The 72,089-nt window shown below is 39.4% G+C and overlaps 2 protein-coding genes, 1 non-coding gene and 1 pseudogene across 3 annotated transcripts in view; 2 read left to right on the top strand and 2 right to left on the bottom strand.

Moving 5' to 3' along the window:
* Positions 1 to 4,945: 4,945 nt before the first annotated feature.
* On the bottom strand, positions 4,946 to 5,088 carry LOC125344429. The gene has a single exon (XR_007209543.1). It is a non-coding gene; the product is annotated as a small nucleolar RNA SNORA12 (small nucleolar RNA).
* Positions 5,089 to 9,095: 4,007 nt separating this feature from the next.
* Positions 9,096 to 44,781, bottom strand: Ccnb3 (cyclin B3). The gene is made up of 11 exons (XM_048336774.1): positions 44,627 to 44,781; positions 42,366 to 42,449; positions 40,811 to 40,929; positions 29,616 to 32,187; positions 27,929 to 28,024; positions 24,389 to 24,481; positions 17,787 to 17,924; positions 16,116 to 16,271; positions 15,050 to 15,199; positions 9,600 to 9,730; positions 9,096 to 9,386 (listed from the first exon to the last, which is right to left on the bottom strand). The coding sequence occupies exons 1-11, from the start codon at positions 44,720 to 44,722 to the stop codon at positions 9,314 to 9,316; spliced, it is 3,708 nt and encodes a 1,235-aa protein (XP_048192731.1). The 5' UTR covers positions 44,723 to 44,781; the 3' UTR covers positions 9,096 to 9,313.
* Positions 37,889 to 38,000, top strand: LOC125344421 (annotated as a pseudogene).
* A 24,484-nt stretch (positions 44,782 to 69,265) lies between the features above and the next one.
* Akap4 (A-kinase anchoring protein 4) overlaps positions 69,266 to 72,089 on the top strand; it is a 12,206-nt gene continuing 9,382 nt past the window's right edge. The window contains exons 1-2 of the mRNA XM_048336536.1: positions 69,266 to 69,374; positions 71,867 to 71,962. Of these exons, the coding sequence (XP_048192493.1) occupies positions 69,348 to 69,374; positions 71,867 to 71,962 (123 nt within the window). The 5' untranslated portion in view covers positions 69,266 to 69,347. The remainder of the gene's footprint in view (positions 69,375 to 71,866; positions 71,963 to 72,089) is intronic.

Raw genomic sequence — 72,089 nt, forward strand, 5'->3', positions numbered from 1 at the left:
TGGATTTTCAACTAAATATTTTGCCGCTATGCTGCAGTATAGATTATATAGAGAGACATAAAATGTATATATATATATATATATAAATATATATTTTTAAGAACTGAAAATACAACTCAACCTCTAAGTGACCCTCTAATTTATTGTGCTAATCCAGGAATCCCTCCCTACCCCCATTATTCTACACATACATACCTCTACCAACTGCCCTAGTTCTTGGTGGAGCTTCTAATTTTTGGTGCATTTTTAGTGTCTTAGAAGTAGCTGGGATCTATCTATAGCCCAGTTGAGTCTGACACCCACTCAAAATTCTGAACTAGGCCATGGAAAGGAAACACAAATACTAATGTCCTACAGAAGGGGCTAGGAGGGCATGATGCCTTTTTACTCTATTTGTCCTGGACCCAACATCAGCAATTGCCCAAATGTAGTGCCCTCTACATGAAGCAACCAGATCTTGAGCTCCGCACCTTAGATGCCCAAGCTAGGGACTGTCTTACAATCAAGTCACAGCCTATAACCTCCCTCAAATTGAGTCAGTCTCCAAATTATCTTCAAATCGCACATCTTGTCCCTTTCCCTTGAGTACCAGAGGGCCATTCAGAATGACTAAAGAACATGGACCTGGGGAAATAAAAACTTAAAAGCCTCTGCTCTCTCGTGCTTCTAAATTATTCATGAAAACAGACTAAGCCTAAATTGTACCAAATCCTAAATAGATTTTTTAAATATATGGTCATAGTTAGGCAAATCTAATCAAAACCCACCATCAGAGAAGTTTTCTCTAGTTGTCTTATTCCCACCTCATTCTCAATTCATATCTTTTGAGAAGTTGTCCCTTTCCACTTACAAAAGGAAATTCAGAAAACTGGCCTCTCCTTACTTCTCAAACTTAGTGTCTCAGTCCCCTGACTCAGTCTAATGGCTGGTTCATTGAGGTGCACAATCCTGACTCCAAGCACTGGTTCTTAACTCTAGAAACACCAGCCTAACCCACTTAAACCAGCCACCTGTGTTCCACCTCTGCAGGGGTAAGGAGAAAAATACTAACAAAGGGATAGTCCCCAAATGTCTGATGGCTGTGCAAAACCAAAAAACAAAGTCCTAGCTCCACAACTAAAGAAGAAAGTCAGTGTGAAAATATGACAGAAAACATTTAAAACTCATTTAAGCATCAAGATGTGTTAACTTACTCTGAGTGGGGAGTGTGCTGTTGCTGTGACTTTGGCTTCTCTGCCTCATTTGTTCTTCCCAGGAGGAGGAATTAGATCTAATGAGCAAGATCTCCATTGTAGTTGACTTGGCTCCTCCTTGGCTGCACAAATTAACATCTGCACACACACTCACAGAGTTAGAAACCATGTTGCAGTCTTCTCAGAGGAAGCTTTTCCAAAAGGGAAAATTTCCAGACAAACTTAAGGAAATAGAAGGAAGTCTTATCTTGGCAGTGAATAGGCAGGGCTATGCCTTGTAATTATTTTGATCACTGATGATAGTGAATTGTCATAGCAATACATCTCTTGTGCTTACTTTGCTGAAGTATTTACTATAGATCAATGTACATTGTAATGCTGATATTGCTCTACCATACCATCTGGATTCCCTTTCATCCTCTCTGTCCTTCCACCTGAGTCAGAATGATATTGAATCAAACCACCTGGATTTGGGACTAGAGCCAAATATGGAGCAGAACTGAGATAACAATGCCCAGGAGCAGATATGGCTTGCTAAATCACTCAGTTACCTTCTTGTTGAACATCTGCTGGTGTATGTATAAATTGCACATAAAACAAGAAGTGATGCTTCTCTTAAGAGAGTCGCCTTGGCCATTGAGAACACAAGCTCCTTTCAGGAATTCATTGTTAACTATCATTGCAATACTATGATTGTTCAGGTGGAGGCACCAGTCACCAAACATCCATCTCATGCTCAGAAATCATTAGGAGCCAAAGCTCTGAGGTTTGGTTGCATCTTTGATACTACTTGCAAAAGAATTGACTAAATTCCTGGTTGGAAGAAAAGTACAGAAGGCAAAAGTTAATAGATTTGAGTTACCACCAATGACTACTGGTTATCAGTACTATAGGAGATAAGCAGTTATCCATTATAGGCCCTGTACTGGATTTCACAGGTCAAGGGATAAGTAAGGAAAAGATTCTGATTAATAACAATTGATTAGAAGAGCTGAGAATATGGCCTAGTGGCAAGAGTGCTTGCCTCGTATACATGAAGCCCTGGGTTCGATTCCTCAGCACCACATATATAGAAAAGTCCAGAAGTGGCGCTGTGGCTCAAGTGGCAGAGTGCTACCCTTGAGCAAAAAGAAGCCAAGGACAGTGCTCAGGCCCTGAGTTCAAGCTCCAGGACTGGCAAAAAAAGTCAACAATTGATAAGAAGAATCAGTTCAGGTCACGAGTAGAATTTGTTTCATAACAGACAGAAACTAATAAGGCAACCAAACCATTCACACCATTTCATCTTATAAGGGACTTTGATTGACTATATGGTTTGTGGAATTATATTTATTAGTCTGCTAACCTGTAATTCATTATTTTCTGTTCTGTGGTTTTGCTTTTGTTGTTGTTTCCTCAGAGCCCTCTGCAAATAAGCAGTAGGGACAGGGACTGGCTGGGGGAGGAAAGAGGAAATAGTCATGGAATAACTGGAACAAAACAGAAAGATCCACAAAGTGTGCCTATTCCTCTCCCCACCCCACCCCCAAATGGAACACCAGTCCTCAAAATTAATGATGTATTGCTTCTTAAAATATTTTAATAAATGAATAAATATAACCAATGCCAGTGCCTCATTATTTACTTCAACGTGGGCAGAGGGCTATTGAAGGTGCAGTAGAAATAAGGGATTGTACTTGAGTTAACTTCCAAACTCTAAACAAGCCACATGTAAGTATGACAAGTGAGGAAGGACAAAAGCAAGACTGAACATCAGAATTAATCATAATACTAAAAGAGCTTCCACAAAGAATCCTAAAACATATCTAAAACCCATAACAATAGTGTAGGTAAATATCTGCTACTGTAATTGTCCTAGGAGCCAATTCTCTGCAGATCTTAATAAACGAATTAATTATTAAAGACATGAAGTGAGCTAGAGGAATATAGGCCAGGCTGCCAGACTCCAAAGCACCTTGAAAAAATTCTCTGTACCTCCATCACACAGTTTCACTATGTAGCCTAACCTAGCTTTGAATTCATGATCATCCTGTCTCAACCTCCCAAGTGCTGAGATTACAGACATGTGCCACTTCATTCAGCATCTAATTTCAGAACGTTCTACAGACCAATAGTAGTACAATTTTATGTCAGTTTAAAAATAGCCAGGCACCTGGGGCTCATGCCTGTAATCCTAACAACTCAGGAGACTGAGATTTGGGGATTGCAGTCAGCTGGGGCAGGAAAGTCCATGAGACACGTATCTCCAATTAATCACTGAAAGGCCAGAAGTAGGACTGTGGCTCAAGTGGTAGAATGCTAGTCTTGAACAAAAGAACTCAGGGACCCTGACTTCAAAACACTGTGGGTGCTAGAGACGTAGCCCGGTAGTAGAGTGCTTCCCTAGCATATACAAAGCTCTGGGTTCAATTGGTAGCACCACAAAAGAAAGAAAAACAACACTGTAGTACTGGCATAGTAGTACTGGCATAGTGACTGTCACTATGAAAAAAATGGAATAGAATTGAGAATCTGAAAATGAGCTTTTGTATTTATAGTTAATCTCCAAAAAATGATACTGAAAAAAAAAGTGGAAAAACCTTTTTTTCAAGAAAAAGGCTAGGAAAAAAACGATATCCACATGTAAAAGAATGAAGTTAGTGCTACCTCAGATATATTAAAGTTACCTAAAAAGTGATTTGAGGGGCTGGGGATATAGCCTAGTGGCAAGAGTGCCTGCCTCGGATACACGAGGCCCTAGGTTCGATTCCCCAGCACCACATATACAGAAAACGGCCAGAAGCGGCGCTGTGGCTCAAGTGGCAGAGTGCTAGCCTTGAGCGGGAAGAAGCCAGGGACAGTGCTCAGGCCCTGAGTCCAAGGCCCAGGACTGGCCAAAAAAAAAAAAAAAAAGTGATTTGAAGTGAAATGTAACAGCTAAAACTATTTTTTAAAATCTTATAGAAAACATGGATTAAAAAAATTGGGAGATGGACCTGTGGCTCAAAGTGGTACAATAATAGCCTTGAATGAAAAAGCTCAGGGACAGCACCCAGGCCCTGAGTTCAAGCCCCAGAATCAACAAAAAACAATTTAAAGGGCTGGGAATATGGCCTAGTGGCAAGAGTGCTTGCCTGCTACACATGAAGCTCTCGGTTCAATTCCCCAGCACCACATATATGGAAAACGGCCAGAAGGGACGCTGTGACTCAGGTGGCAGAGTGCTAGCCTTAAGCGGGAAGAAGCCAGGGATGGTGCTCAGGCCCTGAGTCCAAGGCCCAGGACTGGCCAAAAAAAAAAAAAATTAAAAATTTGAAGACGGGGTCTCAACAATGCTGCCCATGGTGGTCTCAAACTTATGGGCTTAAATGATCCTCCTGCCTCAGCCTCCCAGGTAGCTAGGACTACAGGCATGCGCTACCATGCCCAGCTTCTATATATTTTTATTATCTTGGATTACATGATAATGTCATCAAAATTTTAAATATGAAAAAGTAGATTTTTACTTTATAGTAGCTATAAATAAACCTTACTGTTTAAATAACACTGGGAAGGATATGAAAAGATAATCCATTTAATCAGAGAAAAAAGTTAAACCATACATATGAGTTACATAAGAATTCCTACAATTCAATATTAAAAGAGATAAAGGCCCATTTTTTTAAACAAATCCATCACAAAGATAAAGAAACAGTCCTCAGCACAGACGCTCTCAAGCCAGACAGCTTCTGTCAGTCTGCCTGTAGGACTTAAACATATGAAACATTCCTTCCACATGTGGGAGCCAATCTCTGATGTAGGAAAATGCTCGAGAGAATTCTGTCTTCGAGCCTTGGTTAGTTCCTATGTAGTGTATGTGGCAGAGTCAGGCCCACTTGAAACTTAACAAATGTGCCAGAAAGAAACTACCACAACAAGGCCCACTTTTTTAAAGATCAAAAAGAGCCAGGTGCTCATGTCTCATGCCTATAATCTAACTACTCAAGAGACTGAGATCTGAGGATCTAGGTTCCAAGCTAATATAGGCAGAGAAGTCCATGATTCTTATCTTGAATTAATCAGCAAAAAGCTGGAAATAGAGCTGTGGCTCAAGAGGCAGTACACCAGTCTTGAGCAAAAAAAGAGCTACGAGACTTTGTCCAGGCCCTGAGTTCAAGCCTCAGTACCAGCACCACAAAAAATTAAAAATAAAAATACCAAATGTTTGAAAGATATTTCTCCAAAGAGGATACAGGAAAGGGCAATAAACACATCAAGTCATGGGAATAACGAATTACATGGTTTACAGTGACTGTTTTCCCAAGCAATGGTTAAGTATTCAAGAACCTTCTAGACTGTTTTCCAAAGTGTCTGAAACCATTTAACATCCCACCAACAGCATATGAAGGTCTGAATTCCTCCACATTCTCTCCAACACTGGTAGTTTTTTAATTATATGCAGCTTAGTGGGCATGAAGTTTGGTTTTTATTTGCATTTACCTGATAGCTAACAATGTTGAGCATGTTTTCATGTGTGGCACCATGCCCAGTTTCAGATGTACTTCAGCAATAAAGGCACAATATAGTAAGATACAAGCAATATTCAGATTCATAGCAATACCTATCAAAGTCTCATAGCAATACCTATCAAAGTCTCAATGTCATTCTTCACATAAATGGAAGAATCGATCCACACTTTCCTATTCAAGCATAAACAACCCTAAGTAGCAAATACAATCCTGTGTGAAGGAGAAGGAAAAAAGATTGAGGAGAAATTGTTTCTATTTGCATTGCAACTATGAATAAATAAGCTGTAAAACACTCAGTGAAGCTTGGTGCTGGTTGCAGCAAGGATTACATGCCTGTAATCCTAGTTACATAGGTGGCTAAGATCTGAGGGTTGCAGTTCAAACCCAGCCCAGGCAGGAAAGTCCGTGTGACTCTTACCTCCAATTAACCACCAGAAAACTTGAAGTGGAGCTGTGGCTCAAAGTGGTAGAATGCTAGCCTTGAGCAAAAAAGCTCAGGGAGAGCGTCTACACCCTGAGTTCAAGCCCCACAACTGAAAAAAAAAAATCTCAATGAAGCCGAGTATGACTCATGCCTGTAATCCTAGCTATTCTGCAGGCTGAGATCTGCAGATTGCATTTCAAAGCCAGCCTGGGAAAAGAAAGTCCATGAGACTCTTATCTCCAAATAACCCTCCCCCGCAAAAAAAAAAAAAAAAAAAAACAGAAGTAGAGCTGTGGCTCAACTGGTAGAGCACCAGCCTTAATTTCAAACCTTAGTACTGACAAGGGCACAAATAAACAATCTCAATGAAAGTTGCTGCTCAATAAGGGGTAGGGAAAAACCAAACTACAGAGAGGGTTATTCTGAACAAAAATACCACGATACATACTAAAAAAATTACAGGAAAGAAAAACAGCCTTTACTGGGGGGAAGACTGGATTACGGAGAAGAGATGGCCAATAAACAGGGACAATGATGACTAAAGTCTAAGTAGTTCATTTATATGTATAAATAAAAGAACACTGAAATGTGGAATTTTTTACAGAAGTACAAAGGAGGATGAGGGAAAGTGATAGAAAGGATGAGTTTGAACAGGATGCATTGTATACTCTGTATGTAGGGAATGTCACTATAAAACCTTCTTTGCACAACTAATGTATGCTAACAAAAATCATTAAATAGCCAAAGCAATGAGATTTAGTTCTCTAGTCCTCTTAATTCTGAAGTAGTGATTAGTATAAAATAAATTTTAAGGCATGTGTAAACAACAAAAATGACTAAAGGTTTCATTAGCACTTATAACAGTTGGGAAGAGGGATAACTCAATTAGTTGATTTTTCTATAATATGAACCTCCAAAATTTAAAAAGCAGGAGAAAGATACTTATTTTTAGTGAGGCTGTAGATTTACAAATCAGCATTCAGTTCTGTGCTTTTAGGACAGTTCTTCAAAGTTAGGTATGGCAGCAGAATCACTGTCAAATAGGCCAGATCTCTCTGGCTCTACCCTTTAATTATACTTCAATAGGGTGGCAGGGGGCAGGAGGGAGCCTAACAGCACATGGTCTCCAAAGCAAAGTAAGTTTGAAAGGGTAACAGGAAATTCAAGTAGACAGAAAGCAGAGATATCCAAAGACTCGTGTGTTTGTGTGAGCGTGTGTGCGCACGCGCATGTTGCACTGACACTGGCACTTAAATTCAAGGCCTGGGAACTGTCCCTCAAGTCTAGCACTGTACTACTTAAGCCACACCTTCACTTCAAGCTTTTTGGTTAACTGGAAATAGCCTCACAGACTTTCCTGTATGGGCTGGCTTCAAAGCTCGACCCCTAGAACTCAGCCTCCTGGGTAGCTAGGATAATGAGCATGAACCACCAGCACCTAGCTCCCCAACAACTTTTCATCCTTATATTCCTACTCCCTATTCCATCAGAAAAAGTGGTGTGACTAGGATCATATGGAGAGTCTCAAGCCAGAATTGGAGAGGTGTTCCTCCATAGTATCTTTATTGATGTCCATCCCAGGAATAATAGTCAAAATATTTCGGGATGGGAATATGGCCTAGTGGCAAGAGTGCTTGCCTCCTACACATGAAGCTCTCGGTTCGATTCCCCAGCACCACATATATGGAAAATGGCCAGAAGGGGCGCTGTGACTCAGGTGGCAGAGTGCTAGCCTTGAGCAAAAAGAAGCCAGGGATGGTGCTCAGGCCCTGAGTCCAAGGCCCAGGACTGGCCAAAAAAAAAAAAACACAGTTGACAATCACAATACTAGAGTCTTTACAGTGGAATGCAGTGGTATATACCTATAACCCCAGCTATTCAAGAGGCTGAGACAAGAGAATCAAAAGTGCAGTGCCAGCCTGGGGAACTTACTGTGATCTTATTTCAATATAAAAATATAATCCTAGTTACTCAGGAGGCTGACATTTAAGGATCACAGTTCAAAGCCAGCCCTGGTAGGAAAGAAAGCCTATGTAATTCTTATCTCCAAGTAACTACCAAAAACTCAAAAGTGGAAGTTTGGCTTAAGTGGTAGAGCACCAGCCTTGAGCACAAAACCCTAGGGAATAATACCTATGCCCTAAGATCAAGTCCCAATACCTTCTCAAAAAATAAAATAAAATATAAAAGGCTAGTAGGACTCAGTGATAAAGAACTAGTATGTGCAAGGCCTTGGGCTCAATCCCCAGCACCACACATACAAAAAAAAGAATAGAGTCCTAAAGGTCTACTGCTGTGTCAAATATTACTTGCTGTCTATAGGAAGTTCTAGAAGAATAAAAGTGTGGGCTCCTTGTATAGGGGTGTTTTAACTTCTCTCCTAGCAAATGAATGTAACTATCCCAGTACACATCACTGAAGACTGGATTGAGAAAGACAAGAGATTCCTTAGGTTTTATGAATGAAAGAATGGACAAGTGGTTGATACTTGCATTTGTGGGACATCTTGCTCATTTCTCAGCTAGATATTCCTTCTCTTAGCAGTAGATAAGGGCCAAAAATATTTCTAGACTCTAGATTTTTAGACTCTAAAAACCTGCCTAACTATAAAACTGGGGCTACACTTGGATTCAAATCCTTATCCCTATTTTTCATTATCAAAGCATCAAAGAGAGTAAGCAACTAGAGATTAGGACCAACTAATATTTGCCCTATAACATTATCAGCTACTCCAGCTCTCAACACTGAGGCCTACTTTGTGCATGGGAGGGGGGTGGAAGGGAAGTGAAGGTGCTTTCTTTTCAAACTAGGCACAGACCCATCTATCAATTTGCACTTAGTGTGATTTCTCTTCCCATGGCAGGAAAACATTCAAAGAATTGAGAAAATTAGATAAGCTAGTCCTTGAAACATAGCCTTTACTGGGCAGGAAAATTAATTTCTTGAGTTATATATGTTATTACTGAGCAATAAGAGCGGAAGTGAGACACCTTAATAAACACAATTTTTATTGAATTTCTAGACAAATATAATAACATCTTCTTTTTAGAAACATTTAGATACAACACTAGAAATTTGAGAAAATATCAAGAAAACTAGGAAAATGAGGAAAGATGAACAAACAACAAATTCAAGCACAGAATAAATCCAGTATATTTGCTTTTTTTCTGGTAACAGCCTGCTGCCAGAGTGCCAGGGCCTCATTCTTATCAGTCAGTGTGTAAAATTTCCTCCAGGTCCGACAATTTCAAGGGACCTATTTTAGCAACTTCATAATATACCCTGCAAAAAAGGGGGTTTAGTTCAGTGTACAATAAGCCAAACAGATTTCACTGACAAACAAGACATAGGGCACTTGGTTTCCTATCTGTTTTAGCTCTAGAGTAGAAAGGAAGGTGAAAAATGGATCCTCAAGTGAGATACCTCTGATGCTAATGTTTTAAAGCTTTCCCATAAATGAGCACAAACACAATGTGGATAGAGCTTGATACTTACTGGCTACAGTACTTGTTATACACAGTCTTGAAATTGTTGCATGGCTGTCGAGCTACCAGTACATTCAGTTTCTTGACCAGACAACGAAGGTCAGAGACCTTGTAGCCACTGTGACGTTCCAGGGAACTAATCTGGAAGAAGCATGAACAGTCACTTCTACTATACTAAGCATACCTTGCCTCCATCTATACTATTTCAAATTCAAACTCCTCACCTATGGTTAGACAGTGATGATATTCAAAACATTGCAAAGATTCATACAGAATAGACATGAGCAAATAATTAGGGTGAGGGAATAGGAAGCCTTTTTTCTGACAAGGGTCGTTTGGATATTTATAACAATATTTTCAGACCATACCAAAGTTATCAATACAGGCTACAGGCAGACAAGCCATAAAAACACACATGTCTGTCCCATAATTGTACCCAATAATTCCCCAAGATGTACATAGTGGCAGGATAGACATTCTCCACCCTTCAATTCTAGGAGAATTTCAACCACAAGCTTCTGGGATGACTATATGTACATGTACCATTTATATGTTAGTCCTGGTTGCAGATGTACATAGTGATCTAAACTCCACTGAAGTCATAAGGAACTGAAGTAATCTTATTTTATTTTATTTCACTTCATTTTTGCTGGTCCTGGGGCTTAAACACAGGGCCTTGGTGTAGTCCCTGAGCATTTTTGCTCAAGGCTAGCACTCTGTCATTTGAACCACAGCTCCACTTCTGGATTTCTGGTAGTTACTTGGAGGTAAGAATCTCCCAGACTTTCCTGCCCAGGCTGGCTTCAAAGCATGATACTCAGATCTCAGCCTCCCTTAATAGCTAGGATTACAGACATGAGCTACTAGCTTCTGGCTCTGATATTATGTAGTCACTCTTAGACCTAAAGCGAATGGCCAAGCAAACCACAGAACAAATTCTGAGTCCCAACTTAACATCTAACAAGAATTATAGGCTATTACTCATCTCTAATTCTGACATCCATCATTTCATGCATTAATCAACCATAAGAATGACTTATATGAAATTGACAATTTAATTAAATATTCCTAAATAGGGTCATTAAAGAGCCTGGTACTGTTCCAAGCATTGTATGTTTTCAAGTTAATGCAATTGCCATAACAACTCTAGAGATAGATACCATTTATACTTCCTATTTTACAGATAATGGAACTAGAACAGGATAGTTTAAGAACCTTAAAAATAAAATAATAAAACAGATAAAAATAAAAAAGAATCTATCAGAAAGAAAGAATAACAATGCCCCATTCATAAGGAAATGAAAGGTCCTAGAAAAAAAATCATACTAAATGAAGTGAGTCAGACCCAAAGAAACATAGACTCTATGGTTTACCTTACTGGGAATAATTAGTACACGTCTAGGATAATCCTAGCAGAAGATCACAATAGCTCAATAGCTATGTACATATGAACACACAAGATGATGCTAAGCAAAATGAACTCCAAGTTATGGAAACAAGTGGTTTATCATTGTTGTTATTTCCAACATACCATGTGAAATTGTGCCTTTTTCTTTTTTCTTTCTTCCCCATGGTTTTACCTCTGATATCACTGTAAGTGATTTTGGTGCCCTGGTTATTGTACATATGTGTATTGGAACTAGGGAAGGGGGAATATCAAAATCGAGAGACAAAGGATAAAAAAACAAACCAATGCAACAGCAATGCTTATAAAGCTATATGATGTAAACTAACTGTACAACTCATGGGGTAGAGAGAAATGTGAGGAGGGGGGAATGCAGGGGAAAAATGAGGGAGGAAGTAACAAGTTGGATAAGAAATGTATGCACTGCCTTACATATGAAACTGTAACTCCTCTGTACATCACTTTGACAATAAAGAAATAAATAAATTTTAAAACGTAAAAAAGAATGTCATACAGTCTAGGTAGCATAGCAATGTTTTAAGAGCAAAAGTTCTAGAGGCAGACAGCTTCAATTTAAATTCAAACTAACAGCATAAACTGGAGTCAGTTATTTAACCTCATAGTGCTTCAGATTGTAAATCTGCCAAATGAGGATCATTATAATAATTATATCATGATTAAATAAATATGTATTAAATTTATTTAATCCTATGATATAATATGCTTGTTGGATAGAGAAAGAAAAAGGCTTTATCTATAAGGCAGTGTCTTTTTTTCTAAACTGTCTTATTTTTCCTTAACTCCTTTTTCTCTAAGTATCTTATCTGGAAGTAGTGATGAGGTTTAAGAAGCCCATCAACTTGGAACGCTTTACCTTTTTTCATTTGCCAGTCTTAGGACTTGAACTCAGGGCCTGAGCACTCTCCCTGGCTTCTTTGTGCCCAAGGCTAGCACTCTGCTTCTTGAGCCACAGCACCACTTCTGGCCTTTTCTCTATATGTGGTGCTGAGGAATAAAACCTAGGGCTTCATGTTTGCGAGGCAAGCACTTTACTACTAGGCCATATTCCCAGCCTCACTTTACCTTTTATCTGAGACACTGCTATAAAAAACAAAAACAGAAACAAACAAAAAAAAAAACCAAGGCTCCCCTAAATACAGTTTAAAAAATACTATCAACAACAAATGGCAGTCACTGACATGCTGATCAGGCACAGTATGTTGGCCATGTTAATTAGATTACAGCTCCATTGCCACTGTCAGTTTAGGCCCTCAATGCTTCATCTTGCCTGTAACAGCCTAGTCCCTGGTGTTTCTACTTTTAGTCTCCCTCATCCCTTCTATTCTGCCATAGCAGTACTGTTTCCAAGTCACACAAAAAACATGAGCATGTCACTTCCTTTCCTAAAATAATGCCTTAGTATAGAGGGGGGTATCTTGATGTTGGGATATATATACTTCAATGATAAAAATACCTGCTTGGTATGCATGAGGCTCAGGGCTTGATCCCCAGCACCATTTTTTTAAGTTAAAGTGAGTGCTCCTAGAATGGCATACAAGATCCCTCAAAATTTCATAGCCTCACATTCCGGTATCATCATTCATCCTTATTAATTTGTTCTAATAATAGGAAGTGTATTATTCTGCCCCAAACATTACAGTCCTTCTTTAGTGCCTTCTGTCTTTTCAGTTATTGTTCCCTCCACCTCAAATGTCTCTTCTCATAAGTTCCTACTCATCTTTCAAGATTCTGCTCATAGTCACCTGTTAAGTCTTTCTTATCTGCAAAAGAGGCAGTGTAGGGGCTGGGGATATGGCCTAGTGGCAAGAGAGCTTGCCTCATATACATGAGGCCCTGGGTTCGATTCCCCAGCACCACATATACAGAAAACGGCCAGAAGTGGCGCTGTGGCTCAAGTGGCAGAGTGCTACCCTTGAGCAAAAAGAAGCCACGGACAGTGCTCAGGCCCTGAGTCCAAGGCCCAGGACTGGCCAAAAAAAAAAAAAAGAGGCAGTGTAGTAACACATAGGAGTGTGTAAGAACTATCTGAGTTCAAATTAGGACTGACATTTAGCTGATACTCTCAGGTTTATCCAGCAGTTATAAGAACATTGAATTAGGGTACAGGAAAAATCATAGAAGACAGGAGTCTGATCAAGATGCATTGTATACATAAATGGATATATTAAACTGAAATGGCCTTGTAACAACTATTTGAAGTTACTAAAAATTGTTTTTAGAAAATGGAGATATTTCTATCCTAGTTGGCAGTTTGTTGCCCTGAACTACACATACATCCTCTTTAGGACCCACTAAACTTCAAGAGTCTGAGGGTCAAACATGGCTCAACATGGAGCCTCCAAAACCAGAACTTCAGAGCTATGGACACACAGCTTTCAGTATACAGATTTGTAAGTTCCAAATCTAGTTCCATCTCTCATTAGTTGTATAGATATAGAAGTTATTTCTTATCTGTGAATTAACTAAAATAGTACTAATCTTGTGGGGTTGCTACAAAGATGAAATGAGTTTAATATACAACGTGCTTAGATCACTGCTTAAACACTCCATAAATGCTAATAAGCCATTATGACTTTTTATTTTTCAACAAAATGATTGCCATTTATTAAACATTCCCTCTGTCCTCAAAAATTTCAATATGGGGGCTGGGAATATGGCCTAATGGAAAGAGTGCTTGCCTCATATACATGAAGCCCTGGGTTCGATTCCCCACACCACATATATAAAAAATGGCCAGAAGTAGCGCTGTGGCTCAAGTGGCAGAGTGCTAGCCTTGAGCAAAAAGAAGCCAGGGACAGTGCTCAGGCCCTGAGTCCAAGGCCCAGGACTGGCAATAAAATAAAATAAAATAAAGTAAAAAAATTTCAATATGACTTATTCAGGTTCATACAACTTTTTTCATGGCTCTTTTACAGCATGCAGAGGTTTCTCCCATCATCAATGGCTCAGGGTGTCTAGACAGGATAGACTTAGCAATGGTTGGACAAGAGTTGCTACATTTGTGAGCATAATCTTTCTACTCAAACTGTGTATTATGTAGCCATAAAAATTCAAGGTTCTTTAAATTTTCTTTAACTCACATTTTTTATAAAATTGCAAAATCATTAAATATGAGTTTTACTTGTAGGTGGCTAAAGGGTGTTCAAGCACTTCCTCTTCAGAGAACACCATTAATAGGCATGTCTCTAAACACATTGCTATATACATGGACAGCTACTTTCTCTATTTTATATTCTCTGCATCAATGCTTTCCAAATCTGGATCCCCCAAGTTCCTTAAGAGGTCTACTTTCCAGTGGGATATGATAAATTATACAGAACTCTAGGCCTTCATACATAATGAGACCAAAGGAGGATATTAAGGGAGGAATACAAAGGCACAATGGCTGCATACTTCTGATCATATAAAATATTTATCGAAATGAACTCCAGCAAATGGAAATAAGAGTTTTTTCTTCTTTTTGTCTTGTTTGTTCACTTCTCTGTCTTTGGGAGAGGAATAGAGGGTACAGAAGTGGAGGGACAAAGGCTGTACAAATGCAACAGTAGTACTCATCAGACACCGTCTGGAAATGAACTATACAAATTATAGGTAGAGACAGGAGGGAAACATTAGGATAGATCAAGGGAAGGGGTGACATTGTTCAAAAGAAATGTATTCATTACCTGACCAATGCAATTGCAAATAAAAATAAAAGAGGCCTACTTTTTTCAGAGACCTGCAAGGGACAGAGGTAAAGGGGCTCTCTCCAGCCTCGTGAGAAACAGATTAACTTCACATTTGTCTGTTTTACAATCTTAGGCTTTCAGAGAGAGATAGTTTTCAGAGAGGGATATTTCTTCTGAAATGAAGAATACTGTGACTTAGAAAAATATAATAAAATATGTCAACACCACTGCTCCAGAAACTGTTGTCCATAAGTTGTCCAGGTGTTAAAGAATTCCTAATTGAAAATACATGGCAGTTTTGTCACCATAAACTTCCCCATAGCCTTAATTTACACCCTTCCCCTTCCTCCTACCAAAACTATTTACCAAGTGTCCAAGATTCTTCATGCAGAGGGCCAGGAGGAAAGAGCCAGCAGCTAGTTTGGAAGCCCTCTCAGGGATATAGTAGCTTTCTTGCAGTGTTATCTCACAGATATAGCGAGACAGTGTCAGTGTTGTCATGCTGGACTGGAGACACTAAAGACAGAAATAAGACTGGTTCAACAATCAATTTTGACAAACAGCACCAGGAAAAAGACCTCTTCTCCAGTCATCCTACTTCAGGCTCTCTGCTCAAGCAGCATACCTCTCCCGCCACAGCAAAAGCACAGATTCTGAAATTGGCATTGGGATTTGCCAACTTTCAGGGGATTTTGTTTTGGGAGGAAGGTTCTTTCTGGGTTTTTAACTCAGGACCTCCCACTTCCCTAGCTTACTGGGTTACCTGGTGCTTCACCACTTGATACACTCTTTCAGCCTTGTCTTTTGCTTGTTATTTTGGAATTGCAATCTCATGGACTTTTCTGCCTATGCAGGCTTCAAACCACAATCCTGTAGATTAGCCTCCTAAGAAGCTGGGATTATAGGAGTGAGACACCAGCATCTGGCCAGTTTTAGGGTTTTTAACTGAATTTTCACATGTATACCCTCTCAGCTCCCTCTTCTGTAGGAGTTATCTACTAAATAATTAAAGTCTCCCAACTCTGACTTTGCCACTGATTCCATCATAGGTGTTACATGCTCCAGAACAGCTCTTTCTCCTTTTCTTATTTGAAAAAAATCTAATATACAGCATACAGAGATAAAAGTGTAGGATACAATGAGTAATTATGAAGTGATAGTACTTGTAACCAATAGCCAAGTTAGGAAAGAGAATATTTCCCATATTCCCCTAAAACTTTTCACACATCCTTTCTTGATCAAATAATGTTTTCTTCCTTACATACTCCACCTTCCTCTTAAAAATTCACATACACACCATACCACTGCTGCAGAAGCTATAATCCCCCTCTATTTCATTAAGACTGCTAACTTTTAACCAAAAAGGTTGGTAGCTACTCTGGATATAAAGAAAACTTAGAAGTAGAATAACAATGTGCTTTCATCCTCTTACCGTAGCGTATCTTCGCAGAAAATTATAGGCAATGGGAATATTTATGTCATAGTCAAGGTTTGTTAGGATGCTGGCTTCCAGAGTAAGCATATCGTTTCGTTGATAAAGATCTTCACAGATGTACAAGAATTCCTTCAAAGAAGGTGGGTAGGGTTCCTGTAAATGGAGAGGAAAGGCAGTTACAACCTGCTTTAGGTGAAAGGCCAAGGAGAACAAAGGTAAAGTATCTGAGATGGCCATTATTTTGGATCTTTCCAACAGCTCTGAGAACTAACTTCTGGTTTCTCCGAGTTTCCTTACTGAAATACAAAGCCAGAGAAATGAGAGGAGAGGCCTGTCCAAAGAATGCACCACAACCAGAGGAATCACAAGGCCTACTGGGGTGGTCTCTTACAGTGAGAGAGTAATATAACAGGTAATATAACAGGCCTTGGAGTAGCAATCTGCCATACTGGTGAGAACAAGGAATGGAATAACTAAGGACTGCTGGAGGGGAAAAAAGGAATAAAGATACAGAAAACTGAGCTAGAGATGGAGAGACTGCATGGGGTAGAGCAAGAAGAGGCTTAGGATTGAAAGAACCACTGTTCTGGGAGTCCTGTCTTATGCTTTGATCTCTGGAATTTAATCTTGGTTTGGGGGAGATCATTTTTCATCTCCACACCTCCACTTATGAAAGTCTTTCAGTACTTCTCAGATCTATGAGAAGAAGTCATCCTTTTGCCATTGAACTTAGTAGGTGCCCTCTGTCATGTCTACCAGAGGAATGATGCTCCTGGTTCCAAGATTTGCCTAAAAAGTGTCCCTTCTTTCTCTTCCTCCTACTCCCCTTTTCTTCTGTTGAACAGAGCTCAACTCAGAGGCTGACATGTAGGGTATATCTTCATGTGAAAATAGGATAGGGGCATGAAGAGGGAGAGGGGTAAAGAGGGGAGAGAGGGAAGGAGCAGGTAGAGCAGGAGTCAGCAAAGGACAGAGTAAAGGTACCAGAATAAAAACAAAGAAATCTGGATTAAAGTTCTTCAAATTTAACCAAAGTTGCTACCTTCCTGCTCCCAAACCATCAAGTTTCATACAACTAGCCTAAGTGAAGGAAAATGAGTGTTAAACAAGATTACCAGCACCTAGGGAAGGGGAAGAATCAGACAGACTAGGTGGATAGATTATGGTCATGAATAATAGGCCAGCTACCCACTTTTATACTATTACTTCAAAAATAATTACTTCAAATGATTCATTTAGACTTACTACCATCCACACCAAACCATTTACTCTTAAATATCTTCTGCATTCTGATTTGGAAATTTTTTGTTATATGTGCAGATGAAGATTCTACTAGTTAAGTGAGAAATGGAGTTGGTGAAGCAGAGAATCACAGACCCAAAGAAAAATTCTAAAATACTCATTTAATTAGGCACATGTCCAAGTAAAGCATCTTTAAAACGGAAATAAAAGAACTTTACTGATGCCAGGAAACAAATAAACTACTGTAACAGCCAACATCAACTTTTCTGATTTGAGAATATAGAAAAAAAATACAGAACAAAATATTTGTATATAATTGAATACACAAGTAGATACAAGTGTATAAAAACACATACATATGTGTTCATATGTATTCATTCCCTGTTTTAGACATGTGATCAGTTCTCTCTAGGACCTTAGGCTTACCTCAAATTTTGCTGCAATAAAAAAGGCAGTGGAACCAAGAAGTTGTAGATTCTCTTTCTTTAACAATGATGTTGTTAAGTAGTGATCTACCAGCTTTACTGCCAAATACAAGGTCTCGTGACTCATCTCAAAGTTTATCTGGAGGAATATACAAACAGGACACAAATCTGTACATTGTCTAGCTCCTTGACTGTGGAATCAAGGACAGTCTTAAGCAGCTGGGATTCTGCTAAGCATGTAAACGCTTCTCCAAGTAAAATTACCTGCATGTATCCCCAATACTTTTGTTTGTTTGTTTGTACCAGTGCTGGGGCTTGAACTCAGGGCCTGGGCACTGTCCCTGAGCCTCATTTGCTCAAGACTAGGGCTCTATCACTTGAGCCACAGCGCCACTTCCTCCCCAATACTTTTGAGGATCATAGCATTATCTGTCTTTACATATTTGGGTAAGTGAGCAAGCACTCTTACAAATCAGAGAGATTCTCTACCTTCTCTGTGAGTGACCTGGGTGAATACACCCTCTCTTCTTCATCTCTTATACTCAGATTTCTGCTTTCTCCATTTGATAGTAATTTACATAGTAAATTCTCCCTTAAGAAATGTATTTCCTTAGATCTTTATTTATTTATTATTTATTTATTTATTTTATTTATTTTTTATATATTTTTTTGCCAGACCTGGGCCTTGAACTCAGGGCCTGAGCACTGTCCCTGGCTTCCTTTTGCTCAAAGCTAGCACTCTGCCACTTGAGCCACAGTGCCACTTCTGGCTGTTTTCTACATATGTTGTGCTGGAGAATCAAACCCAGGGCTTCATATATACGAGGCAAGCACTCTTGTCACTAGGCCATATTCCCAGCTCTAGATATAATATGACAACAGCTCAATTGGGTACAAGTACTGATAGCAAGGTTGGAAGGTAAGTATAGGGTAGAAGAAGTCAGAGTGGAGTTAGAGCATTAATAGTATAATTCTCTTCTTTCCTTTTCTTATTGTCTTGTCTCCCTTGTCTTGCCTCTACCAACTATAAGAGACCTTTTCCTGTAACCACAGTTACAGATATTATGCTGTTTCAAACACCTTAGTTTAAATCAGAAAAATGAAAGTGTCTACTTTGGGTGAATGAAGCTTTTCAAACACATATCTAATCAAATAGATAATATCTTTGTAGGAATCAGGCAAAGGCATCTTAGGGTACACAGCCACTACAAAGGGAATATATAGCTGGGAGAAAACAAAACCACTGAGTTTGTTTCCACTCAATCCCACTGGCTATTTTTGTCTTGTGCAGACACAGTTTGCCTATCAATGCCCAGAAGGTACATCTGTCCTCAGTGATACTTCTCACTTATAACCCATCAGGTTCTTAGGCTTCAAGAACTTATAAAAGCCATCTGCATTTAACTTCTCAACTGATACATTAATGCTCTTAACATTTCCACAAAATGTGTGTATTACTAGCTCTTGCCTTAAAAACATCCAAATATTGACTAATCGATCTTTCAATGGCTTTAATGGAAAATTCTTTCATATCTTGAGTGAATTCACTCTCCTTGTAATTGCTGTTTCATTGGGCCTTCTTTTGTATAGAATATTCTGTGTGTGTGTGTGTGTGTGTGTGTGTGTGTGTGTGTGTGTGTGTGTGTGTGTGTGTATTCGTGCATGCTGGTATTGGGGATTGAACTCAGGGCCAGGGCACTATCCATTAGGTTTTTTTCATTCAAGACTGGCACTTGAACCATAAGTCCACTTCTTGCTTTTAGATGATTAGTTGGAGATAGAGTCTAATGGACTTTCTCACCAGGCTGGTTTTGAACTGCAATCCTCAGATCTCAGCCTCCTGAGTAGCTAGGACTACAGTTGTGAGCCACTGGCTCCTGGTTTAAACTATTCTTATTCACTATTATATAGATGACCCATAAGAGGGTTATTGAGAAGCACTGAAGAAACAGATGTATGTTTGCATAAGCAAATGAGAACAGAAGGTGGTTGGATACAAGTTAATAATACATATACTAAATTTCTGATGAAATATTAAAAAGGCATTCTGTCACTGGAATATGGATGAAAATTTGTATGAGTTTCCTATTACCACTTTACTAAATTAGCATATACCCAATGGCTTAAAACAACACAGCTCTGAAAGTCAGAAGTCCAAAATGGGTCTTCCAGTGATAAAAAATCAAGGTGTCAAGCACGTCTGTATTAACAATTTTCTAGAAGTTATAGTAGGGGATCTATTTTTTTCTACCTTCTGAAGGCAGCCTATGGGGCTGGGAATATGGCCTAGTGGTAAAGTGCTCGCCTCGTATACATGAAGCCCTGGGTTCGAGTCCTCAGCACCACATATATAGAAAAAAAGCAGGAAGTGGCTCAAGAGGTAGAGTGCTAGCCTTGAGTAAAAAGAAGCCAGGGATAGTACTCAGGCCCTGAGTCCACGCCCCATAACTGGCAACAAAAACAAAACAAATAAATCCTGAAGGCAGCCTACATTACTTAATTTGTGGGCTCCTTCCATTTTCAAAAACAGCCATACCTAGCTAAGTCTTTCTCACATAACATCATGTTCTCTCTCCCTTTTCTACAATTAAGGACCACTATGATTATTTTGAGCCCATTCAAATTATCTAGGATAACTGCTCTATCTTAATTTCAGCTGATTAGTAACCCTAATTCCCTTTTCTTGTGTGAAGAAATAGTTTCACAGGTTCTGAGAATTAGGATATAGACACTTTATTCTATTTTCCACACCATCCAAAGGAATGTCTTAAGAAAGGGATAGGAATTGTTTAAGGAGGTAAAACTACTATCCTAAGTACAAAAAAAAATGATGTTGGGTTATTATAAAAACTGGAAATAAAATATAGTAGGAAAGGAAAATAGAGGGTCATGTTTCTGCAAATAAATGACAGTCGGTACTTACAGAGATTTCTTCTACTTCCCCACATAAGAACATGGCCACTCATAACACTATTTTCAATATTAACATCAAAATATGTGGGTAATATCTGTATAACTGTTTACAATATATTGAGTCTTTTTTTTAAGGTACAAGGGCTTGAACTCAGGCTTCATACTTGCTAGGCAGGAGCTCTACTAATGGAGCCATGTCCCTAGACCTTTTTGATTTGGTTATCATTCAGGTTAGTTCTCAAATTTTTGCCTGGGCCATCCTCAGATTGTGATCTTTCTACCTATACCTTCTGCTGATCTGGGACCACAGACAAAAACCTCAACACCTAGCTTAATTGTTGAAATGGAGTCTCACTAACTTTTTGCCTGAGCTTGTCTTGACCCTCCTTCCTCCCAGTTTCCATCTCCTTAATAGTTGAATAAATATTTCTGTTATGGTAATTTTCCCTCCTTGAATATGATATAATACCATTCTAACATAATTAATCTACTTGTAATTGCCTGAATGTACTATAATACTTCTGGTGGCAGTCCTCCAATTATGAAGACAGTTACTATAGCTTCTACGAATCGTTCTTACCTCAGACCACATAACTTGACTTTTTCACTATGCTTTGCATAATACGGTTTCCATTCCTCTCAGCACTAGCATTCACATTAGAATCTTTGTGTCAATTTGAAAAAAAAAGAAGTAGTGATCCAGGTAATTACAAAGCAGCCAAAGGACAAAAAACCCTCTAGCATTATAGCAATATTCTCTCCCTCCATTACAACTGCTTCTACTAAAAGCACTCTTCCCAATATTTCATAATAACCATTCTCCATATCTATACAAAGATCTGAAGAAACAAAGGAAAGTCATAAATAAAACTATAGAATGTATAAAATGCAGTCTTGGACTGATTTAAAAAAAATCTACACTGTGAATGTGGCTTAGTGGTAGAGTGCTTGCCTAGCATGCATGAAGCCCTGGGTTCGATTTCTCAGTACCACATAAACAGAAAAAGAAAGAAGTTGTGCTATGGTTCAAGTGGTAGACTGCTAGCCTTGAACAAAAGAATCTCAGGGACAGTGTCCAGGCCCTGAGTTCAAGCCTCAACCTGGCAAAAAAGGAAAAAAATTAAATCTGAAAACTGACTGGCCTTGAATTGATTGAAAAAAAATCTGATTAAAAAAAATCTAACCTATCTCAAAGAGTATCTTCTGTAAAGATGAATAAAATGGGTAACTTAACCAGCTATATGAAAAAATGTTAATTTTTATAATAGAAACATTTTAGGAATCAGTAAGCATCTACAAATATAAGCTTTTCATTTTCAAGAACTGGATTAAACATCTAAAATTATATTTCAAGATCTAAAAGAAGATAAAATCTATGAAAAGAGCATTATCTGTAATCCAGGAGGACTGGTTCTGATAAAAATTAATCACTTAATTTTTTTAAATGTGAAAGAGATGGGCTCATGCTTATAAACCTAGCTACTCAGGGGACTGAGATTTGAGAATCGAGGTTCAAAGCCAGCCTGATCAGGAATGCCCTTAAGACATCTCTAATTAACCACCAAAAAATTCAGATGTGGAGCTGTAGTTCAAATGGCAGAACAGTAGCCATGAGTGAAAAAGATAAAGTACATTGCTCAGATCCTGAGTTCAAGCCCCAGTACAAGCACCAAAAAAATTGTAATATACTGGACATTATATTAGATAATGCCACAAACCAAACAAATAATTCCAAAGGCTACCTTAAGAAATTCTCCCAAAACAGAAAGTTTAGATGGTGACTGAAATCTTGAAAGATGCTGGGTGCCACTGGCTCATGTCTGTGAATCTAGCTACTCAGGAGCCTGAGATCTGAGGATTGTGGTTCAAAGCCACCCTGGATGGGAAAGTTCATGAGTCTCCTAACTGCAATTAACCACCAGAAAACTGAAGTGGTGTTATGGCTTTGATAGAGCACTAGCCTTGAGCAAACAACATCTCAGGGATAGCACTTGATTTCAAGGCCTACAACTAACAACGACAACAATTTTTTTAAAAACTTGAGACAGTGAATAGAATATGAAAACATGTTCTCCTTCTTTTCTCAAGTAGAAAAAGGTCAAGATTCTACCCAGGCAAACTCTAGGAGCAGTGAAAGAGCCTTGGTTGACCTGGAACAGTCAGACTCTCCCTTGCTGATGGCTGCATACCTGCATGTGGCATACTCATCACTTGATGATACCAGGGACCAGTGTAGAGAGCCCTTTACTCAGGAAAATGGGGTATGGCCAGAAAGGGCTTTGTCATGAACCATTCGTAAACTGTTTGGGCATCAGGAGGAGTTCATAGCATACCGAAGAGATCAGATCCCTCTCTACAATCTACTGAAAGTTAGCCATGGTCACAGTATTTGTAGGAAAAATTAATAGAAAAGGGGAAATAAGATAGAAGGGTAATAGTATTAGAGAAACAACTGCTAAAATATCACAAAACAGGCTGGAAATATGGCTTAGCAGTAGAGTGCTTGCCTCTTAGACTTGAAGCCCTGGGTTCAATTCCTCAGCACCACATATATAGAAAAAGCCAGAAGTGGTGCTGTGGCACAATTGGTAGAGTGCTATCCTTGACAAAAAGAAGCCAGGGACAGTGCTCAGGCCCTGAGTTCAAGCCCCAGGACTGGAAAAAAATCTCAAAAACTGAGCCTTTAGATTAAAAGAACTCATACTACACCAGACAAAATTAAAGAAAACAGATCCACGGTGGGAATGTCAGGCATATGATAAAATAGACTATATTCACATATGAAAAGATACACTAAACTACACATTAATGTAAATTAATGTATCTTATAGAACTTTATAAAATATGTGTGCCTGGGTAAAGCTACCAGCACAACCCATGTTCACTGGAGCATTGTTTACCATTGCCAAGATATGGAAACAACCAAGACACCCTTCAGTGGATGAATGGATCAAGAAAATGAGGTATGATACACAATGGAATTCTATGCTTCCATCAAGAAGAATAACATTGCCCCATTCATAAGGAAATGGAAAGACTTGGAATAATTATATTAAGCAAAGTAGAGACAGACCCAAAGAAACATAGGGTGCATGATTTCCCTCATTTGTAGTAATTAGACTGCCTATAAAGCTATAAGTAAACACAATGGATGATAAAAGACAAAAACTACACTTGGACATGGTAAATTAAGCAGGACTCTAACCATTCACACAGTGAAACCAAAGGAGGATATAGGACAGGATTACAAAGGCTCTATAGCTATTTGCATATGATCATAGATGGGTGTTTTTACTTTACATTTTGTGATTTCTTTTGTTTTTCCTATTTTGTCATTATTTTTGAATTCTGTATTTTTTTGTCTTGTATGTAAGTTTAACTGTTTGGGGGAGGGTGAGGGAAAGCACACAAATAGGGGAACAAAGGATGAACTAATTCAGCAATGACACTCACTACACAGTATGTTGAAAATGAACTATATAACTTGGGGGAGGAGGGAAAAAACTGAGGAAAAATGAGGGAAGTGGTGACACACTGTTCAAAAAGAAATGTACTTATTACCTGACCTATGCAACTGTAACCCCTCTGTATATCACCCTTACAATAAAAATAATTTTTTTTAAATATGTGTGCCTGGGCCACACATGAAAGAGAACAATAGCTCCTTAAGGCAGCAGTTGTCAGGCTTACCTGTACCTCCACTAACCAGTCCACAAGAAGGGCCCTCATATCACTGGTGAGATCTGTCTGTTTGTCCATGTAATTTCTAAGTATGAAATGTTCCTGGTGACAATGAGAAGGAAATGTTAGAAGTTCTTCTTGCAGTTCAAATTTCAATTTAACAATGAACTTCTCTCACAGTTCTAACCCATTATTTTCAACTGATAACAGATATAGACAGATCCAAGTATCTATTTCTAGACGAGTTCTAGTATACTTGAGAAATAAACACACAAAATATTCAAGTGTCAAGCCAAGCTCTAATGGTTCATGCCCGCAGTCCTAGCTACCCAACAGGCTGAAATCTAAGGCTCTTAAAAACCATGGTTTTAAGCCAGCCTTGGCAAGAAAGTCAGTGAGACTTTTATTTTCAATTAACCACCAAAAAGTTGGAAGTGGAGGTGGACTCAAGTGGTAGATTGCCAGCCTTGAATGAAAAAAGCTAAAAGATAGTGCGTAGTCCCTGAGTTCAAGCCCCTCTACCAGCCCCAAAAGAAATCTTTCAAGAAAGAATACACCAGTGTTTATAGATAAACACCAAACAAGTTCTGGGCTTTATATGCAACTCTGTTTAAAGCACAATGCCATGCTGTGCTCAGGCTGCCTGTTATACAGCAATTCCTCTCAAACTTTAACACACATATAACACTATTTGGAAATCTTGTAACATCAGATTTTTATTTAGAAGGTAAGGCTAGGTTTATGCATTGCTAACAAGATCCCAAGTGAAACTTTTACTTCTGAGCCAAGGCTTCCATCTTTAGAAACAGAGAATTGTCTCTAAGGTACAGGTAGTTCCATTTTACAATGCTTAAACATTTTTTAATTTTATGATTAGAAAGGAAATGCAAATTAAAAAAAAAAACTCTGAGGGCTGGGGATGTGGCCTAGTGGCAAGAGTGCTTGCCTCATATACATGAGGCCCTGGGTTCGATTCCCCAGCACCACATATACAGAAAATGGCCAGAAGTGGCGCTGTGGCTCAAGTGGCAGAGTGCTAGCCTTGAGCAAGAAGAAGCCAGGGACAGTGCTCAGGCCCTGAGTCCAAGCCCCAAGACTGGCCAAAAAAAAAAAAAAAAAAAAAAACTCTGAGATTCCATCTCACCCCAGTTAGACTGGCCAACATTGTGATTGGAATAACAAATGCTGGAGGGATGTGGGAGATAAAGGAACCCTGCTTCACTGGTGGTGGGAATGTAAACTAGTACAACCACTCTGGACAGCAGTCTGGAGGTTCCTCAAAAAACTAAACATAAATCTTCCTATGATGCCCAGTCATACCACTCCTGGGCCTCTACCCAAAACATCACAAGCCAAAACACCAAATAGACACTTGCATATCCATGTTCAATGCTGCACTATTCACAATAGCCAAGTTGTGGGAACAGCCCAGTTGCCCTACAGTATATGAATGGATGCAAAAAATTGCACAAAATGTAATTGTATACAGCCATTAGAAAGAATAACATGTCATGTGCAGGAAAAAGGATGGACCTAAAACAAATCATGTAAAAATGACATAAACCAAGCTCAGAGAGACAAACAGTACATGTTTTCTCTCATATAAAGAAACTAGATCTAAAGTATCAAGACATAATAAATTATACATGTCTCTAGGCATTCACACACAGTGAGACCAAAGGAGGAACAGAAAAGCACAATGCCTATGTGCATCTGATCATAAAAGTAATATTTGTCAAAATGAACTGCAGAAATGAAAACAAGAGTGATTTTTCTTTTTTGCTGTTTTTGTTTTCTTTCCTTTTGTTCTGTTTGTTCATTTATATATCTTTGGGAGGGTAAGGGGAGGCACAGAAATGGAGAGACAAAGGGTAAACAAATGCAGCAATGGTACTCACTGGACACTACGTTGAAAATGAACTATACAACTTGTGGGTGGATAGGAGGGAAAAACTAGGAGAGCTTGAGGGAAGGGGTGACATTATCCAAAAAGAAATATACTTTTTACCTGACTTATACAACTGTAACCCCTCTTTATATCACTTTAATAATAACAAAAAAACAAATAAAATTTTATGATGGGGCAAAAGTAATGCATATTCAGTAGAAACTGTACCTCAGGATTTTAAATGACATGTAGTACAATTCTTTCTCTCAATTCTAAATAGCAGCAGCAGTCAACCAAGCCATCATAAAGAGAAACCAACTTATATTCTACATACAGTAAACTGTGTATATATGTATATATGTATGTATGTATGTATGTATGTATGTATGTATGTATATATGTATATATGCAGTGAACTGTTGCTCAGCTAGGATATTTTAACCTATAAGTTTATCTGTTTATAATTTCCCTCATAAATTGAGGAGTATCTGTGTACTAGGAAAAGCATGGACTCTGAAGTCAATTGTCTTCTGTTTGTATAGGATGAAATACTTACACATCTTATTACACAGGCCTGCTAAAAATTCTACTTGGTAAATATCTAGCTCTTAACTGTCTCATTAAGAAAGAAGAAAATGTGGAGATGATAAATACAATTGGTAAAGGCGACTGGTAGATTTCAAAGGGAAAAGAAATCTGTAGGTTGGAGGACTGAAACAAAGAATGTGAACATTCACAGAGAAGAAAAATAGCTGTTTAGAAAAAATACTACCTGATAATTTATGTGTCTGAGACTCTGTTGTTATTGTTGTTTTGTTTGGGGTAGTACTAGAGAAGAAATCAGGGTTTCCTGCTTGTTATGCAGGTGCTCTGTCACTGAGTCATGCCTCCAGCATTTTGGGAATAGTTGTTTTCAAAGACAGAGTCTTACATCTCTGGATTGCAACGTATTTTAGGCTTTCCATTGTAGCTGGGATGATAGGTGCAAACACCATACCCAACTCCTTCTGTTAAGATGTAATTGTGCAACTTTTTCTGCCTGAGGCTATCCAGAAATGGTAATCCATCTGATCTAATCCTTTACAAAGCTAAGATGACAGGTGTGTGCTATTGCACTGAGCTATGGGTTGAGAAAGATGTCTCACTAATTTTTCGTCCTTGAATCACAATCCTTCCATGCTTATCTTCCCAAGTAGTTAGGATTATGGGCCTGAGTCACCAGTACCCAGCTATCTGAAACTATTTATTCAGCAACTCTACATGTTGATATATAGACCTTGATAATGGACATTCTTACTGGGGTGAGGTAGAATCTCAGAGTTGATAAATAGACCTTAAGGTAATCAAACTTTAATCCTACTAGCTCGACCATATATACTAGTTGTATTACTCTGGGAAGTTTCCACCAGTATGTAAAAGGGATGTAATAATCTCTATCATCGTGAAATTATTGGAGAATTAAGTAAGATAATGTCCATAAATCTCTTAATACAATGTCCCACTCATAGTAAGCTATAAGCAAATGTTAGTTGTTGCTATTATGATTTTTCTGCATCATCATTACTTCTCCTTTCAAATTTCATGCTGAAGGGCATAATGATGAGGAAATAAGATTAGAAATTATTTTCCAAGCCCAGCTACCTACCTACATACATACATACCTCTCTTTCCTTCAAGTAAGCAAAGATATCCTCAGCATATTCTAAGTTGAAAAACGAATCATTATTATCACCTTCAGTAGCTTCCAGTTCATCTTTCTGCTTAAAAAATGTCACCAAAAGGACATATTAGAAGGAGACCAAGGAAATATAGCTCATGGATATCAAGAATGACTCTTTTCTACCCAGTCTTATTCTACTAAGGCTTCTTAAGCCTCATGTGTCACAGAGTACCTCATTGCCCTGCATTCATTATAACTGCTGAGCAATCAAATACCTAGTACCAATGGTTCACACCTATAATGTCCTAGCTATATTAAGGAGACTGCGCTGTGAGGAGCTGTGAGGACCATGGTTCAAAATCACCCTGATCAGGAAAGCCCATGATACCTCTTCTCAAATTAGCCAGCAAAAAGCCAGAAGTTGAGCTATGGCTCAAGTGAGTTCTAGACTTGAACAAAAACTCTAGGGTACCTTGACCAGGCTCTGAATTCAAGCCTCAGTACTGGCATGCACAAAAATGCCTAATATATGCCTGTTCTTCCTCAGAACAAGGCACCATATTTACAGGTAGGCTCAAGCCTAAGAATTATTTTATTATTTCATTTATGCTATACCACCTGCCTGCTTATGTTTCTTGTTATATTTCATTCAATTCTTTGATCTTAGTAGCCATTCATTCTGTTCTATACTTTGACAGGCTGTTTTGCCCGTAAGAAGAGTATTTATGCTCCTGTTGTTAATTTTCATCCCTTCAGTCCTGTAATTTACAACTTGAGGACCATGTCCCTTAGGAGTTGCCACTGTGACCTTTGCCCAACTTTATTTTGGGGGACAACACTACTGGGGTTTGAACTCAGACTCATGCTTGCTAGGTAGCTAGATACCCCATTACTTATGCTACTCTGCTAATCCCTTTATGTATTGGTTATTTTCAACATTAAGTTCTCACTTCATGCACAGGCTAGCCCAGACTGCAATCCTGTTTGTGCTTCATCTTGTCACTGAAATGACAAGTGAATGTCACTGTGCCAAGCTATTTGTTGAAAGAGGAGTCTCATTATCTTCTATGCTTGAGGTAGCCCCAAATCATGATCTTCTAATCTCTAAGTAGCTAGAATTCCATGTTTGAGCTACCATGCCCAACAACTTTGCCCATCTTTGACAGAATCCCACTCCAATGCTGATAAAATTACAAAGATATAATATCCCAAATGAAATAGCATTATCACTGCTGCAAAATACAAGTATGCAGGACAATATTCTAGATCCTTACAGGTATAAACTCTTCATGATTGCTTTAGGTTTATGACTACACCAATCAAAAAGTCATGATATTCTACAAGGCCAGCTTGCTATAAGAGAAGAATGCCAAAGAGGCTGGCAAATGTATCCCATATTGTAGGCTAATCTTAGGATATGAAAGATGAGATGATTCTGTATTATCTTATTAAATAAAACTAGAAGTAACCCCCCAAATTATTATCCTCTCATTAGATGAAAGGATCTCTTTTAACTTAATATATGCAGCTCAAATGCAAAAACCAAAGCAGCTCAGTGATAGAGCATGTATTTTGCATGCACAAGGCCCTGAATTCAACATTCAGCACCAAAACCAATTTCTCTGCTAATGGCTACCTCCAAGAACACAAAAAAACACTTCATCTAATTTAAGAAGAGAGATAATTACCTTCTGCCATGTTTGCTTGTTCTGTGAATTCAATTCACAGGCACTAGTGCTGCCAGTGGTGCTTGGCTTAGCTGCATCAGACATGCAAACAGTGTCTGGTATGCTTGCTTTAGATGAAAAGTCATTGTTGGATGCACATGAGCTGCTCTCAACTTCAGGGATCAATTCTTGGAAAACAGTGTTCTCTTCATGTGTGGAATTATTTTCCACAGCCAGTGGCTGCTTAAGGGATGACTGTTTCTGAGAGGCCAATTTTTTACTCATGACTAACGCCTCCTGAAATAAAACTCTCTTATCACTGACAGAGTTCTCAAAGACTAAAGGATTTTTGAAGATGTCTTCATTCTCAAGAATGGGCTTCTTATCTAAGGCTAAGGGCTCTTCTAGGGGAGCCTCCTTTTCATTGTTGGATTTGTCTTCTAAGGTCAAAGGTTTCTTGAGTTGAGCCTCTGTGTCAGTAATGTGTTCCATAACAGCATGCTTCATAATAGCAGAATGCTTCCTCAGAATTAATGGTTTCTGTAATAAGGGCTTCTTCTCAGTGCTGGTCTTCTGTAAGGAACAGGGTTTCATCTGGGTAGCCAGATTCTCAATGCTAGCAGAGATACTCAAGTCCAGTGGTTCATTAAGGGACTCATCATCAATGTTCTCACACAAAGCCAACTGCTTCTTTAAGATTTGCTCTTGAAAAGTGGGCTTATTTAAAGATAACTGCCCCTCTAGGCTTATTGGTGCTTGAGCAGAAGGCATGTTCTTCCAGAGTAAAAGCTTATTTAAAAGTAAATCATCTTCAATGGTAGGACTCTCCTGAAAATCCAGCTGCTTTTTCAGAAAGTCATTGTTTGCATCAATCTTTTCTTGAAAGTTGAATGCCTTCAGAAAACAAGACTCTTCTTTATCAGGCTTATCACTGAAAGAAAATGGTTCCTGAACAAAATGTTTTTCAATTATAGGATTCTCCAGAAAAACCATGGGTTTCTTACCATGTGATTCTTCTTCAGTGGTGGTCTTCGGTAATGGTGATGGTTTCTTTGAGAGAGACATGCCCTGTAGAGTGGTATTCTTTTTAAGTGCAACTGAATCCTGGAAGAGGACCTCCTCTTTAATTTTAGGCTTCTTCTTAAGTGGTGACTTCATAAAAAAGGAATGAATTTCTTCAGCAATCTCCTCTTTCCATTCTGACAGTCCTTGACAGGAGTGCATATTCTGAGTGGTACACATTTTATTCTTTAAAGGCATGGCTTCTTCTTTAAAGGAAAACGGCTCCTGAGTACATGAATTCTCTCCAAATGTGGTAGTCGGCAATAATATTGGTTTCATGTAGGACACTATATCTTGAGTGGAGGGTTGTGGTTTCTTAAAAGGTACAGGCTTCTTGGTGGGGGTGGCCTCCTCCAGCACACACTTCCTGGTCAAATCCAAGGCCTCTTGTTGATATGACTTCTCAGTGGGAAATTTCTGTGGATATAATGTTTTCTCAGCAGTGACTTTATCTTCCAAGTTGTTGTACTTCCCTTGAAATACAAATGACTTCTGAAAAAGGGCGTCCTCAGTGGTAGACTTCCCGAACATTGGCTCCTTAGTGTGTATCTTATCTGCATGGGTGACTTCCTGTATTGCTAGTGGAATATATCCTGGCTTCCTCCAGGTGTTTCGTTTCTTCCTTTTTACAAGTGGTAATGGCATTGTCTGAGTTGTCTTCATGGTAGTATGCTTCTTCTTATAGGTAGTTTGTTTCAGGCAAGTGTTAGATTTTTCACTCAAATTCATTTCTAATGACCATGGTCTCTTCAAGATGCACATCTGCCCTTGATTGGTTTGCTGCTTTTGCAGGAGAGATGGCTTCTGGAACTCTTCAATGGTAAGAGAACTTTCCATCTCCTGAACTACTAATGACTTATTCGAATAGGATCTCTTCCCCTCAATAGTGCTCTTCTCAGTAGTATAGTCCTTCTTTAAAAATAATGGCTCTGTGATGAGGGCTGTCCCATTAGTTGTAGATTTCATCTCAAAAGCTGGTGACACTGTACAGATGGGATACTCTTCTAGGCTCATCTTCTGCAAAGCCAATGGTTTCTGCAAGATGGATCCCTCAGTAATATGCTTCTCTTGCAATGAAGGTGGTTTCCAAAGGAGGTATTGCTCAGTAGGTTCCATAGTGAAGGCTTTCTCTTTAGAAACTGTATTTTGTAATACCAGTGGATTCATTATATCAGCGGCATATGTCGTCTTACTTAAAGGTAATGACTTCTTAGTGGAAAGTGACTCTTCAATTTTAGCCTTCTTCCCCCAAATCATTGGTTCTGTACCAAATTCGTTGTCAGTCTCCTCCTTCAAGGATAGTAACTTCTCTAACAGGAACATCTCTGCATTATTTGTGTACTTCTTTGTTGCCTTCTTAATAAGGGCTGGTTCTTTGATAGCACATTCCTCTTTAAAAAGGAATGAGTTTTTAGCCTCTTCAGTGGGTGGTGTTTCAGACTTGCTGGATATATTCAGACTAAGAGGTTTCTCTATTATGTTTGACACCAAGGTAGTAGAATGTGTCACTGGTACAGCTTCCAACTTACACCTGCAAATGCAACAACATCTTTGTAAGAATAGAGTTTCTAAGTTCTTACCTACCATCACATTCTGTTATTACATTAACTAAAATCATGGAAGGGAAAAGAGATTCAGCCCAAGAGACAGAATAGAGGACAAGAGGGGATTGGGGAGAGGGAGGAACCATGGCACATCAAGTAAGAAATATGCTGCATAGTTTCTATGTCTAGGTCCCAAGAAAGTTCTACAATATTTCTCCTGAAATCTACATCATAATTTCTCACATGTGATTATCATTATCTATATACAAAGGCTTCCATTATAATACGTATCCACAATGTGTGAGTGTCTACTTAAGTATCAGTCTTCTTCACTAGTTGCATTTACTTATCTTTATCAGTATCAGGTATATGGTAAGATGTAGACTGAAATTGAATTATTTGTTTAAAGAGTAATCAGAGAGGCATCCTGGTCACTAACTTTGGTGACATCTAATCACATTCTCTATAGCCTGGACTCTTCAAGAGATGTTTCCCAAAGAAGGAAAACATTAAAATAGAAATGTGTCAAATGCCAGGCTTCATCCTGAAGAATTCCTGCATAACACATCTGAGGCCCTGAGTTCAAAGCCCAATACCATCAAATACACACACACACACACACACACACACACACACACACACACACACACACAATGACTGAGTGTGACCAAATCACTGGAAGACTCTAAATCAGCATGGGAAGAGAATTAAAGGCAACCAAAAATCATCAAGCAGCACTGAATCATATTATTCAAATTACATACATCATCCAAAATTAGTGAGAATACACAGGGGGACGGGGAAGAAAAAATACTCCTTATAAATATATAAATATATCTTATGAATATAAAAATATGAGATTTCTTTTCTTTCTTTGAAATAGTGTCTTGTTATGTAACCCAAAATCAACTTGAACTCATTTTGTATCCCAGACTGACCTTGAACTTCTGGTCCTCCTGCCTCACAGCCTCCTGAATGCCAGAATCATAGGCATGTGCTACAGGGCCCAGCAGTACACTGTTGCTTTTAAGGATGTTTAAAACATTCTGAAATTAATCACAATATGTGAATGAACTGGTTTTGTAGGAACCAGGTCTTGAACCAGCCTCTTCAGGTATACTTTCACCTACCCTTCAGGCATGACTATATTAGCTGGAAGTGAAAATCTGCTCTCATGCCTAGATGGCTGTCTCTCCAACTTTGCTGGGCCTGCAATCCTTCACAAAAACACTGGTGACATGTTTAGCTTTGTCGCCAATGTACTATTTTGTAGGCTTTATTTTTTCCTCCTCCTAACAGGCTTTCATAGGAACGATTCTTTTTTTTTTTTTTTTTTTTTGGCCAGTCCTGGGCCTTGGACTCAGGGCCTGAGCACTGTCCCTGGCTTCCTTTTGCTCAAGGATAGCACTCTGCCACTTGAGCCACAGCGCCACTTCTGGCCGTTTTCTGTATATGTGGTGCCGGGGAATTGAACCCAGGGCCTCATGTATATGAGGCAAGCTCTCTTGCCACTAGGCCATATCCCCAGCCAGGAACGATTCTTTATTATTAAATAATCAGTGCAAAGCATGGGTTAATGTGCAGTACTTCCCTTTTGGACTTGTTCGTTCTTGCTCCTCCCTGCATTATGCATGTGTGCATACAGTATACTCACACTCCACTCGTTTAACTTGCCTTGCTAACTCTCATCTCACCTAGCAGGGTGTAAGATAGCCTCTTTCAACAAATGGTCCTGAGAAAACTGATTATCCACTCACCTTATAAAAAAAATTAGCTGTAAGCCCTGCATTGGTGGCTCACACCTGTAATTCTAGCTAATGAGGAGGCTGAAATATGAAGATCATTGTTCAAAGTCAGCCAGGGACAGAAAGTGAATGTGACTCTTATCTCCAATTAACCACCCAAAATCCAGAAGTAGAGATGTGGCTCAAGTGGTAGAGTACCAACCTTAAATAAAAAAGCAAGTGGTCAGCTCCAAGTGAGTCAAAGAGCTCAAAACTTTAAAGGGTTTTTTTTTCCTAAATTTAAATCTAAAGTTTTTTGTGAAATATTTTTCTGAAGTAAAAATTAAGGGGACTACCCTGGAAATCACAGTCAGAAGTAATTACTTACTAAATAAAGCCCCAACTACCTGAATATAAGAATTGGCAAATGAAAATACATTAAATTAAAAAAATTCTTTACTCCAAGAGAAACAATTGCCAGAACTAAGAGACAACCCACAGAATGGGGTTCAACAGATAAGGGATTAAGAAAGAAAGAAAATAAACAGCAAAAAGGAGGACTGCCATGTGGCTCAAGCTATAAATTATCAGCCTCGCAAGTGGAATGTCTTAAGTTCAAACTCCAGTACTGAAAAAAAATAGTGGTCAGTAGTACTGTTTGCCTAAGATATGCAAGACCCTAGATTACCTCCTTAGCACCAAAAGAATAAATTTTGAATAGCTTTGGCATCATAGAAAAATTGCAAAGATAATAGAATTTCTGTCTACCCAAATAAAAGGTCATCTTTATTTTGCCAAATGTTTTAATAGACTCTCATCTGTTGCAAAGATCTAGAGCTTTGACTGGCTTCAGTTAGAGTGACATATGGAATGTCATTTTAAATGAATTACTCTTCAAAAGAGTAATTTCCTGGGACAAATCAAAGAATGGAGGTGGTAAAAGTGGAATCAGAAATGACCAAGAGAAAGATCTGAGAATAAACAACGAGGGAGAAATGTGGGAGAGTGTAGAAGGTTGTACCCAGCACACTGGCAAATGTATGATTTCTAGGAGTTTGGCCTTTGTGTAATGAAGAAAAATGTATATAAAATAAAGAAATGAAATATCTATTAGATGAGTATAAAGTGACTGAAGATTTCAAATGGAATTTTTATTTATTGATTCATTGCATGATAATAAATTAAATAATTTAGATAGATATATAAAAAGACTCAAATTACTAAAAATTATTCAAGAAGAATAGAATCCAGGTGCTATAGTAGCTCATGCCTGTCAGCTACATACGAGGCTAAGATCTGAAGGATCATGGTTTGAAATCACAGCAGTCAGAAAAGTCCATGAGACTCCATCTCCAATTAACTAGCATAAAAAAGCTGGATTAGAGGTGTGGCTCAAGTGATAGAGTACCAGCTATGACTGAAAAGGCTAAGTAAACCTCAATACAGGAGGAGGAAGAACAGGAGGGAGGAGGAAAATGTGAAATAATCTAAGGGAGAAAGAGGACAAAGAGGAGGAGAGGAAGGAAGAGAGAAGGAGGCAGAGGAGGGAGGAGAAGGAACAACAAGAGGAGGAGGAGGAGAAGGAAGAAGAAGAAAGGAGGAGATGGAGAAAGGGAAGAGGAGGAGGTAGGAAAGAGAGGGGAAATGGAGGTAAGAGGAGAAGGGGGAGGGGGAGAAGGAGAAAGAGGAGAAGGAAGAGGAAAGAAAGGGGAAAAGGGAAGAAGGAAAAGGGGGGAAGTAGAGAAGGAGGAAGAGAAAAGGAGGAGTTGGGAGGGGGAAAGAAAGGGAAGGAAAGGAGGAAAGGGGGAGGGGAGAAGTGGGAGAGAGAAGGAAAAGGAAGAAGAAGCAGGAGGAGGGAGGGAGGGAGGGAGGGAGGGAGGGAGGGAGGGAGGGAGGGAGGGAGGGAGGGAGGGAGGGAGGGAGGGAGGGAAAAAAAGAAATCCAAATAGACCTATAATATATAGAGGGATTCAGTAAACTACCAAGTGCTGGTAGCTCATGCCTGTAATCCTAGTTACTCAGTAAGCTGAGATCTAAAGATCACAGTTCAAAGCCAGCCCAGGCAGGAAAATCTGTGCAACTCTTATTTCTACTTTACAAGAAAAGTAGAAGTGGCACTGTGGCTTAAAGTGGTAGAGTGCTAGCCTTGAGCAAAAAGACCTCAGAGACACCACCAGGCCAAGTTCAAGCCCCACAACCAATAAACCTAATGCTCTTTCATGATAGAAAGCACTCAGAAGTGAGGAATCAAAATAGATACCCATCATCCTCAAGCTGATAAAGAGTATCTCAAAACAAAAACCCAGAAGTTAATATCATTCCTACTGTGACAGAATGATGCCTTAACCCTAAGATCATGAAAAACAAAAGTACAGCCAACTCTAGATATTTCAAACTGAACATAAGGTTCTAGCTAGGGCATTAGACAAAAAAAGTCAAAAAGCATCTCTATAAAAAGTGAAAAAATTAAATTAGCAGGTAACATCTTATCTAGAACATCCTAAGGAATCCACATAAAACTGTGGACTAATAGATAACAGAAATCAGCATGATTCTAAGATACAAGTTCAATTTACAAAAATCAAATTCATTTCGATATACAGACAATCTCAAAATAAAATTGAGAAAATAATTCCATTAACAATAGTATCAAGACAAAATAGATGTTAGAAAAATAGATGACACACATGTAAAATTTAAACTCTGAAAAGTGTACAAAATTTTAAAAGAAATTAAAGATCTTAAGCAACAGAAAGACATCATATGTTCATAGACTGGAAGATGTAGTATAGTTGGAATGTAAATACTTAAGTTGATTTACAGATTCAAGATTATTTCTACCAAAACTTCAACTGATTTATTTGTAGAACTTGGCAAGTTGTTCCAAAATTAATTTCTAACGTGAAATTGAAAGTAACCCAAAACACCCAAACCTATCTTGAAAAAGGACTAGAATCAGTTTGTCAGGTCTTTTCCTATTTCAAAACATACTACGTAAACCAGTGCCAGTGGCTCACACCTACAATCGTAGCTACTTGATTTCAGTTCAAAGCCATGGAGTGGGAGAGTGCATAAGTATCTTATCTCCAATAAACTACCAAAAAAGCCGGAAGTGGAGCTGTGGCTCAAGTGATAGAGCACTAGCCATGAGCCAAAAAAAAAGCTCAGGGAAAATACCCAGACCCAATCCATAGAACCATTTACACACACACATACACACACACACACACACACACACACACACACACACACACATGCACACACACGTATACTGCAAAGCTATACTAACCAAGACAGAACAGTCCTGGCTTAATGATTATGACTTTATTTTTTGCAGTAGGGGAGTTTCAAGGTCACATGCTTGCTATCACTCGTGGCAGAGCAGGCACCCTATCACTTGAGTCACACCTGTAATCCTATGGGCAAAATGATAATGACCTAGAAATAGATGGAAGAAAAATGAGAGTCTAGATATAAACTCTTATATTTACAGTGAATTCATTTTTTACAAGAATGCCAAGGCATTTAATTAAGGAGAAAAAAGTTAAGCCATGTCTTGTATAGGGTGTAGAGGGGAGGCAAGCAAATGCAGAAGGAAAAAGGGAGAATATAGTTAAAAAATTTTATGAGTATGTGTGAAAATAGAACTAGGACACTTAATCAGACTGGTTTGAGATGGGGGTGGGGAAGAGGGAGAACAATGGAGGGAATTATGATCATGACATATTATATACATAAATGAACCATATTAAAATGAAAACTTAAAATAAGGTAAGTAAAATAAACTTCCTTGTATGATTAATTGCCACTAATTTTTAAAAATTAACAAAAAAGGAACAGAAAAAAACAGAAAGAAAAAAAAGACTAATCTTTTCAATGGTGCTAGAAAAATTGGATATCTACATGCAAAACAATGACATTAGACCACTAGCCACCAACAAACAACAAAAATTAACTCAACGTAGGTTTTTATTCAAAAGTCTTTTCTTATAGACAGGTACAAACAGTAAACCCTCTTTTGCAACCCAGAACTCATTGTTGAATATGATATTTTGTTACATGTAAGAAGGAATATGATTCCTACAACAGTTGGCAATGTAGAGGTTTGTTAAGTCACACAGGTTGGCTCTATGAATAAAGTTGATATAAAAGTTCCAAGTTGCTGGGCACCGGTGGCTTATGCCTGTAATCCTAGTTACTCAGGAGGCTGAGATCTGAGGATCATGGTTCCAAGCCAGCCAGTCCAGGCAGAAAGTCCTTGTGAGACTGTTATCTGTAATTAACCACTCAAAAAATTGGAAGTGGAAATGTGGTTCAAAGTGCTAGCCTTGAGCAAAAGAGCTCAGCGCCACTGCCCAGAACTCAAGCCCCAAGAACAAAAACAACAACAACAAAAAAAAACCCTAAGTTGAGCTGACATTTTAAAACTCACAGAGGAGAAAAATATTCATCTTTGTAACTTTGCATCTGACAGTAGTTTCTTAGATATGACATCAAAGATCTAAGCAATAACAAAAAATTAGTGAAATTTAATAAAAATTAAGAATTTGTGTGCTTCAGCAAAATGAAAGGAATCCATGGAATAAATAAAAATGTTTAAAATTCAAGAACTTGTACAGAATATATAAAGAACTCTTCCAACTTAAAATAAAAAGACCAATACATGAGCATTTAATACAAAAGAATTAGAAACAAGTATTAACCATTGTCAGTAATCAAAAAGTAGAAACAACTCAAATATCCATCAACTAATGAATGCATAAATATATGGTAAATAAATATGTAATAAAATACTATTTGGCAATAGAAAGAAATGAAGTACTAACATCTGCTACATTATGAACCTTTAAAAACTCAAACAAACAAAAAGGTATATGTTGCATAATCTTGTCTATATAAAATGCCTATAATAAAGAAATCTTCGTAGAGACAGAAAATATATTGGTGAATGTGTAGAGCAAGGAAGGATGGAGAGATTAAGAGGTGATGACTAAAGTTTTAGAGTTTCTTTGGGGTTAATGAAAAATTCCAGCCAAGCACAGGTGGTTCACACCTATAATCCTAGCTACTCAGGAGGCTGAGGTCTGAGGATGAAGGTTCCAAGCCAGCTTGAGCAGGAAAGTACATGAGACTCCAATTAACCAATAAAAAGCTGGAAGTGGAAATATGGCTCAAATAGAAGAGGACTGGCCTTGAGTATAAAAGCTAAGTAACAATGCCCAGGACTGGACCTGGGTTCAAGTTCCTAGTACCTATGTGGGAGCACACATATGCATGCACCCACACACGCACACACACACACACACACATGCGTGCACACACACAAGAGAATAATATAAACTGTGATTCATGCATAATTAGGAATATATTAAAATCTGTGAGTTGTACATTTTGTACATTTAAAATGTACATTTTTGAAATGTTTTAAAATGTTAAAGCTGTGAATTGCATGGCATATGAATTATATCTCAGTAGATAAGATACAGAATGATTTATGATTATAGTGAGTGCTCAATAAATGGTTAATTTACTAGTTCTAGTACTATCATTACTATCCCTACTAACCCTGACTAAAGGGAAGAATGTAGTATTAGTGAGGGTTTCTCTGGTAAAACTGGAACAGTAAAATAAATTCAAAAGAAAATAATGTAGAGAATTAAGGTCTTACATGTATGCAAACCCCAGGGATTCTATTTCAGCAGGAAACCACTTAAGGATGCATGCTAACCTTCTGGTTTGATTCCTTTCTGTTGGTAATTGGTAGGGTAGCCCGTGGACCTGCAGGTTACTTTTCTGGAGTTTCCAGCCTTTTACATAACTCATTGGAAGCCATACTTACCCTGCTTTAACCATCTATTTAATATATTCAAATGCAAATTGCTTAGTGACTGAAAAAGTAATTCCTATTAGAATAAGGAAAGAATATATAAAGGTTTAATTCCAGTTTCTAATTCTTCCAGTAAAAGTTTTCCTAAGGGTAAATTATTTTTCCAATCCTAGATGAAAATACTCAACAGTACTTGCAGAACTTTTTTTTTCTAATTTTTTAATTAATTTTTTTCTAATTTTTTTATTATTAATTGAACATAAAATTTTTTTACAAGGTGTTGTACAAAGAGGGTGCAGTGTACTTGCAGAACTTTGTGAACAGTTGCCTGTAAAGAAGACACATGTTTCTAGCTCATGGGGACAGTAAATTCTCTCCAGTAACAAGGAGTAAAGCTCCCTTAAATCTTCTCACGGTGTAAACAGACTCATACTATCAGTCAGCTGCCGGGTTTGTGAAAAGTTAAGCTACTTCCACACTGCCATGCACAAATCAACTCAAACAGGGACTGAATTACTAAACAAGAAAAAAGTTGTTCTTAATGCCAACAGTTCTTCCAATATGCACACATAACCATGGAAGAAGAGAAGAGGAAAAAGGAAGAGAGAGAGCTTTGTAACTACACTTTAACCACAAACATAGGCCCATCTCAGCACCTAGGGTTACTAAGGCTAAGAATAAATATGTGGCAGGAGTCTAATGGTGAAACTCCTCTGAACAGCTAAAGAACTGTTTAACAAACTGAATACCAGGAAGCTGAAACATGTTCTACATGGGGACAGGTCAAGGGGAGGCACACAAATGGAGGGAGGAAGAGTAAACAAATGCCGTCATTATATTCAATGTAAATTTTGCAAAAACTGAACTTGAAAGTGAGAACTGGACAGGGAAAATGGGAGAGAACAATAAGAGGGGTGACATTGATCAAGATGCACTATATTTATATAGTAACTTGTAAAACTGAAACCCCTTTGTTCAACTATTTAACAAATTAACAACAAAGAACAAATATATTCTTAACGGGGACCAAATGGTGCCATCTGAGTCCCTCTTACTCACCATTTTCTTTTTCTCCCCTTGTTTTTTGCTACCCCAAGAGCATATGTGTTCTTAGAACCGTATTTTACAAACTCCTTACTGGCTTTTTTCTTTAACTGAACAGATTGATTTTGAGTAGCCTAGAAAAAAAGTGAAGAGATTGAGGCAAGAAAATAAGTGGTTCTTGCAAGAAAGCTGTAACCCACATCTCCATGCTCAAAAGCTTATTTGGGTGTTTCTGAGAGTGACAATCCAAATACTTCACAACCAATTAATAACCAGTAAAGTAAGGACTGGCATATATTAGCTAAACAGCAGCTCTAAGTGTTTCCAGGGAATGTAGTTCTGATCTCTATGCCAGGCAACTGGCTGGCAATTTGAAAAGATGTTCTGATAACAACACATTCCACTTTGACTTGATAAGATATTCAGGGGAGGGGTGCAGAAGGCTATTGCTATCTGAATATACCAAAGCTTTTCAAGGTAGAACTCTAATACAATTCTACCTATGATAAAACTCTTCCATCTCAGTAGCATTTATTTAACATGAGACTTTCAGGAATTCTACCACAGACTCTAATCCTCACTCATGTTAAGTAGTAAGAGAAATTATGGAACTGTGAATAATGTTACCACAAACACATTTAAAAGTTATGCCTTTAAATGAAACAAATGGACCTAACTACATTTCAAATAAATACTATAATCACAATAAAGGCAAAAAAAAAAACAACAAAAAATCCAAGTAACTTTTAAACATAATATTTGACCATATCACTTCAATCAGGATAGATTTGCAGAGAGTGGATATAAAAGTAAACCTAGAACTACTTTTGTTAGGTTTGTTTAGGATACAAGAACAGATATGGTAATTTTGAAACTGTTAGTTGTATTACAGCACTGAGTAAATGTGTTGATGTTCTTGGGAATCCAAGTTCTTTCTTGATGGAATTGAAGGAATATATAAATATGAAGTAGGAAATATAAGAAAGAATCTTTAGATCTAGAGCTGTGGAATTCACAAATTCTTCAATAGGTATGTGTGTGTACGTATGTGTTATCTCTGTATATAGATAGGTAGACAGATGATAGATGTAAATGTGGACTTAAGTACACATATGTGTATTTTCACTCTCAGTACTGATATTTAATGTCTGGGAAACCGAGGTACTGACTGAGATCAGTCCTACACAATTAAAAAAACATATCTATCTTGCCCATTTGAGACAATAGCTTGAACTGATAAACATAGCCCTACACTACAATGATTCCACCAAAATACTTACCTCTAAAGCTGAGCCACATCTGGAATTTAGCTAAATAAAATGTTTCATAGTTTTCATAGTGATCAACAATTTCTTAACTGTTGATCACTCTGCTATCCCCAGAAAACTCCACCAACTGACCCAAATGACATAAGCCAGAGGAAGAGCGCCTATAGTTTCTGAAATCAGACCACTGAATACAAATAAATTCTGCTCTCAACAATCCAGAGAGGATCAGAGTATAGAAAACTAGGAAGATCCCTCAAGGATCTATTCAAAACCATAGCAAATAATTAACTTAGCATACTCACGTTAGTGAGATCATCAAAAGCTGATCTCTTTTTTATTGTCCTCTGAGGTGAAGAAGACATTTTTGCTTGGTAATTCTCTTCCCTCTGAAAAAGTAAAAGTTATAAATGAATAAATTCAATTGTAAATAGCCATTTCAGAAATTTCTGGTCATGTTCAGGGCTTGAAGAAATGACACAATCTCCAAGTAACAGGATACATATAATAAACTCCATAAGCTACAACAAAATGATAGTTTAGCACTCAGGGTTCTTATAGAGACCCCAAAGGAGACAGACACTGATGATGGAGATAAGATAACAGCGGAGAATGTAGAGAGAAAGGGTAGGCAAATGCAGTCATAATATTCAATGTACATATGTGAAAATGGAACTGAGTAACTTAAAGGGATGGGCTGGGTTGAGATCAATAGCAGGGAGAATGATGAAAGGGGTGACACTGATCAACATCCATTATACTCATAAACTGACATGCTGAATTGAATCTCCTTTGTACAACTACTTTAAAATAACTTTAAAGGAGAATAAGACAAGATGACCTTCACTATAATTCTCAGAAGGGACAAAATAGCTTAATGAAGCCAATTTTTCCCTTCCTCCTTTCATGTTTATGGTTAGGTTATCTTAAGCAAGATTAATCATTATCACCACAGTAAGTCATTAGTAAATCAATTCGATAATTTAACAAATATTTAAGGGTTTCTTACATTAAAGTAGCTGATTTGAGACATTTCCAATAAGGACAATAGTGTCAAACCTAGATAGGATTCCAGAGTCAGCTGTTAACTAATTGTTGATCACAGACAAGTCACTTAAACTCTGAGCCACAATTTTCACATCAATAAAATTGAAATTTCCAGTGTACCTAAGGATTAATACGCAATACTCTTCAGGGGTTTTGAACTCAGGAGGCTTAAGCTCACTTGGCATTTTTTATGTTGGTTGGTACTATACCATTTGAGCAATGCCTCTAGCCCAGATTTCTGCTGGTTAATTGTAGATGTCTCTCAGACATTTTCTGCCCAGGTTGGCATCAAAAAGTGGCAAAAGCCTGCTTAGCAAGCCCAAGGCCTCAAGTTCAAACCCCATTACTACCAAAAAATAAGTCTGTATAAACTGTAAATGAAGTCAGGTGCTGGTGGCTCATGCCTGTGATCCTAGCTACTCAGGAGGCTGAAATCTGAGGATAGTGGTTCAAAGCCAGCTGGGGCAGGAAAGTCAGTGAGACACTCATCTCCAACTAACCACCAAAAAACCAAAAGAGGCGCTGTGGCTCACAGTGGTAGAGCACTAGACTTGAGCCAAAAAAACTCACTGACAGTGACCAGGCCCTGAGTTCAAGCTCCATGACTGAAAAACAAACAAACAGTAAATGGGAAGAAATGGGTTGGTTTGGGGGTGTGCAGTACCAGGATTTGAATTCAGGCCTCACCCTTGCTAGACAAATGATTTACCATTCAACCCATATCCCTAAGCCTCAGAAATAGTTATTTTAAAAAGTATATAATCTGATTATAAACCTCATGGGAAAAAATGAACCCTCCATGAAGATCATTTTAGTAAAACAAAAGCCAAAGTGATTAAAATGTTTATCTTCACTGAGAGAAAACCAATCACAAGATCAGCTGTAGAATTTTCTACTTGCAGAGTCAGATGGGCACTCAAGAAGTTCTAGACTAAAGCATTTTGGATTTTGGATTTTTCAAATTAGGGATGTACAACAACCTGCATTTCCAAAATAATATATTTGCGGTTATAATCTTCACATTTGCCACAAAATGTACTACAGCCTCCTGGCAAGATGCTTAGAGCTTCTCAGAGAAACTACATAGACATAATATTAATGAGAATGAGTACTGTTTTGTTTTTTATGGGAAGAATTCACTTTCCTTTTTTTCTGGTGCTAGGGATAGATCCCAGGGCTTTGTACATGCTAGCAGCTATCTGAGACACCTGAGAGAAAAGTTCTTTAAAATCTCATCTTAACCAATAAAGTTGGGCACGGTAGTACATATTTGTTATCCCAGCTATACAGAAAGCCTAAACAGGAAGATTACAATCCTGGTCAACCTGAGCATAAAAGGCAAAAAGGGCTAGGGCTTAACACAAGCAGTTCAGAACTTGCCTAGAAAGTGTTGGGCCCTGACTTCATACTCCAGTATTTAAAAAGAAAAAGAAAGATTCAGTGATGAGAATAGGAATTCATAGGTAGTCGAACATAGAAGGAAACTGCATGAGACATAGAGAAGACAGCTTGCTCTAACCTTTTTAGATTGGTCATGGTCACTGGGCATAATTTTGCTGAACTGAATGTTCTCAGTCTCTGGTTTGGAAGTTTGGGGTGATAATGGCAGTGGCATCTCCTCGAGATTCAGTAGTGTCTTGTCCAAGGCAGGGCTGCAATCAGAAAGGAATGTTTTAAAACACCATTTACCACAAACAAGACAGAAACACTTGACCAAACTCAATCTCTCTGCAGCATTCCTAGGAGAAATACATATTGAAGTTGAGTAGATCTGGGTTCAAGTCTTGATTCTGTCACAATTAAACTTGAGCAAATGATTTCAACTCTCCTGACTTCAACCACCTGGTAGAGTTAATGACTTTTAAAAGAAATCGGGTCTTGCCCACTGAAATTATAATTACATTACACCCAACACAAGAGAATGACTGTACACGTATACATGCATAATAACACAATCAATATGCCAGGTTACATTCAATCAGAAGATACTGTCACATAATTCTGGACACCTAGTAGGAATAACATTCAAAAGATAACAACAAAAGAAACTAAATCATCAAAAAATCATCTGTCATAAGAACTTAACTCATTACATCTCTTAAGAGTTAGTTCTACCTTTGGTTATCTCAGTGTGGGACTTCATTTTACATTCTTTTTTTTTTGTTTTTTTTGGCCAGTCCTGGGCCTTGGACTCAGGGCCTGAGCACTGTCCCTGGCTTCTTCCCGCTCAAGGCTAGCACTCTGCCGCTTGAGCCACAGCGCCGCTTCTGGCCGTTTTCTGTATATGTGGTGCTGGGGAATCGAACCTAGGGCCTCGTGTATCCGAGGCAGGCACTCTTGCCACTAGGCTATATCCCCAGCCCCTCATTTTACATTCTTGAAAGTTCCTTTAGTTGGTGAGTCCTCAATAATCACTATATATCTCAAACAAAAATATTATTATAGAAAGTAATCAGTACTTGATACACAAGAGAGCCTTTTCAATCCCACTTATATTCAATTTGACAAAGAATAGGCTTTCCTTAGGAAGACTCTAAAGGTAATACAACAAACTTACCACTATGTAATGCTTATTTTAGGAAAGAGATACAACAAAACAAACATGGATCCTATCATAGAAGTGCTTATATGCAGAGTTATAAAAATAACATACAAACATGAAAAACAATTTAATAAAGGTAGAATACTTGTTGTGGATGCAACTGTTAGTATCTCCCCACCATCAAATTCACATGTTGATATTCTAACCTGTGATGGTATTTGTAGAAGTGGCCATTGGGAGGTGATTAAGTGATAAGGGTAGATCTCTCCTGAATTACTGCCCTTGTAAAAGACTTCAGACAGGGCTGGGGATGTGGGTCAAACAGTAGGAGTTCTCCTATCCCTTTCCACGACTTGAAGATACAAGAAAATGACAGTCGTTTATAAGCCAAGAAGTAGAGTCTCACCAGTTATCAAAGCCATTGGTACCTTGATCTTGGAGTTTCCAGACTGCAACACGAGAAAATAAATATTCAGGGGCTGGGAATATGGCCTAGTGGCAAGAGTGCTTGCCTCGTATACATGAGGCCCTGGGTTCGATTCCTCAGCACCACATATACAGAAAATGGCCAGAAGTGGCGCTGTGGCTCAAGTGGCAGAGTGCTAGCCTTGAGCAAAAAAGAAGCCAGGGACAGTGCTCAGGCCCTGAGTTCACAGCCTAGGACTGGCAAAAATAAATAAATAAATATTTATTTATTGTTTAAGCCATCCAGTCTGTAGCCACTTAATCATAGCGGCCTGAATTAAAACAGTAATGAAAAGTCAGGGTTGGATGATAGTTTCACAGAAGAAGTTAATATTCAATCTGGACCTAAATGACAAAAAAGCTTTCAGGTAAAGAAAGGCCCAAACTGGGAGAGAGCAAAGGAAGGGGTGACATTGCCAATAAAGAAATGCACTCATTACCTGACTTGAGAAATAGTAACAATTGATAAGAAATGTACTCATTGCCTTATGTAAGAAAGTGTAACCCCTCTGGACCATGACTTTGACAACAAATAAATAATTTTTTAAAAAGAAATAGTAACCCTTCTGCACATCACCTTATAATGACAATAAAAATAATTTGTTATTTTGTCAAATATTTATAAAACAGAAGTATGTGTACATATGTCCATTTCTGCTATCATCAGCACTTCAATTGGATATGTTACAGCATTAATGTTTGTATTAATTTCAAGACGAAAACATAGTAACAGTAATACAATGTTAACAAGTTTACTAAAAGCAAATAAAAACATTTAATTTTGAACCAAAAAAAGGCCAAGCCTAGAGAAAGAGGAGAGGTATGAATATACAGAGATTAGGAACATCCCAGTTGTCCAGAATATGGACCATAAGGAAGTGTTCTGAAAGCAGTTAAAATAGAGTTGAAATGTTAGACCAATACAAGGCTGCTTAGAAAGGGGAGAAGAAGAGACTGTAGCTTGAGAAAAAAGATTACGAGAGGAAAAAGGATAATTTGGTATTGTTTTGTATGAAGATGTCTTAAACATGTTATAGAGTGAGGAAAGGGCTGTATACATATGTGCCCTCACAATTATTATTTGTTGAATCTCATGACAAAACTGTGAGGGAGGCCAGGTACAATGTTGTCCATTTTACAGTCCTAGATAAGTAAAGTGATTTACTACCTAAAACAAACTATTAAGTATCACAAATCACCAATCTCTTTGCAAATCACTCTGAGTGTCTCAGATCACAGTAAACAACAAAGAAAAAGGTGCCAGGGGCTGGTGATTCATGCCTGTAATCCCAGCTACTCGGGATGTTAAGGTCTAAGGATGACAGTTCGAAGCTAGCCTGAACAGCAAAGTCCATTAGGCTCTTATCGCTTGTCAAACACCAAAAAAGCTGCAAATGGAGCTGTGGCTCAAGTGGTAGAGTGCTAGCCTTGAGCAAAAGAGCTCAGAGACAGCACCCAGGACTGGCACATGAGAGAGAGAGAGAGAGAGAGAGAGAGAGAGAGAGAGAGAGAGAGAGAGAGAGAGAGAGAGAGAGAGAGAGAGAGAGAGAGGAGAGGCAGGCTATAGTATGAATAGATAAAATGGGCATACATTTTAGAATCTGAGGAATTACACTTCTAAATCATCTTAACTCTTTGAACCTCAATTTCCTCATTTGCAAAATAGTTTTTGCACCAGTTTTACATGAGTCAGTCATACAGCTCAAGTATAAATTTATGCACCAACCAAACATTGTAGACACTCAGTAAATGATATACCCTACCTTTTTCTTCCCTCAAATCTAAATCTATTTTACATCTCATCCTTCAAAATTCAGTCATACAACAATAAAGCTATATTAGATGCACCTACCCTTAATTATACTGTATGAAAACTACTTACACCATTATTATTGGTCATGCCTAATAAAATTTTTTAATAGCTGAGCAGGTTCATGCTTGAAAATCTTTACTGTAGAATCAATAGGCTAGAAAACTTCCGGCAAATGAAATTATGTACTAACTAAACTTCTGAAAAAATGTTATTTTGATTATTACAATATACCAGATTCATCATCCAGAATACTAAATACTTGCTTAGAGAGGGGCATATCCTGACTTGGGTAAACTAATTTCCCTGCCACTGGATTAGGGGGTGGAGGACCAACACTGCCAAAAACATTCTTTCCTAACAGAACACTTTTCTACCACCTACAAAATCACAAGCCTCACTTACTGGAAAAGAAAATTAGAATTCTTTCCCATTTAGACTTTCCATCGCCCTCCTACATGCATGTTGATAATTGTCAGAGGCTTACACTTGGCATCCTAGGGCTAGTGCTCAAATTCATATATGGGCAGCAGAATGAAATTAGTCAAAACACTCCAGAAAGTGTAGAAACTTCATTTTAAGCATAAAGACAATTTATATACACAGTAAAGCACTGGATAGAGAATATAATATAGTGTCAACAAACACATAAAACACATAATGCGAATTTAACACTAGGCAATCTGGGCTTCTATTTCCCCATAAAATGAGACAATAGGACCACAGGCCTCTGCATACTCCAAGTGTGGTAAATGGATATGCAACATTAGCATCACCTGGGAGCTTGTTAGCAATTTAAAATACCAGGCCTACCAAATCCAAATATGCAAATTATCAATATCACCAGGTGATTTGTATGTACCTTAAAGTGTATCAGACTCTGAAGTCCTTTTGACCCATGGCCTTGTAGAAGTCTAAGTGGATGTTAGCAGAAGGCAGTGGGATAACCAGAGATGAAGAGGGTTGAACAGTACAGATAAAAGGAAAACAAGGGAGAATAGAAGATTCCCACTGGGATGTGGCTCAGTGGCAAAGTGCTTGCCTAGCAAGTACAATGTCCTGGGTTCGATCCCTAGTACCAAAAGAGAAAAGACAAAAAAAGATCTGAACAGAGAATAGAAGATTCCATTTTCCAATATGTACTTAAAATATGCCCTTCAAGTAACATTCTCTAATGTAAAGATACAACAGATCCCACAGTACTTGTGAATTAAATTGATCCTGAACATTTTCACTTGTAAAAGACATTTGTAAACATACCTCCATTCAGGTATATGTACTGGTAGCTCCATTAAAGCTGTGACACACTGTACTTTTCCATCTCACTTCCTACTACACTCCCCCTTCCCAATCTTGTACAGGTTTAGCTCTGTGCACACTACTGAATGACAGAAGGAAGTGATAAAGATTTTGTTGAAGGGGCATTGTGCATCCCATCAAGTGAAGAAAGGATGTAACAAGGGGTTACAGTAATGCTCAAGAACCAACAAACTGGTTTGTGACAGAGCCAGACACTAGAGCCTACATGGCAAAGCCAAAGGCACTTACTTACCTCACACCAATATTGAGGACTGGAAAGACTTAGGACTCTCCCCTAGACTGGGAGAGATGAGAAAAAAATGGAGAGGTATGTCATATGGACCTGTTCTGTGTTTTCTCCAACAGGTCCAGCAGATTTTGAAAACAACAGTCCCACTAGGAAGTACAGTTGTGATTGGCCAGCAAGGAACCAATGAGCTTGCACTGATACAATACTACCTAATGAGGAGATGGAGCATAACAAGGAGAGAATGGTGGGGCTTAAGAGGGAAAATAAGAGGAAAGTAACTGAAAAGTTGTGTCCCAGGGGAAATGGGTACTTTTAAATTGAAGTCTTTGACTAATGGACATTGTGTTAGAGCATAATTTTGAGTACAAACCTTTGCAGCAGATTTGGGTGAAAAGTGAAAAATATGGGTCTCTCGAAAGAGTTGATTTCAGTTCAATAATCCTGTGAGAAGATGGGGAAAGGGTAGCAGGTGAATGACGTAATGTCATAGCGATTAAAACATTACTATTAATACCTCTTCAGGAGTCAAATACTAATACCTGTAAGATTTCCTAAGTGTCCTCATGAAGGAAACGGGGAAGAAGTTATTTTTATTTTATGAATGAACATTCAGGTGCAGGGGAGCTAACTGAAATTAAGATTTGTTCAACACATGATTTTGTAAGTGCTTTAAATCTTGGCCAAATCAAGAGGCATGGCTCAAGTCTATTGTCTTAGCAACTGTAGAAGTAGATATCTGCAGAGTCCAATTCCAAGAGAGTCCAGGCAAAAGCAAATAGAGACAGAGTCAATCAATAAAACTTGGGCATGGTGAAGCCCACATGTCACCCCAGGTATTAAGGAAATATAAAGAGGATGTTGGTCCAGGAAAGTTCAGGCATAAACCATAAACCCTGTTAAAAAAAATAAGCCATAAAGATCTGGGAGAGTGGCTTACGTGGTAGAGTGCCTGCCTAACAACTCAACATCTGAGTTGAAACCCCAGTACTCCTCAAAACTGGGATATGGCTGCATGTTGATGGCTAAAGCCTGTAACCCTAGATACTCAGGAGTCTGAGATTGGTGGATCAAGGTTATAAGCCAGCTCCTTATGTTCATTTAAACAGCAAAGCACCATAAGTGGAGGTGTAGTTCCACTGGTAGAGTGCCAGCCTCAGGGGACAAAAGCCAGGTGATACTCTGAAACTATTTCAAGCCAAGCCCCCAGTATAAGGAGGGGGGAGAAAAAGAAGAGGAAGAAGAGGAGGAGGACAAGGAAGAGGATGAGGACGAGGAGGAAGAAGAGGAGGAGGAGGAGGAAGAAGAAGAAAGAGAGAGAGAACAGTGAAAAAGAAGAAAGAGAGAGAGAGAACAGTCCATCAATGGGAAATAAAGACTTTTTCAGATAAAGGAAAATTAAGAGAATCAAGCAAACCTATCCTAAAAGAATAAAATAGGCTTGCTTAATTCAAAAAGTTGGAAAAACAAAAAAAATTTGGTAAGTGGAAAAGGCAAAATTATACCTAAATACAATATACTTTCCTTCTGATCTTGAGTTTGATCAGTGTCCTAAGATATTAATTTCTGTTGAGCAGAAATCAATAACATAGAAGCCAACACCAAAAAACCAATGCAAAAAAGCCAGTACATCTTTGTTTGTTTTTTTTTAAATCACTTGAGAAACCTCTAGGAAGCATGACAAAGAAAACACACAAATGAGCAATATACACAAATGATTAACTTACAGAAATTCGCTGTTAGGGCTGGGAATATGGCCTAGTGGTAAAGTGCTTGCCTCATATACATGAAACCCTAGGTTCAATTTCTCAGCACCACATATATATACAAAATGGCTAGGAGTGGTGCTGTGGCTCAAGTGGCAGAGTGCTAGCCTTGAGCAAAACGAAGGCAGGGACAGTGTTCAGGCCCTGAGTTCAAGCCCCAGGACTGGCAAAACAAAACAACAGAAATTCGCTGCTCACACAGGGATGGCTAACACTATGGTATTGTGAGTCTCAATTTTAAGGTGGTACATTTCATATTAAGTGTTCTTACAAAAACTAAAATGTGCTACCTATATGTGGTAGCAGGTAACTGTAATCCAGCACTCAGAAAGTTGAGGTAAGAGTTTGAGGTCACCCTGGGAGATATAGATTGATAGATAGTGCACACACACACACACACACACACACACACACACACACACACACACTATAGACACCTGTCGCCAAAAGGAGACTTATGGAGCTGTAACCCCTCTGTACATCATCACCTATATAATAACAATTTAAAATTTTTAAAGAAAAGAATAAGAAAAAAGCCAAGGGGGATGCTTAGGTGGTAAAGAGCCTGAGGTACTGACTTCAAACTCCAGTACCAACTAATGGAAAGGATTATAAATCCTTGATTTTCAAAAAAAAGGTAAATTTATTATTCCCATTTTACAGATAAAAAAGTGTACCTTGCTAACTACCCAATGGCACAAAGTTAACCTGCATCAGAAAAGCACTACAATCCAAATATTCTCACCAATTATATTTATGTATTAATTCATTTATTTAGCAAATACTAGCCAAGAACCTGTAGGTAACATTATAATACTTGATACTCAGGAAAGTATCAAGGTAAAAAAGGACTCTAGACTTCATCTTCAAAGTAACAAGCAAAAACCAGAGCTGGAGATATGGCTCAAGTAGTAGACCAGTTGCCAAACAGGCAATCAGGTGGTGAATGAGGTCTGAGCTCAAACCCTGGTACTGCCAAAAAAAAATAGGCAAAATTTTCAGAGAAACCATAGCTCATTCTCTCTCTCTCTCTCTCTCTCTCTCTCTCTCTCTCTCCCCCTCCCTCTCTCCCTCCCTCCATCCTTACCTTACTGCCAAAATGATAGAATACATGCACATGCAAGGCCTTGCATTCAAACTAATGAACTGTCAAAAGCAAAAGGATTGTTAAAATATGTCAGGGGCACTAGTAGCTCACACACCAGTACTGCTAGCTACTCAGAGGGCTGAGAATCACACTTTGAAGCAAGCCCAAGCATAAATGCCTGTGAGGTTCTGTCTCAAAAGTAACTAGGAAAAAGCAAGGCTGGAAGTATAACTCAAGTGGTAGAGCACCAACAACGTGAGCAAGCCTAGAATGTGTGGAAAGCTCTGAGTTCCGATCTCAGTAAGCTGAACTAGGTAGAAAAATAAGTTTCTTTTCCAAATTAGCAACAAAAATCAATACTAGAGGCATGGATCAAATGATAGTGTACCAGCTTAGCAGGCAAGCACAAGAAACATGAGGCCCTGAGTTATACCACCAATACTGCCAGATAAGACAAAAAATTAAGAGTGGAAGTGGCACTGTGGCTCAAGTGGTAGAGCATTAGCCTTGAGCAGAAGTGCTCAGGGACAGTGCCTAGGCCCAGAGTTCAAGCCCCACAACTGACAAAAAAATTAAGGGAAATCAGATAAATTCTCTTTTCTTCCGCTCCATGTCTCTCCCTCTCCCAGTCTTCCCCCTTTCTCCTTTTAGTGTGGGACAAATGATACAACACTAGAATGGCTAATGCAAGGCCCTGAGTTCAAATTAAGAAACTGCCACCAAATAAAACTTTTTGCTGAAAAATAAGATGCACTAGGTTTGATGCCTATAATTATAGTTACTCAGAGGGCTAAGAACCAAATAATCGCAGTTGGAAGCCAACTCAAGATGAGAAGTTTTCTAGGACTCTGTCTTCAGAATTGCCAGGAAAAGCAAAACTGGAGGAAAGATTCTAATAGTAGAACCCAGCCCTGTGGAAAAGCCTCGAGATTCTGAGGCCCTGAGCTCACTCCAGTGCCATCTAAAGAAAATTAAGGTCAGGTGCCAGTACCTCATGCCTGTAATCTTAACTAATCAAGAGACAGAGATCTGATCATGGTTTGAAGCCAGCATGAAAAGTCCTTGAGACTCTTATCAACGACTAATAAGCTGGAAGTGAAGCTGTGTTTCAATTGGTAGAGTGCTAGCCTTGAGCAATAAAGCTCAGGGACAGAGCCCAGGCCCTGGGTTCAAGCCCTAGGACTGGGAAAGAAAGAAAGAAAGAAAAGAAAAGAAAGAAAGAAACAAAAAAGAAAGAAAGAGAAAGAGAGAGAAAGAGAAAGGAAAGGAAGAAAGAAAGGACGAAAGGAAGAAAGAAGAAGAAAGAAAGAAAGAAAGAAAGAAAGAAAGAAAGAAAGAAAGAAAGAAAGAAAGAAAGAAAGAAAGAGAAAGAGAGAAAGGGAAGGAAACTAAGAAATAGCATTGCCAAGCACTGGTGGCTCATGCCTGTAATACTTGCTATTCGTGAGGATGAGATTTGAGGATCACAGTTCAAAGCCAGCCTGGGCAGGAAAGTCTGTGAGACTTATCTCCAATCAATCACAGAAAAAGCCAGAAGTAGTGCTGTAGCTCAAGTGGTAGAGTGCCACCCTTGATCAAAAGGAGCTTAGGGATGGCACCCAGGCCCAGAGTTCAAGGCCCAGGACTGGCAAAAAAGAAAAGAAAGAACAGAGATTTTCAATATAATTTTGTCTATTCCTCTCCATATCTGTTTTCCACCATCCCAGAAATCATGACTCAATAGTTACACCACCAGCCAAGTGAGCATGCCTAACAAATTCCATGCCCTGAGTTCAAACTCCAGTATCACAAAAAAGAAAATAAAGAAAAATTACCACAGATATTTTATTATAGTTTTATATCTCTCATTCCCTCCCTCCCTCCTTCCCTCCCCCCTCCTCCCCCCCCCCCCCGCCATGTTGCCTTCCTCCTTCTCTACCTTCCTGGACGAAATCCTGCAAGGCAAATGTGAGGCCTTAGATTCAAACTCTACTATAGCAAAAAAAAAATTAAAAAACTTTTTTAAACATGACATGTTGGGGGAACTCATGTTTGTATTCCTGGTTACTTAGGAGGGTATGAACTATCCTTGTTCATAGCTAGCAAAAGCATAAAAGTCTTGGGACTCTGTCTTCAGAAGAACCAGCAAAAATATGCTAGAAAACTAAATAAACAAAAAATCCAGAAAAATAAAAAAAATTGCTGAGGTTTGAGTCTCTCTCTCTTCTCTTTCCCATCTCCTAGTCTCCCCTTTCCCCCCATCTCTCTGACTCAGATCTGGGCATTGTCCCTAAGCTTCTTTGCTTAAAGTTATAGTACTCTAACACTTGAGCCACAGCTCCTTTTCTGGCTTTTTAGGTGCTTAATGGAAGATAAGAATCTTAAGGAGCTGGAGATATGGCTTAGTGGTAGAGTGCTTGCCTAGCATTCATGAAGCCCTGGGTTTGATTACTCACATCACATAAACAGAAAAACCCTGAGTTCAAACTCTAATACCGACAAAAATATTTTAAGTAATTAAAAATTTAATCAAAATATTATATTTAATTAATTAGTGCTAGTCATGGAGCTTGGACTCAGGGTCTGGGCGCTGTTCTTCAGCTTCTTTTGCTAGACTAGCACTCTAGCACTTAAGCCACAGCTCCACTTCCTGCTTTGGGTTAGTTAATTTGAGAGTAAGAGTCTCACAGATTTTCCTACCCAGGCTAGCTTTGAAGCATGATGCTTAGGATCTCAGCCTCCTGAGCAGCTAGGGTTACAGGCATGAGCCACTAGCATCTAGCTAATTTTTTTTAACGTTAGTCAATGAGGGCTCACACATGTAACCCTAGCTACACAGGACTGAAATGTGGAAAATTATAATGAGTTGTTGGAGTATGAGAGATAAAGAGCATGGGATTTTACAGTTTGCTTGTTTTTTTGCCAGTCCTGGGGCTTGAATTCAGGACTGGAGCACTGTTCCTAAGCTTCTTTTGCTCTAGGCTAGCACTCTACCACTTGAGCCACAGTGCCACTTCTGGCTTTTTCTGATTATGTGGTACTGAGGAATTGAACCCAGGGCTTCATGCATGCTAGGCAAGCAGTCTACCACTAAGCCACATTCCCAGCCCATGTTTGGGGGTGGGGGTTACTTTTGAGTAATAAAAAGTTATAAATTGGTTGTGGTTATGGTTTCAGTGAATTGTACACATTTAAATGGGCAATTTAACCTGGCTTGTTAATTACATTTCAATAAAGCTATTATAAAATAATAGCAATTAATACATAAATTGTTTTAAAATATTGTGTTGAATATTGGCAAGAAACACCTCATTGCTTCCAGTTGAGTAGATATTATAAGGTACTGCATCCCTTACCAAGCTAGTCAGGAGGCTGAGATCAAGATGATCATAATTTGTCTTTTTTTTTCTTTTTCTTTTTTTTTTTTTTGGCCAGTCCTGGGCCTTGGACTCAGGGCCTGAGCACTGTCCCTGGCTTCTTCCCGCTCAAGGCTAGCACTCCGCCACTTGAGCCACAGCGCCGCTTCTGGCCGTTTTCTGTATATGTGGTGCTGGGGAATCGAACCTAGGGCCTCGTGTATCCGAGGCAGGCACTCTTGCCACTAGGCTATATCCCCAGCCCAAGATGATCATAATTTGAAGCAAGTCCAGGCCAAAAAAGTCTGAAAGACTCTGTCTTGAAAATAATCGAGAAAAAACAGGGCTGGATCTAGTGGTAAAGTGCCAGCAGAACAAGCTAGTCCAAATGAGCTCAAGGCCCTGAGTTCAAACCAATACCTCAAAAGACAAAAAATTGAGAGAAACCACAAGATTTCATTCTTTCCCACCTTCCTTCTTCCTTTCTTCCTTTCCTCTCTCCTCCTCTCTCACTCCTCCCCCCCTCATTCCCTTGGAGGTAAGGCTCGAGTGGAAGAAAACTACCCTACCCAGAAAGTGGAGGGAATGAAGGAAGTTACACAAAAACTGCAGTTTTCATAATGGGCTGTACTTCTATTAGGGAGGAATCACTATTTGCCTTTTGAGGAATGGCTTCTTATATGGTCTTTCTTCTCTTTTTTTTGTCAGTCATGGGGTTTGAATTCTGGGCCTGGGCACTCTCCCTGTGCTGCCTTGTTGATTTGGTTTGTGTATGCACCCATTTGTGGTTTTGTTGTTGTCTGGGGTTCTTTTTGCTTTTTTTTGCCTAAGTCTAGTGCTCTACCACTTTGAGCCACAGCTTCACAACTAGATTTTTTTCTTTTTTGAGGGGGGTGGTGGTGGTAACTAGAGTCTCATGGGCTTTCCTGCCCAGATTGGCTTTGACGTGCAATCCACTGATCTCACCCTCCTGAGCAACTATCTAGGATTATAAGCATGTGCCACCAGTACCCAGCACCTCCTTTTTATTAAATTTTTAAATTTTATTAATTGTATTTAATCTATTAATTGTACAAGGGGTTCCACTGTGATATTTTACCTTTATTGTGATATTTTAATTGTATTAATTGTATTTAATTAATTGTACAAAGGAGTTTCAATGTGATTTCCATATGTATAAAGAGGGGGTACTTTAATCGACTTACCTCATAATTTATTCCACTTCTTTTTGAAACGGGTCTTAGTTTACTTTCATATATGGACATGAAGTACTTCGTACTCATACACACACCATCCCCTTCACCCTCTCCTGTAGTCTTCCCCCCTTTACTAGCTCCTCCAGCCCCACATCCTGCCAATAGTGCCTGCTTCCCCCCACCCCTTTTTTGGAGGGGGTGAGAGGTGTCGGTTGTGCGACTTGAACTCTGGACCTGGGCACTATCCCTGAGCTCTACTCAAGGTTAGCACTCAACCACTTTGAACCACAGCTCCACTTCGGGATTTTTCGGTCACTAATTGGCGTTAAGAATCTCATGGTCATGGGCTGGGAATATAGCCTAGTGGTAGAGTGCTCGTCTCATACACATGAAGCCATGGGTTTGATTCCCCAGCACCACATATATGGAAAAGGCCAGAAGTGGTGCTGTGGCTCAAGTGGTAGAGTGCTAACCTTGAGCAAAAGGAAGCCAGGGACAGTGCTCAGGCCCTGAGTTCAAGCCCCAGGACTGGCAAAAAAAAATTTTTTAAAAATCTCATGGTCTTTCCTGCCCAGGCTGGCTTGGAACTGGGATCCTCAGATCTCAGCTTCCTCCATAGCTAGTATTTACCGGCCTGAGCCACCCAGCCAAAGCCGTTTTTTGTTTGGTTTTTTTTTGTTTTTGTTTTTGTTTTTTTTACAGTTGGAACTTTGTGGCACCTCTCCGCCCCCTAGTGGCCAAACTCTGTACACGATTCGCTAGCTGAGCGAGCTAGCGCCCGCCGGCGCAGCCCCGCTGGAATCTCCAAAGCTCCACAGGGCAACTTCGCGCCAGCGCTGGAATAGACTCGGCTTCCCCATGTATCAAAGTTCCGCTTCGCTCGAACGTCCACGGCTCCACAGGGCGACTTCGCGCCCAAACTCCAATTGGCTACTTTTCCCGCAGTTTTAAAGTTCGGCGCCAAGAGAATCTCCACCGCTCCACAACACGACTTGGCGCTAGAGCCGGGAGAGGCTCCTCTTTACCCTATAAAGAGGACTCCTCTCAAATGCTATGAGGGACCCCGCAGGCTTTAAGGCTTCCAAATCCCCTTCGCAGCTTTTCCATAGCTGTTCATTCACGGATATCCCCCGAAAACGGCTAACTACCCCCAACTCGCCACCTCCCCCCGAAAAAAAAGCCTTGCTCACCAATTACTACAGTGTCTAAGCACTTTTTTAGTCAGAAGTTCCCGTTTTTTCTGCTCGGAAAAACAAAATTCCCTCAGCTGCTTCTCCCCCAACTCTGACCCTCTCTCTCGCCCCCACCCCAACTCGCCCCCTCTCTCATGGAATGCATTTATGTATTTAGAAAATCCTAACTACAAAAGAAAAAGCTCTTGGAATGGCTAGTAAAACAAGTTACGCCTTTACCAAGCCACGGACTAAAATAAAAATTCCACGCTGGAGAAAAGAGGGTTCTTCCCCCACCCTCCGTCCCCAAAGCTGAGACAGGAAAAGAGCAAAATTAAGGGGAAATAAGGGTGAGGAACCGAGAAGCGGGGACAAACCACCTCAGCGACACGCTCCCGCCGGCACAGCTTCTTCAAATGGAAAAAAAAAAAAAAAAAAAAAAACCGCCTCAGCCCACGGGCTGACCCTACCACTTTCGCCGGTAGGAGGGGATAACGAATCAGGGCTCGCTTCAGTCAGACTTCAAGCCACCAGGTGGGGTTAGAGGATCACAAGAGATACACTTCATTTTTCTCATTCTCAGATAATTTCTTTCTAGATTCTTAGGCTCTGCAGACAAAACCAAAGGTCTAATATCGGTGAGCGCATACACGTACCCCCCCCCCGTTACCGCCAAGACAATGGATGCGACCAATGCTTGAGCTGCCAAAGACAGCCTGAGGATGGGGGGGGGGAGGGAATTCCCTACTACGCACTTACAATTCTTTTCTTTTTTTTTTTTTTTTGCCAGTCCTGGGCCTTGGACTCAGGGCCTGAGCACTGTCCCTGGCTTCTTTTTGCTCAAGGATAGCACTCTACCACTTGAGCCACAGCGCCACTTCTGGCCATTTTCTGTATATTTGGTGCTGGGGAATCGAACCCAGGGCTTCAAGTATACAAGGCAAACGCTCTTGCCACTAGGCCATATCCTCAGCCCGCACTTACAATTTTTTTAAGGTGGTACTCCTTCGAAAAAACTTAAAACTAGTGTTCTATTGCCCAGTACGGTGTCTATAGTTAACAATGCTGTATATTTCGAAATTGCTAGAAAATATTTAATTATTTTAATTTTTAAAAATTTTTTATTTTGAAGATAGGATTTTAAAAAAAAAATACTTCCTTTAGCTGCGCAAGTGGCTTGTGCCTGAGGCAGAGGCCCGCCAGTAATCCTAGCTGCTCAGGAGGCTGGGATCTTCGGATCCCGGTTTGAAGCCCGGGAGACTTTTATCTCCAATTAACCACCGGAAAACAGGACTTGGAGCTGTGACTGAATGTGAAAGAGCACTAGCTACCCTTGAGTGAAAAACTCTGCCCCTGAGTTCAAACCCCACGACCAGCAAAACACACACACACACACACACACACACACACACACACACACACACACACACACCTCCCTTTACAAATAAACGACAAGTATTTGAAGAGATGGGTAGTATTGGTTGCCTGTATTTCATCACACACACACACACACACACACACAGCATCAATAGTACCCATACCCATTAAGTTTCTACAATTACATGTAAATAAAAATAATAAAGAGTACCCTTATAAGGCTATATAAGGAATAAAAAATGCATGTAATACAATCAATACCAGGCAAATTCTCAGGCCAAGCTCCAGGCCTAAAAAGTTAGAAACTCTGGGATTGCACTCAAATATCTTGTTCTAACAAAGCCTTCTCAGTGATACTGATGCACTTTAAAGAATGAAATGTACTGCTGTGGGGGAAAACCCTACCCTCTCTGATAAATTATCAGGTTCTCTTTTATAATTATTATAGGATTCTTTCTCTCTATGGCTTCTGAATTATGTTGACTGCCTGAAATATCAAAACTATTGATTTTTGTAGTTGGGTGTTGTTTTTTTTTTTAGTTTTTGTTAGTTTGTTTTGTGTGGTACCAGAGGTTTGAACTCAGGGCTTGACCTTTTGTGAGCCTGGCAACCTACCACTTTAGTCACACCTCTAGCTTAGTTTTGCTGGAGGATGGGTATGGAGTCTAGTGAACTTTTCTGCCCAGGTAGGCCTCTAACCTCAGATTCTCCATATCTCTGCCTCCTGGATAGCTAGAGTTAAAAAGTATGAGCCACTGTTGTCTGGCTTATAGAGCCCAGCTCTGTGCAGATATATTGAAAAGGGAGACAGAAAACCTACCCTGTAGCCTTATAATGTAGGTGATCCAGGAATGGGAAATCTTAATTAACTCTACAAGTCCAGATCTACTAAATGTCAGATGAATTATCCTGACCATAAACAAATGTTCTAGGAAACCAAATGAGGAAAGTTTCACGATTATAAGGAGAACATGATTAGAAATAGCCATGGCTAGATCAAGTCTGCCTCTCAAAAATAGGTGTAAGTCATTTTCTAAAAGTTGATAGAGCAGTTCTTAGCTACCTAACTAAGCCTCTGCCTGTAAAGGAACTCCTGTTCACCTTTAACAGATGCCCTGAGGTTTAAAAATGAGAATATTTATAGTTTTTAAAAGCACTTTATTTTCTCCATTTGCTCCTCCAATCCTTCATAGGAAAGAACAGATAAACACAAAACAGACATAACATAAATACCTGCCACAAATAATTATGCAGCACAATTACAGATCTATTTCGAATAGGCATCTACTTTTGAATGTTTGTTTTTTTTTACTTTAGTTTGGCTATAGGAAACTGCTCTAAATGACACTGTGTGTCCACATAACTTGAAAAACAATTAAGAGTAAAAGAAGTAGCATTCCCAAATGTTATTGGTCTACAATGAGCCATGTCTGATAATCATTGGCATCATCATTACCTGACTTCCAGATAGTTGCACAGTGTCATCACATAAACCAAATTAGGTAGGCTAAATCTGAGGCTGGAAGAGACCAGCAGGAATAATAGGCAGACAGTGATTTCATGAAGTCTGAGGGCTCATTTTATTTCATTTCCTTTTGCCATTATTCCAAAGAACTGCATTACAGACACAGGTCCCATTTATATTATCTTATTAGTTTTTTCAAACCAGATGCAAACTGAAAGTATATTTCAGGTGTTGATATGCCCTATTATGTACTATTATTCACAATATAATAGAAGAGAAGATGGATGGGTAAAGTTAGAAAATGATGGTGGTTTGGAAAAAATTAATGGTCAAGGATTGGGGGGGTGTTATTGTTTTGTAGGTGATACACACACACACACACACACACACACACAGAGGATCTCATTGTGTAGCAGCCCAGGTAGACCTCAAACCTGTTACATAGCCCAAACTGGCTTCTAATTCATGATCATGTTGCCTCAGCCTCCTGAGTGCTGAGGATTACAGGCAAGTACTACCATGCTAACCTAGCATTTGTGTTTAACATCTCTCTTTCTCAGTCAGATAAACACACACACTGCTATATGAGAGGGATAGACAGGGATACACACACATATGTGTGTGTGTGTGTGTGTGTGTGTGTGTGTGTGTGTATGCCGGTCCTGGGGCTTGAATTTAAGGCCTGGCCACTGTCCCTGAGCTTCATTTGCTCAAAGCTAGCACTCTACCACCTGAGCAACAGCACCAATTTTTTTTAATAACGTTATTGTTATTACGGTATTGTACAGAGGGACTACCATTTCATAAATCAGTTAATGAGTACATTTTTTGGCCCATGTTACCCTTTCCTTTACTTACCCCCTCTCATCTCTGCCCACAAGTTATATAGGTCATTTTCCACATAGTGTATACAGAATATCATGTTTGCATTTGTTCACCTTCCCCCCTTTATATAGCCTTCTTTACTGTATAAAGTTGTTTTTTTTTTTTTTTTGGCCAGTCCTGGGCCTTGGACTCAGGGCCTGAGCACTGTCCCTAGCTTCTTTTTGCTCAAGGCTAGCACTCTGCCACTTGAGCCACAGCGCCACTTCTGGCCGTTTTCTGTATATGTGGTGCTGGGGAATCGAACCCAGGGCCTCATGTATATGAGGCAGGCACTCTTGCCACTAGGCCATATCCCCAGCCCCCTACTGTATAAAGTTTTAAATTCGGTTTATTTGTCTCTAAAGGCTAACCTGAGTGCAAACCATTCATACAGATTTCTTTAGTCACATAGCATTTTGACTCTATGACCATCTCTTTTCTCTCTTATTCTCCCATACTCAATATAGACTAGTTTGAGAGTCTCAACACCTAAAGAGGAAAAAGGGACAGTAGATATACTGCGACCTGTGACTGAGCCATATCTGCCTTGGTCCTTTCCTTACACTTTCCTCCATTGCTTTACATCCAAATGCTGCTCTGGTTACTTCCTGGCTAGCCTCCAGCATGACAGGATTGGGGTGCCATGGGACAGCACTCTAATGACCGACACAGTTCTCTCTCTTGTCACTTCGGGATTTTATAAGACATTTTCCAGGCATGGATCACAGCTAGTCTGTTCTGTCCTGGGAAACAGAGTTGGCCTGTAAAAAAGTCTCTTAGGGATATGTGTTCTATGCCTGGAGAATATATAAACATTTTCTTGCTTTGCATCTTATTCCACAGAGAAAAGCCAGACATAGGAACTTGAACTTTGTAGTCATCAAAATTCTCCATTTGGAGCCTGTTATATATTTGGAGATTAACCTCTTGTGAGATGAGTACGTTTTGGAAAGATTTTCTTTCATTATGTAGACTGCTTCTTCACTATATTGTTTCCTGCTTGGGCTATAGCTCTGTGTCTGTGCGTGTGTGTGTGTGTGTGCGCGCGCGTGCATGCGTGGGCGTGGGCGTGTGTGCGTGCTTGCATGTGCACATGAGCATGCGCACATGCCAATACTAGAGCTTTAACTCAGGGCCTAAGCGCTGTCCCAGAGCTTCTTTTGCTCAAGGCTAGTGCTCTACCACTTGAGCCATAGCTCCACTTTGGCTTTTTTGGTAGTTTTTATTAGTGATGAGTCTCATGGACTTTCCTATCCTGGCTAGCTTTGAACTGTGATCCTCACATCTCAGCCTCCTCAGTAGCTAGGATTATAGGTATGAGCCACTAGTATCCAGCTGTGCTGAGGCTTCTAAGTTTGACACAATCCATTTGTGTGGGTTTTTGTTTGTTTCCAGGTGTTTAGGGTCTTGTTCAAAACATCCTTGCCCATTCCAATATCCTGAAATGCTTCATAATTTTAGTTCTGAGATTTAATCCTTTGTGTGTGTATGTATGTGTGTGACTCTGTGTGTGTGTGTGTGTGAGAGAGAGAGAGAGAGAGAGAGAGAGAGAGTACTAGGGCTTGAGCTTGGGGCCTAGGTGCTTTCCCTTAACTTTTTCTCTCAAAGTTGGCACTCTACTACTTGAGCCATAGTTTCACCTCTGGCTTTCTGCTTATTAATTGGAGATAAGCGTCTCACCTTCCTGACTAGCTAGAATTGCAGGTATGAGCCACTGGTGCCTAGTACTTAATTCATTTTTAATTGATTTTTATAACTGGAAAGAAGATAGTGTCATATTTCATTTTTCAGTTGAACAGCCACTTTTCCCAGCATCACTTAATGAAACAAACATTTTTCAAAAGAAGACATATAAATGGCTTTTTTTGTCAGTCCTGAGGCTTGGACTCAGGGCCTGAGCACTGTCCTTGGCTTCTTTTTGCTCAAGGCTAGCACTCTACCACTTGAGCCACAGTACCACTTCTGGCCTTTTCTATATATGTGGTGCTGGGGAATCGAACCCAGACCTTCAGGCATGCAAGGCAAGCACTCTACTGCTAAGCCATATTCCCCAGGCTTAAATGGCCATTTTTTAATTCTCAGTCTCACTAATAATCAAAATACAAATCACAACCACAAAATACAACTAACTTCACACCTGTTAGAATAGCTATTATCAAAAAAACAAAAACTGATAAAAACTGTATAAAAGGACGTAAAGAAAAGGGTGTCCTTGTACATTTTTGGTGGAAATGTAAACTAATAAGTCATTATGGAAAACCATACAAAGATTCAAGCTAGCTGGACACTGGTAGCTCAAACCTATAATCCTAGTGACTGAGGAGGCTGAGATCAGAAGATCATGGTTCAAAGCCAGCCCAAGAAGGAAAGCTCATAAGACTCTTATCTCTAAATAATATACACAAAAATAAAACCCAGAAGTAGAGCTGTGGCTCAAGTGGTAAACCACTAGCCTTGAGCAGAAAAACTCAGGGACAGTGCCCAGACCCTGAGTTCAAGTTGCAGGACCAGCACACACACAAAAGAAGACTCAAGCTAAGCCAGGCATGAGGGCTCAGACCTGTAATCCTAGCTACTCCAGAGGCAGAGAACAGGAGCACTGCAGTTCATGGCCAGCCAAGGCAAAAAATTTACAAGACCCTATCTCAACCCTGGGCACTATCTCAGCACTGGCTCACACCTGTAATCTTAGCTACTCAGGAGTCTGAGATCTGAGAACTGAAGTTTGAAGCCATTGAGGCAGGAAAGTCCAGGAGACTCTTATCTCCAATAAACTACTAAGAAAAAGCCAGAAGAGGCACTATGGCTAAAGTGGTAGAGAGCTAGCCTTGAGCAAAAAATAATCTCAAGGACAGTGCTCAGGCCCAGAGTCAAGCCCCAGGATGGGCAAATCAAAAAAGAGGAAAGAAAAAGAAAAATCTGGTACAATGGTGCTTACCTTTTTTCTAAGAAACTTAGGAAGTATAAATAGGAGGATCATAATCTAGGCTGGCCCAGGGAAAAAAATATCAAAGCCCTATTTGAAAAATAATGAAAGCAAAAGGGGGCAGGGGTATGGGTCAAAAAGCAGAATATCTACCTAGCAAGTCTAAGGCCCTAAATTCTAACCTCAGTATCACAAAAACAAATAAAGCTAGAATCCAGGTGTCAGTGGCTCACATATATAATCCTAGATACTCAAGAGTTTGATATATGCGACTTGAGGTTCAAAGTGAGTTCAGGTAGACAAATCTGAGAGGTTCCTAGCTCTGGCTAATGAGGAAAAAGCTAGAACTAAAGATGTGGCTCAATTAGTAGAAGTGCCAGTCATGAGTGAAACAAAACAGATCCAGAACATGAGGCCCTGAGTTCAAGCCCCAGTAGCAGCACAATATAAAAACAAAGAGGGAGGGGCTGGGGATATAGCCTAGTGGCAAGAGAGCTTGCCTTGAATACATGAGGCCCTGGGTTCAATTCCCCAGCACCACATATACAGAAAATGGCCAGAAGTGGCGCTATGGCTCAAGTGGCAGAGTGCTAGCCTTGAGCAAAAGGAAGCCAGGGACAGAGCTCAGGCCCTGAGTCCAAGGCCCAGGACTGGCAAAAAAAAAAAAAAAAAAAAAAAACAAAGAGAGAAAGAGAGAGAGAGAGAGAGAGAGAGAGAGAGAGAGAGAGAGAGCTAAAACTGTCATATGATCCAGCATATAGTATATATCCAAAGGAAATAAAATCAGCATGTCAAAGAGATACTTGCATTCCGTGTTCAGCACAGCACTATTTACGATAGCCCCAAATGGAAACAACCTGAGGGGCTATCAGCTGATGGATGGATGGATTAGAAAATGTGGTACCTATGCAGAATAGAATACTAGTCATCTATAAGGAAAATGAAATCTTGTCATCTGGGATAATATAGGTAGACCTAGAGATCATTATAATAAGTGAAATAAGCCAGGTGCAGAAACACAACTACTATATGATCTCACTCATGTATGGAATCTCAAACAGTTGATCACATAGACATTGAGAGTATAATGATAGTTATCAGAAGCAGAGGAGGCTAGGAGGAATAAGAGTATGAAAGATTGGCCAATGGGTACTGTTCCAATTAGAGAGGGGCAAGAACTTCTGATGCGATGTGCTATTGAACAGTAAGATAAGTAGAGATTACAATAATATACTTGCTTATTTCAAAAAACTGGAAGATGCCTGGTACCAGTGGCTCATGCCTATAATTCTACCTATTCATGAGGTTGAGATCTGGGGATTTTTAGGGGTTTTTTCCCCTCCCGGCTCGGACTCTTCCTTCTTTCTTTCCACCCTCCTTTCATCCTCTCCCCTAACCCTCGGCCTGCAGGTAAGTTAGAGTGGGACGTGGGGGTTGCTCCGACCTGACGAGCACGTGATCTGCTGTAGATGTGTGATCGCCTGCAACAAACACAAGCAACGGGGCCAGCTTCTTAGAGCGAACTAACTTTATTGAGATAAGGACAAGGGGAGATGATTCCAAGGGTGGGGTTTGGCCAGGATGTTGATAGGCTGAAAGGTATCACCTGACCCCCAAGGGCTAACGTCACTCTGAGCGCGCCGAGCCAGGGCGGGGTTGGTAGGCGCCGGGCTGGCTGGCATGGGGTTGGTCCAACCGGTTTTTCTGGATTCCAATCCAGAGGGGGTAGCAGGGCCGCATTCCCCAAGGCTGGGGGAGGTGCATCAAGCCCCTTCCATCAAGGCGAGAAAGATGGACCCCAACAGGAATTGGAGTTCAAAGCCACCCCAGCAGGAAAGTCCATAAGACTGTGGTTCAAATCGAAGAGTCCTAGCCTTGAGCGAATAATGGTAAGGGACAGTGCTCTGCCCAGGCTTTGAGTTCAAGCCACAATACCAGGGGAACAAAAACACAGTAGAAATGATTTTTTTATGTTTCACCATGAAAGCAATAAATCTAGCCTGGTACTGGTGGCTCATACCTGTAATCTTAGCTACTCAGAAGGCTGAGATCTGAACTAGGTTCAAAGGCAGCCCCAGCAGAAGTCTATAGACTGTCATCTCCAATTAACCATTGAAAAGCCAGAAATAGAATATAAGTGGTAGAGCTCTAGCCTTGAGCAAAAAAAAAAAGTGTGAAGGCTTGAGTTCAAGCCCCAGTATCAACACAAAGAAGGTAAATCCTTGAGGAAATAGTTATATTTAACTCGATTTAAAAATATGTAATATATAAGCATAATTAAACTCCTCATGATACCCTGTAAATATGTATAATTTTCATGCTTTATATATTAATTACTATATGCCGGGCTAAATCTATCCTCTCCTTTGTGGAGAGACCAAGACTTTCATTCCCTTATGTGTTCCCCTATCGCTCTCAACGCATATCCTCTGGCCAGTAGGAAGTGATGCGGGAGCCAGGGACACAGATAGCCTCGGTCAGCGTGTGGTTGCGAGAATGCCCTCCCCCTCCCTATACTCGCCAAGGAAGACAGGTACGCGCGGGCACTCGGAGAAGCTTCAAGGGCTTTCTGTTTATTCAAGGGAGGGGCAATCAGACTTATAGCAGTAATGACGAGGGAAGGGGAGGGACTTACCAGGAGCTAGCAACAGGCTGGTGAGCATGTCCATCCAAGAGCAGTGCCCTAGGACCTCCCCCACGGGCTAACGACACTTCCCACAGAACCGCCTTCTGGGCACCTGACTGCGCCGTTAGGACACATGTGCTCCCAGATGAGAGGTAGGGCTGGTTTGGCTGTCTCTTCCATTTTCAGACCTGGAAGGAGGTGGGACTAGCTGGCAGCCAGCAGTCCCAGGTCTTAAAGGTATAGCCATCCCCTACAACTATACATGTGTATTTTTAAATCCTTGGGGGGAAAGGGTGGCAAAGAAAAAGTATGTCCTGTATTGAGGATTAGCTGATCACCATTGGTAAAGACTCTTCAAACGTTAGACTCTATTGAGTTGATATCCAGCAGATACGATTTCATCTACCACCACTCATATATACATACATATATACATATATATATAATATATATATATATATATATATATATATATATACACAAGCACTAACAGACTTGAACAAACACTAGCACAGGTTTTATAATCTTATGGCCATGTCCCCAATAGGACAAGCATGCCAACCTCCTTAAGATGCTTGCCTAAAGTCTGTGGTTCACACATGTAATCCTAGCTACTCAAGAAGTTGAGATCTGATGATTTTGGTTCACAGCCAGCCTAGGCAAGAAAATCCATTACACAGTTATCTTCAATTAGTCACCAAAAATCTGTAATGGTGGGGTACTATCCTTGATCAAGAAAGCTCAAGGACAGTGCCCAGGCACTGAGTTCAAGCCCCAGGACTGCCCTCTCTCTCTCTCTCTCTCTCTCTCTCTCTCTCTCTCTCTCTCTCTCTCTCTCTCTCTGTCTCTCTCTCTCTCTCCCGCACACACACACACACACAAACACACACTATGCCTAAGAAAATTCAACATTGTCAAAACAGTTTACTCTCTGTTCCAGCCAAGATGTGACTACAAGCACTGAGCCCCTTTCCTCAGATCATATACTTTAGAAAACTGAAAATTATAAATCCATTCTCTGTTTCTTTGAAATATTATCATATATGACCTGAGAGCATATTTTTCAAGGACCTGGAAACCATCCCTTTGAAGGGTAATCATTAATAAAAATTAGGTCCATGTGTCCTAAACCTAACCTCTGTGGGAGAGTAAGAATCCAATTATCACCAGTTAGCAAACACACAGATACTATAATCACTTTAACCAAATACCCTAATCATTTTCCTCCAAATACCTTGATATTTTTCTATCAGTACATCCTGCCTTTTGTTTCAATGGTATTAAGCTCTGGTCATCTGAAGTCTCTCTCTCTCTCTCTCTCTCTCTCTCTCTCTCTCTCTCTCTCTCTCTCTCTCTCTCTCTCTCTCTCTCTCTCCATGTGGTAGCCTGAACAGAATCTTAGTACATTTAAAAAATGTCCAGCTATGTTTCTCCCTGACACCATGAACTAGCAGCATTAAGAGATGAAATCTCAAGAATAGTAGTGAATTGAAAATACAACCAAGAATATGAATCTCTATTATTTAGGGGATCATCTTGATTTTGAGTACAGATGTATTCATTCACATACATGAGATGAAAGTGGAAAAGTAGAGAAAGGATGAGGAGAAAAAGGTATGGCCTGAACACAGAGAAGAGCCATTTGATGTGGACTAATATTTTTAACTTAAATAGAAGACATCCCAAAGTGTAATGGAAAATTCTCCAAAAAATACTGTAGCCAACCATTAGCATTAGCAAGAATGGAAAACAGTAAAAGGGGCTTTAGTCTTCTCATGACCCTGTCCCGACAGGATCAGTCGATTTCTGGGATACGCACATCTCATAGTGAAGGTCAGAGCTTGCAAACCACTTAAATCAACTAGAAGAATAAAGCCCATGACTTTATGCTGTCACTATCCTCTGTAGAAATAGTGATGTCATGAAGTTAAAAGTTTAGTACCAGCTTGCTGTTAAGGCTTTAGGAGAGTATGGAGAGTTGAGGAAAGATCTAACATCTTGAGGCAAACTGGAAGGGTCATCGCAGCATCCAAATCACCAGAAAATATCATCTAAAGACCCAAATGATTTCTCTCTGTGATACAACAAAGGTAGGGACATCTTAAGACTTCTTTTTTTTTTTTTTTTACCAGTTAAAGGGGTTTTATTTGGGGAAGAGGTGCTAGAGATTGAAGTCAGGGCCTCATATTCTGCTATCCCACTTAGACCATGCCCCAGCTGTTTTACTTTCAGTTTTTTTTTTCAGGTAAGTTCTCACACTTTTGCCCAGGCCATTATCAGACTATAATATTACTACTTCCACCTCCTGGGTAGCTAAGATCCCAGGCGTGCACTGTCACACTCAGCTCTGTTTTTGAGATAGGCTCTCACTAACTTTTTCCCAGGCTAGTCTTGCACCATGATCCTCTGATATCTGCCTCCAAAATAACAAATTAGTGGCATGTGGCACCATGCCTGGCCAAAGTGAGGGTGTCTTAATGATGAAGTGAAATCACAAAAGTTGCTAAGGCAGCTTCCAACTTTCATTTTATTTCATTTTATTTGTGATAACCAAAACAGACTTTGATCAATATTTCTGTTCCTATGTAAAAGTCAGATCTTTTTTGTAACACAACTGAGAAATTCAAAAAAGAAATAATCTAAAATGTAAAAATACTTTCATTGATAAAGGACTGGTAGGAAGTCTGTATGTGAAAAATGTAGTTCTCCACCAAAGTGTTTATTGATGCAATCAGATTTTCCTTGAGGTCTAGAACATAAAGGAAAGGGATGATTTTGAAAGGTCCTGAACTGCAGAATGTTTGTACCCTTCTAGACATAGTGGAAAAAAATGTGTCCTAAGCAGGCAGCCTAGTGTGCTTTAGATATGAAAAGGTTATTGAATTTGCCAGCATGCCACACCTTGGCTCAGGTTGCTATAGCATCGACATTGTGACCCAACAAACCCCATGACATACCGCAGGGTTAAAGCCAGCAAAGATCAGCCTGGCTCCTCAGTCTGGCCCAACAGCTGACGGGGGTGGAAGCCAGCTACAGGTGCCCAAGAACTTGGCACAGCCCAGTTCCATCTAAAGGGGCACATCTCCCTTCTGGGTGGCACAATTTCAGCCAAAAGTCCTATAGAACTTCATTATCAAGGTAATGAGTTGATACATTTTACATTTTATGTTTTTTTTAATATTTGAATTGAGATCGGATTCAAATCACATGTGGGACCTCTCTGTTCTCTCTTTCTCTATGCTAGTGTTCACTTGCTCTTTAAAAACAAAACAAGATAATTCTTTCACCTGAAGGAATTGGAAGCTGTTTTGTACAACTTTTTCAAGATTGATTTCATAGAGATTCTAGAAGGCAAAGCCCAAAATATATTGGGGATAGCCAAGTAGGAAGGGAATGTAGTATTATCATGAGAAAAAAAAAGCCATTAGGGGATAGCTGTTATAAAAGTGTAACAAGTGAGAAATGAGTGAAAGGATGAATGAAAAGGAAGGGAAAGAAGAGTAGAAGGGAGAGAGAAAAATAGAAAAAAAGAACAAAGGAGGAAGGTGAGGAAGGGGAGGAGAAGGAAAGGAGAGGGAGAGAAAGGCAACTGAGGGAGAGAAGAGGAAAGGAAGAAAATATGAGACTGTTTTGAAAACTAAAAGAAATAAAATCTAAAATTTGAGGGAAGCTAAGGGGAATGGAATATATAAGGGATGGAATTCAATAGCTCTCTGATACTTGGGAAAAATGAGTTTTCTTGTTCATTTCTACAAAGAAATCAAATTCAAGCCCCAGATACCAAACAAGTCTACTTAGTTCTTAATTGGTCTTACAAAGTAAAACTCTCTCACTATCTTTTTACTTTTAGCTCCAAATCAGAGTAGGAGGAAGCAGAGAGGCTGAAGGAAGTTGAGAGACATTTTTTGTCCTTGTAAAATTTAACTTGATTCTTGGGAATCAATGTTTGAGCTTTCCTCAGATAATTATCTCTTCGAGGTACATTTATAACTATTAGATTGAATTTTCTTGATATTCAGAACCTTCTGTGTTGGGAAAGAGTTAATTCATTCTGGTGGTAATAACCTTAGTCTTTCCAATGGCCCAGATTGATTTCTTATAGATATTTTCCCTAACTTCACTTACTGTAATGAGACTGGTTGCACTGTGGTTAACTACAATTAAAGGGGTAAAGTGAGCTCTTTACCCTTTGAAGGTATAGTGAGATTTTGTTATGGAATTGGGTAGAAGTGAATGACTAAATGTAATCCCCAAAGTCTTTTGAATTTCTTCCCAGTCTACTACTATTCCTACCTGGTGTTCTCTTAAGTCAGTGAGATACTACCATGGCTCCAAATGCTTGGTGTGGTAAGTCTAAATGAAAAGAAGCCACAAATTTTAGTAAAAGTTTTAATAATTCGGTGCCTCAACTTCAAATGTTTCGAGTGTCCTTCCCTACTGCTCACACCTTTCCCTATAGTTCTTAAATCAAACCTTTATAAAGCAGAGATGGAGTTTATGGCCCTTTCCAAAGAGCTTTATCCACGCTGACCCTATTTCTATAAATCATATATAACCATTTCAGATTTCTTCCTCTTTGCAGATGTCTGATGATATCGATTGGTTACATAGCCGCAGGGGCGTTTGCAAGGTAGATCTTTACAGCCCCAAAGGACAACAAGATCAAGAACGAAAAGTGGTAAGCACTATACCAACCAATGCCTACCAAGGAGTAGAAAAATTGGTTTATTAATACAGAAATACTGGGGTTCAAGATAAATTCATGGAGACCAATACAGTGATTTCTCCAAACACTGGGGACCGGT

The sequence above is a fragment of the Perognathus longimembris genome, chromosome 28, assembly GCF_023159225.1.
Source record: "Perognathus longimembris pacificus isolate PPM17 chromosome 28, ASM2315922v1, whole genome shotgun sequence".
Lineage (NCBI taxonomy): Eukaryota > Metazoa > Chordata > Mammalia > Rodentia > Heteromyidae > Perognathus > Perognathus longimembris.

Coding starts and splice junctions, on each gene's coding strand:
- Ccnb3 (XM_048336774.1), bottom strand. CDS start 44,722: ATGCCACTGCCATTATCACCCCAAACTTCCAAACCAGAGACTGAGAAC. Junction 17,925..24,388: donor ACTGGTTAGTGGAGGTACAG/GTAAGCCTGACA, acceptor ATATTCCTCCAG/ATAAACTTTGAGATGAGTCA. Junction 16,272..17,786: donor TTATTGCAGCAAAATTTGAG/GTAAGCCTAAGG, acceptor CTCCATTTACAG/GAACCCTACCCACCTTCTTT.